This window comes from Salmo salar, chromosome ssa14 (assembly GCF_905237065.1).
Source record: "Salmo salar chromosome ssa14, Ssal_v3.1, whole genome shotgun sequence".
NCBI classification, from domain to species: Eukaryota; Metazoa; Chordata; class Actinopteri; order Salmoniformes; family Salmonidae; genus Salmo; species Salmo salar.
This window is the reverse complement of record NC_059455.1, coordinates 58,352,311-58,424,399: the sequence shown is the minus strand read 5'-3', so window position 1 is coordinate 58,424,399 and position 72,089 is coordinate 58,352,311. Positions and strand designations below refer to the sequence as shown.

Below are 72,089 nucleotides of genomic sequence, written 5' to 3'. Positions count from 1 at the left end.
TCTGTTGTTATCATCTATGCATAGTCACTTTAATAACTCTACCTACATGTACATATTACTTCAATTACCTCGACTAACTGGTGCCCCTGCACATTGACTCTGTACAGGTACACCCTGTATATAGTCTCACTATTGTTATTTTACTGCTGCTCTTTAATTGACTTGTTACTTTTATTTCTTGTTCTTATTTGTATTTAAAAAAATATATATTAAACTGCGTTGTTGGTTAGGGGCAGTAAATAAGCATTTCACTGTAAGGTCTACACCTGTTGTATTTGGCGCATGTGACTAATAACATTTGATTTGATTTGAAATCCACTCAATCTTTATGTGGACGGTACCACGTGTAATAGTACCATCATGTCCTCTGAGTGTATTCAGAAGACATTGACTCATACATGGTTTAATTACATCTCTTGGCACATTTGATACTGACTGATTCATCTAATATGGTTAAGGAGGGAACATCGATTACATTGTCCTCAGGATGTTTTCTCTGCTGAGATAACAGAGTGAACCTATCATAGTTACATATATGCCAGATTATGAAGGCTGTGTACTTGGCCACATTGCATTTAGTTGTATTTATATACAAATAAACATGTTGTTTTTAGCCTGCTTCCTATTCGCCAGCTATACACCATCCATATAACTGTTGCTCTCCATCCTTGCTCTATTTAACCAGTATGTTATACATTGGATAACTCCTTATGGGTTACAGCATGCAAAGACCAATAGGCATCTACAGTGAGCTCCAAAAGTATACTCCAACACTTTGGATTTGAAATTATACAATGACTGTGAGGATGAAGTGCAGAATGTCAGATTTTATTTGAGCATATTTTCACCCATATCGGGTGAACCGTTTAGAAATTACAGCACTTTTTGTACATAGTCACCCCATTTTAGGGGACCAAAAGTATTGGGACAAATTTACTTAACTGTACTGAAGTAGTCAAACGTTAAGTATTTGGCCCCATATTTATAGCACGCAATGATTACATCAAGCTTGTGACTCTACAAAGTTGTTGGATGTATTTGCTGTTTGTTTTGGTTGTGTTTCAGGTTCTTTTGTGCCAAATTGAAATGAATGGTAAATAATGTATTGTGTCATTTTTTTGGTCACTTTTATTGTAAATAGGTACATCATTTGTTTCTAAACACTTCTACATTAATGTGGATGCTCGCCTGATTACAGATAATCCTGAATGAATCGTGAATAATGATGAGTGAGAAAGATACAGAAGCATAAATATCATACCCCACAACAAATGCTTACCTCCCTTATTATTGTAATGGTGAGAGGTTAGCATGTCTTGGGGGTATGATATTTGTGCGTTTCTCACTCGTCATTATTCATGATTCATTCAGTACAATCCGTAATCATGGTAGCATCCACATTAATGTATAAGTGTTAAGAAACATATTCTATTCTTTTTTTACAATAAAAGTTACTCCAAAATAACACAGTCCCCCCATTTTAGGTTAAATAATGTATTATGTACAAAAAGTGCTGTAATTTCTAAACGGTTCACCCAATATGGATGAAAATACCCGTAAATTAAAGCTGACAGTTTGCATTTTAACCCCATAGTCATTGTATCATTTCAAATCCAAAACACCAAAAAAGGTGTCACTGTCTCAATACTTTTGGAGCTCACTGAATAGTTGAGCACACAAGATTTTTCATTTGAGTGTATTATGCCCCACTGAGTTTGTGATCCAAAAAGAGGGCAAAAACCTCTCCTCACAGGTTTGCTGATCCAGAGATATTTCTGTTTGTGTGTGTGAAATCCTTTCTATAAGAACAAATTGGACTGTTTTCATAATACCCCTCATGTTTGTAACTGGGTGGAGGAGTTTTTTGGCCATTGCGGTTGTGCAAAGGAACTTCGGGATGAAGGGTACAGGGAGTATCGACAAAAAAAACGACCTCCAAACTTTCGGAAACACAGCATCCTTTATCAACCTCCATCACTGTATACTTAGTCGACTTTAGAAATGTCTGTGTGCTATTAAAATGAGAAGTGACTCAACCACAACTTCACTGCTCCATTCCTAGAAACGTGGGCTTTTTTAATAAAAGTACAGTACAAGTACAGTATCCGAGAATATTCACCATCAATGTTACTCTCATGACATCACATTGAGCCCCTTACAGAACTGATCAAAGAAAGTCCTTGAGACAACTGGTAATAAGAAGTACTAGTACTAATAAAAAAAGAGTCACAGTTGAACAAAAGCTGTGGCTTCAGAGTAGGGAATAGTGAGGAAGAGAAGAAAAAGAGCCCCTGTATTCATCTGCGCATTCACCGGTCTCCGCAGTATAACTGTGGCAAAAATGGACTTCCTGCCAGCCCAAATATGGGCAGCCATCGATGAGGTGTGCAACCAATGACTCATCTGCTAGCCACCCACGTACAATAGCCTCACATGTGAAAGATTTGGAAAGAGATACTGTAGAAAGGAAGAGACAGAAAATGAAGAGAAACAAAGATGTACAGTACCACTGCACTGGTTTAAAAAAAAGTAACCTTGTGGACAGATATTGACCTGCAAACCGACATGCATGTTGGGCTACATCCATAGATCTGACAGGAGAGACAAAGGTGCAGAAGGAAATGCCCAATTTCTGCAGACTGTGATGTTATGGCTATTGTGCAGAGAGTCCTTTGTTCCAATGTAGGCAGTGAGATGAAGTACATGTTCTGAGCAGTGGTATGTGGAGTCCACCTACGCTGATTGCTCTACAGTTTGTCCCTGATACATCAATATTATCCAGAGAGCTAGACAAAAAATGATGCACTGCATTTGTTTGTTCACAGGAGAAACATTGTGCGAGGACAAATCAGAGACGCCTCCTATGATTGAAAGTAAAGGGAGGCACAGCTAGACAATACAAATGCTGATCAATGTGCACAAAACCACCCAGCTAATACAGTAGTTTAGCACTGTTAACCAAGTTAGATGATGACATCAATCAATAACATGGCCATTAATTTTTTGACATCTCTGTGTTCGATGCCAATACAAGTAGCTCTGTCATCTGCAACTCAATGTGAGATACATACAAGGCACTCTTGTGTCAATGACACATCTATTTCAAAGTTATATTGGTTTTAATAAGCATGGAAAGTGAATACCTGAAAGTTGTGTCAGGTAAATGGAAACACAACTGTAGAAACCTTCGTCATCTTTGGAACCTATTATTGACACAGCAGCGCTACTGTAGCTATAGAAGTGTAAGAGCGGTTGCTAACTGCAAAGAATTTTAGCTAGACAAAAAAAGATTGACAAAATGTTATTGCAAACCCATTGCTTCAATGTGAGCACCTTTGCATTGCTATTAGATAGTGCAGCATCTTTACATAGCCAGCACTACTCATTCCTGACAGACCAGTTCCTCACTAATTGGTCCCTAGCCTTCTTTTCCAACTCATCACTGCATAATCATGAAAGCCTAGTGATTAATTTCATATGAAGGTGTTACGACATTATCAGTTTACCTCCCCTCCATGTAAAACAAAGATTCCTCAGTACACCGTCCAGCCAAATGTTAATGACTCAGAATTACATTAAATGTAAAGTTCCTTCTCTGGCACTGCTGTTGTTATTGTTGATCTAGAGACGAACACCAGGCTGGTGTCTTACAGATTTAAACAGGGTTTCCTTCGTTGGCAGGGTCTGTGGCACCAGCGTCCTGCTGATCAGCACTGATACCAACACAAACACAAGCACCCTGTTGTGTCCACATTGACTCAGCTCAGTACTGAGGCCCCATAAATTATCAATTGGAAAGTGATACTGACAGACAGCATTACCACACAAGGTATCTTTCCACCCGTAAAAGTCATTAATTGAGCTTGACCTTGTGGTTATTATGTGGTTATGAAGTAAACGGTAATGACCACGCTGTTTCAGCATATTATACTACAGCTGCACCATCGAGAGCATCATGACCGTTTGCATCACCGCCTGGTATGGCAACTGCTCGGCATCCAACCGTAAGGCACTACAGAGGGTAGTGCGTACGTCCCAGTACATCACTGGGGCCAAGCTTCCTTCCATCCAAGACCTACAGTTGAAGTCACACGTTTACATACACTTAGGTTGGAGTCATTAAAACTTGTTTTTCAACCACTCCACAAATTTCATGTTAACAAACTATAGTTTTGGCAAATCTACTTTGTGCATGACACAAGTAATTTTTCAAACAATTGTTTACAGACAGATAATTTCACTTATAATTCACTGTATCACAATTCCAGTGGGTCAGAAGTTTACATATATTAAGTTGATTGTGCTTTTAAACAGCTTGGAAAATTCCAGAAAATTATGTCATGGCTTTAGAAGCTTCTGATAGGCAAATGTACATAATTTGAGTCAATTGGAGGTATACCTGTGGATGCATTTCACGGCCTACCTTCAATCGCAGTATCTCTTTGCTTGACATGAAAACCCTAAAAAAATCAGCCAAGACCTCAGAAAAAAAATTGTAGACCTCCACAAGTCTGGTTCATCCTTGGGAGCAATTTCCAAACGCCTGAAGATACCACGTTCATCTGTACAAACAATAATACACAAGTATAAACACCATGGAACCACGCAGTCGTCATACCGCTCAGGAAGGAGATGGGTTCTGTCTCCTAGAGATGAACGTACTTTGGTGTGAAAAGTGCAAATCAATCCTAGAACAACAGCAAAGAACCTTGTGAAGATGCTGGAGGAAACAGGTACAAAAGTATCTATATCCACAGTAAAACGAGTCCTATATCAACATAACCTGAAAGGCCACTGAGCAAGGAAGAAGCCACTGCTCCAAACCGCCATAAAAAAATAAAAAAAGATTACGGTTTGCACATGGGGACAAAGATCGTATTTTTTGGAGAAATGTCTTCTGGTCTGATGAAAGAAAAATAGAACTGTTTGGCCATAATGACCATCGTTATGTTTGGAGGAAAAAGGGAGAGGCTTGCAAGCAGAAGAACAGCATCCCAACCGTGAAGCACAGGGGTGGCAGCATCATGTTGTGGGGGTGCTTTGCTGCAGGAGGGATTGGTGCACTTCACAAAATAGATGGCATCATGAGGCAGGAAAATTATGTGGATATATTGAAGCAACATCTCAAGACATCAGTCAGGAAGTTAAAGCTTGGTCGCAAATGGGTCTTCCAAATGGACAATGACCCCAAGCATACTTCCAACTTTGTGGCAAAATGGCTTAAGGACAACAAAGTCAAGGTATTGGAGTGGCCATCACAAAGCCCTGACCTCAATCCTGTAGAAAATTTGTGAGCAGAACTGGAAAAGCGTGTGCGAGCAAGGAGGCCTACAAACCTGACTCAGTTACACCAGCACTATCAGGAGGAATGGGCCAAAATTCACCCAACTTATTGTGGGAAGCTTGTGGAAGGCTACCCAAAACGTTTGACCCAAGATAAACAATTTAAAGGCAATGCTACCAAATACTAATTGAGTGTATGTCAACTTCTGACCCACTGGGAATGTGATGAAAGAAATAAAAGCTGAAATAAATAATTCTCTCTACTATTATTCTGACATTTCACATTCTTAAAATAAAGTGGTGATCCTAACTGACCTAAGTCAGGGAATTTTTACTAGGATTAAATGTCAGGAATTGTGAAAAACTAAGTTTAAATGTACTTGGCGAAGGTGTATGTAAACTTCTGACTTCAACTGTACATTCTAGGTGGTGTTAGAGGAAGGCCTAAAAAAGTGTCAAAGACTCCAGTCACCCAAGCCATAGACTGTTCTCTCTGCTACCGCACGGCAAGCGGTACCGGAGCGCCAAGTCTAGGTCCAAAAGGCTCCTTAACAGCTTTTACCCCGAAGACCCACCCCTCTTTGTTTTTATACTGCTGCTACTCGCTGTTTATTATCTATGCATAGTCACGTTACCCCTGCCTAAATGTACAAATTACCTTGACTAACCTGTTCCCCCACACATTGACTCGGTACCGGTACCCTCTGTATATAGCCTCGATGTTGTTATTTTACTGTACTATTTTTATTTAATTTTTTACTTTAGTTTATTTAATAAATATTTTCTTAAATCTATTTCTTGAACTGCATTGTTGGTTAAGGGCTTGTAAGTAAGAATTTCACAGTTAGGTCTACACCTGTTGTATTCGACGCATGTGACAAATACATTTGATTTGATTTGATTTGATTTAGACATGGTCTGGAGTTTGTAAACACTGCTGGGTATTGCATTAGCCGAAGTCATTTCCCAACAGTCGATCTCTTGTTGTCAAATGCTCAACGCTACATGTTCATATTGATCCCAATTCCCATGTATTATCTAACCAACGTTGACATTCAGTGCAGTCAATCATTTCTTGAGCTCTTGGACAATGGCCCCAGAGTTCACCATGACTTCTAGGTGAACTCCCATGGGGTCATTGATCCAAGCCATGGCTGCGTCCCAAATGGCACCATTTTCCCTTTGTAGTGCGCTACTTTTGCTCAGGGCTTATAGGGCTCCAGCCAGGTCTGGGAGGGGGGGTCTAAGTCTTACTAGTCTAAATCTTACTGATGATAAAAGTGTCTGCACTCACTTGGCCATCATCACAAAAGGGAGAACAACACAGAGGAGGAGTGAAGGTAAGGTAGATGGATAGAAGGCATCAGAGATGCTGGGGATGAGAGGAGGTGAGAGCGGGCGTCTAGGCAGGGACAAGGCAGGGACAATGCAGTGAGACTGTTTGGAGACCTGCTTGGACTCCAGCAAGAGTAGCGGCTGCCTTGGCAACAGCTAATGGGGATCCTAATAAATACTAAATACTGTGTCTGCATGTGTACACTCAGGTGGTTTGTAATAGGTGTCATTATATAATTGAGAATGACAGGCACATGTATTGTATTCTCTATTGAACTATATTATATTATACTCGCTACAAAATTATTAAAACGTCCTGTTTAGACCCACTAAGTATTTTACAAAGTAATTTTTTTTTGGTCTGCAGGCAGAGAATTAATATAATGGCTTCATTTAAGTATTTGAGGTTTTGTTCTTATCTTACAACAAAGAGGAAAAACGTTCTACTAAATGACAATTCTCCTTGTAGTGACCTTCCCTCTTCCTTTCAGTGACCTTCCCATCTTCCTTTCAGTGACCTTCCCTTCTTCTTTTCACTTCTTGTTCTGCACTCCTATCCCTCTACAAAGGTCTTATCTGTCACCACTAAGGGTGCCCAGGAATAAACCCACCCCTGTTACAAAGACAAAGAAGAGAGAGATGAGTTACATAGACAGGTCATGGGGCACCCCATCATGTGTGGGAGAAAGATAGATCCTGGTTGCGATCGTGGTTAAAAATAATTGTTTTGTTTGTACAGGAGTAATAAGGTGATGGATCTACAGTACAAGGGGTATTTTAAGTATAAAGGTCTTTATTTGAAACCAGACACGGAATGAGAGGTCTTTAAAGTGTATAGGAAATTGAGACCAAGGGCTAGATTCAGTCAAACTGTCCTCTGGGTGGTGGACCATTCTTGATAAACACGGAAAACTGTTGAGCATGAAAAACCCAGCAGCGTTGCAGTTCTTGACACACTCAAACCAGTGCGCCTGGCACCTACTACCATACCCTGTTCAAAGGCACTTACATGTTTTGTCTTGCAAATTCACCCTCTGAATGCCACACATACACAATCCATGTCTCAATTATCTCAAGGATTAAAAATACTTCTATAACCTGTCTCCTCTCCTTCATCTACACCAGGCCTGGGCAAAGGCCTTCTATCCATGTCTCAATTATCTCAAGGATTAAAAATACTTCTATAACCTGTCTCCTCTCCTTCATCTACACCAGGCCTGGGCAAAGGCCAGCCCGGGGGCTGTACAACCTGATTCAATACGGACCGCGGAATCATGCTCGGATCGCATAAAGAATTGACGTATTTCTTTATTCAAATGAAAAGCCCAATGAATACTTGCCTTTGTATAATGATTTAACTCCCACCTCTTGTGGGACATTTATTTTGAAGGCATGTATAAATAACAACTGCACGAGGACAGACAGTGACTGACAGGTTGACACACTAGCTAGAAATTGCGCAAAAAATATTTTTTTTAAAGATTTCAAAGAAAAGGAAAGTAGACAATAAATGTAGGGTGTTCCAGCAAGAGTGGACATTGACATATTTCTTTATTGAGATATCAGGGAAAGCTGTGTGCTAGGTGTATGAAGAGAGCATCGCTGTCTTGAAAGACTACAACTTGTCCCGACACTTCCAAACGAAGCATGCAAAGAAATATAGGAAAATGTTTTCTGAGCAGAGGGCAAGTGCATAGAAAGAGTTGCTTTCTCAGTTGCAAAAGCAGCAAGGACTTTTCACAAAACTGCATTCAGCAAACGACGGAATTGTGAGAGCTAGCTATGTACTGTCCCACATAATTGCTAAACATAGCAAGCCATTCGCTAAGGGCGAATTCATTAAAGAATGTTAAATTGACTCTGCAAGAAAGAGCTGTTTGAAAATATTTCCCTGTCAAGACGAACAGTGACATTGAGGACATTGCTGAGAATATGGAATAACAGTTGAAAGACAAGGTAAAGGATTTCACCTGTTTCTCCTTGGCCCTGGATGAGAGCAGTGATGCACGTGACACGGCGCAGTTGTTGATATTCTTACGAGGCATAACCCCAGAACCCCATGAACCCCAGAACCCCAGACTTTGAAATTACGGAGCAGCTTGCTTCAGTGCAGTCAATGAAGAGCACAACCACAGGGAAAGATTTATTGGAGGAGGTTAATAAGTGTGTGGCAAAGCTGGGACTGACTTTTGAAAAGTTATCTAGTGTGACCACTGACGGTGCCCAAACTTGACAGGAAATAACGTTGGCCTTTTGAAAAGGATACAAGATCAAGTAGCTGAGCAGAAAATTATTTTCCTGCATTGCATTATTCATCAGGAGGTGCTCTGTAAATGTGTTCTGAAAATGAGCCATGTTGTGGATACAGCAAAATCTTTAAACCACAGGCAGTTTGACTCACTGTTGGAAGAGACAGATCTACGGAGACACGTAGATCTCCCCTACCATACAAATTTGAGATGGCTGAGTTTGGGGAAGGTGCTTAAAAGGGTGTGGGACCTGAAGTCGGAGATTGCTGAGTTTCTGCAAATGAAAGGAAAATATGTGGATTTCCCTCAACTGCAAGATAAAACATGGTTGGCTGATTTTGCTTTCACCATGGACATCATGGCCCTCATGAATGAACTGAATTACAATCTACAAGGGAAGGGCCTTTTTTGCACATCAGATGTGAAGCCTTGTCAAAGCCTTCAAGGGAAAATTACTCCTCCTGACCCGCCAAGTAGACGCCAACAATCTCACCCTGTCACGTTCGTCGTAAAGATGGGACCAAGGCGCAGCGGGAATGTGAATACTCATCTTCTTTATTGAGAAGAAAACCAAAATAAACACTTAATACAAAAACAACGATGAAGAAACAGTCCTGTGAGGCACACAGCTACACACGGAACAACTACCCACAAAAACCCATGGAAAAACACCCCTACTAAATATGACCTTCAATTAGAGGCAACGAGGAACAGCTGCCTCCAATTGAAGATCAACCCGTTAAACTAAACATAGAAATAGAAAAACTAGAACGAACATAGAAATATACCAACATAGAACATTAACCAAAAAACCCTGAAACACACAAAACAAACACCCCCTGCCACGCCCTGACCAAACTACAATAACAAACAACCCATTTTACTGGTCAGGACGTGACACACCCACCTCGCGACACTACTAGTCTGTTTCCTATCAGATGACCAGCGGGAGAAGTATACATCACTGCTGCGTGCTTTGAACAGTGAGTTTTCTCGTCATTTTGAGGATTTCAAAGTGTTGGAAAATGACATGCTGTTGGTTTCCTCTCCTTTCACCTTCAATGTGGATAACGCTCCCACTGACCTGCAACTTGAGCTTGTTGATCTTCAGTCTGATGCAGTGATTGGAGAACTAGTCAAAATAATGTTACTGACGAGGTTCTATGCATCTCTCGATGAACAAAACTTTCCAAAGATTAGAAGTCATGGTCAGAAGAGGTTTGTACTGTTTGGGTCAACCCATGTATGTGAACAGACATTTTCAGTGATGAAATATAACAAGGCACTGATCATCTCTTACTGACTCTCACCTCTCAGCAATCCTGTACATAGCAATGTTTTTTATTTATTTATTTAGATTTTATTTCACCTTTATTTAATCAGGTAGCCCAGTTGAGAACAAGTTCTCATTTACAACTGCAACCTGGCCAAGATAAAGCAAAGCAGTGCGACAAAAACAACAACACAGAGTTACACATAAACAAACGTAGAGTCAATTACACAATAGAAAAAAATCTATGTACAGTGTGTGCAAATGTAGAAGAGTAGGGAGGTAAGGTAATAAATAGGCCATAGATGCGAAATAATTACAATTTAGCATTAACACTGGAGTGATAGATGTGCAGATGATGATGTGCAAGTAGAGATACTGGGGTGCAAAAGAGCAAGAGGATAAGTAACATTATGGGGATGAGGTAGTTGGGTGTGCTATTTACAGATTGGCAGTGTACAGGTACAGTGATCGATAAGCTGCTCTGACAGCTGATGCTTAAAGTTAGAGAGGGAGATATAAGGCTCCAGCTTCAGTGATTGTTACAATTCGTTCCAGTCAGCATAGTGACGTCAGAAACTATACCTGACTTCACTGCTCTAGTCAATACCCATCAGTGACTTCCCTCCTCACACTGATTGAGTAGTTTAAATGGAATGTTGAGCACTCCGTTTTTGTGCATACCCATTAACAAGAGTTCTGTCTGTGGTGCTGAATGCAGTGTACTTTCCCTCCATGTAGTTCATTGCATGTATAATAATGAAAATACCTACCAAAAAGGAGAACACAGATGTGGTTTATTTCTGTGCATGTTAAACAAGTAAAATAAGTAGCATGTCTGGATGTGATTTGCAGTAGATATATCTGTCAACACAGTTATACACATGATGTATAATCCTTCCCTGTGGCTCAGTTGGTAGAGCATGGTGTGTGCAACGCCAGGGTTGTGGGTTCGATTCCCACGGGGGGCCAGAACAAAACAACAACAAAAAATGTATGAACTGTATTCATTACTGTAAGTCGCTCTGGATAAGAGCGTCTGCGAAATGACTGAAATGTGAAATGTAATATGATTCTGGTCCGCGATGGCAAAAATATATTCTAACGTGGCCTTCCATGGAAAATAATTGCTCAGTCGTCCAGGCGACTGTCTGATCACGCTCTCCATAGCCAGTGTGAGTAAGAACGTTAAACAGGTTGACATTCACAAGGCCACAGGCCCAGACGGATTACCAGGATGCGTACTCAAAGCACGCATGGACCAGCTGGCAAGGGTCTTCACTGACATTTTCAACCTCTCTCTGACCCAGTCTGTAATACCTACAAGTTTCAAGCAAATCACCATAGTCTCTGTGCCTAATAACGCCAAGGTAACCTGTTTAAATGACTACAACGCCGTAGCACTCACATTTGTAGCCATGAAAAACTTTGAAAGGCTGGTCATGGCTCACGTCAACACCATTATCCCAGACCCACTCCAATTCTTATACTGCTCCAACAGATCCACAGATGATGCAATCTCTATTGCAGTCCACACTGCCCTTTCCCACCAGGACAAAAGGAACACATACTTGAGAATGCTGTTAATTGACTACAACTCAGCATTCAACACCATGGTGCCCTCCAATCTCATCACTAAACTAAGGACCCTGGGACTAAACACCTCCCTCTGCAACTGGATTGTGGACTTCCTTACGGGCCACCCCCAGGTGTGAGGGTAGGCAACAACACATCCGTCACACTGACCCTCAACACGGGGCCCCTCAGGGGTGCGTGCTCAGTCCCCTCCTGTACCCCCTGTTCACCCACGACTGCGTGGCCGCGCACGACTCTAACACCATCATTAAGTTTGCCGACAACACAACGGTGGTAGGCCTAATCACTGACAACGATGAGACGGCCAATAGGGAGGAGGTCAGAGACCTGGCAGTGTGGTGCCAGGACAACAACCTCTACCTCAACATGGGCAAGACAAAGGAGCTTATCGTGGTCTACAGGAAACGGAGGGCCGGACACTTCCTCATTCACATTGATGGGGCTGTAGTGGGGAGGATCGAGAGCTTCACATTCCTCGGTGTCCACATCACTAAGGACCTATCATGGTCCAAACACACCAACACAGTCATGAAGAGGGTACGACAATTCCTCTTCCGCCTCAAGAGGCATGGGCCCTCAGAACCTCAAAAAGTTTTCCAGCTGCACCATTGACAGTATCTTGACTGGCTTCATCACCGCTTAGTATGGCAACTGCTCAGCATCCGACTGCAAGGTACGGCCCAGTAAATCACTGGAGCCGAACTCCCTGACATTCAGGACCTCTATACCAGGCGGTGTTGTCAAAGAGTTGTCAAAGACTCCAGCCACCCAAGTCATAGACTGTTCTCTGTGCTACCACACGGAAAGCGCTACCGCAGCGCCAAGTTTGGGACCAAAAAAATTATAATTGGCACATTCTAAGATCCGATGACAGTATCAGTAATGTGTTTTCGGACCCTCCCTTGGTCGTATTCTCGCAGGGCAGAAATCTCAGAGATCAACTGGTAAACTCTGATTTACCACCCCAAGATATCCCTGCACAACATCTATTTGCGCCCCTACTGGATGGAAACTACAAGTGTAATGGCTGTGCTCAATGCAATGGCACTTATAAATGTAGACCCTTTAAACACCCCCAAACAGGGAAACAGATGATGTTTATAGGCCTATGTAGCCAAATTGTATCCATGATCGTATGCTATCCTTTCATGTTTTTGGTATGTTCTTTTTATATCTGAGAATTAACCAATGATATCAGGCCACACCCGGCCATGATTACAGACACCTGTCTGTGTCCTTTGACACTATATAAAGTAGTCACCCCCGTAGTGTTTGTCATTATACCCTGAGGAAGACAGCTTGTCTGTTGAAACGTTGGTTATTAGGTTATTAAATTATTGCATCCGAGCTCCTAGAGTGTGCGGCTCTCCTTTAATTGACCAAAAAGCAACTGAACAGCTTCTACCCCCAAGCCATAAGACTGCTGAACAGTTAATCAAATGGACAATTTACAATGACTTCCTTTATTATTTATTTATGCATCTTAATTGTTTTGCACTGACTCCCTTGCACTGGCTCTACGCATACTCACTAGACTCTACCCACACACTGACACATACTACACTGACACTCCAACACACATACACACACACTACATATGCTCACACACACAAAACACACACACACATGCATATGGATGCCACACACACTTACACATAGACACAATTTCACACATCATGTACGCTGCTGCTACTCTGTTTATTATATATCCTGGTTGCCTAGTCACTTTTACCCCTACCCACATGTACATATTACATCAATTACCTCAACTACCTCGTACCCCTACACATTGACTCGGTATTGGTACTCCTTGTATATAGCCTCGTTATTGTTTTTATTGTGTTACTATTTCCTTTTTTATTTAGCAAATATTTGTCTTATTGTTTAACTCTGCGTTGTTGGGAATGGGCTCTTAAGCAAGCATTTCACTGTAAAGTCTACACCTGTTGAATTCGGCGCATGTTACCAATCAAATGTAATTTGTCATCGAAAGAGCAGGTGTAGATGTTACACTTCTTGAAGATGACGTGCTGAAAAAAACAGATGTACATTAGAGCCAGTGGGATTTTAACTCTGTATATCTCTCCAACATTAAGCATCAACATGATATTACACACCTGTATGTGTTCCACATTGTCTTCATTTGCCGCACTTTACAGATCAAAGAAAGACATCAAACACGTTTCTCATCAGCCATCACACAGTTTCCAGAGCTTTCTGAATTTTAGCATACACAGCATCGCTCTTCTCTCTGTGAGGTCTCTTGTCCATGGACTATAAAAAAACAGCGCCCTCTAGAGTAGAGATCACTTCACAACCACTTGAGCAGGAGAGAAGCCCGAGATGCAGCCTGCTGCTAAGAGAAATAAAAGCAAGTGCTGCACATCTAGCAGATTGTGAGAAGTACTGTGAGTTCATTTAGACATAAAGTGCAAACTCTAAGTAAAAACAATTACTCATGGAGGCTGCTAATAAGCAATAATAATTATTGACCCTTATTTTAACAGGTAAGAGTACTGAGAACATATTATATTTTACATCAACGACCCGGGGAAGAGTTACAGCGGGAATAAGAGGGGATGAATGAGCCAATTGGAAGCTGGGGATGATTAGGGGGGCATGATGGTATTAGGTCCAGATTGTGAATTTAATTTAACACTCCTACTTTTACGATAAGTGCCATGGGATCTCTAGCCACCGCAGAGTGTCAGGACACCCGTTTTAACATCCCGTCCATTAGACAGCACCCTATGCAGGGCAATGTTCCCTTCACTGCCCTGGGTCAATGGGACGAGTGTCCCCTACTGGACCTCCAACAACACTTCCAGCAGCATCTGGTCTCTCATTTATTTATTTTAATTTTTTCATTTAACCTTTATTTAACTTGACAAGTTAGTTAAGTACATATTCTTATTTACAACGATGGCCAACACTGACCAAACCCCAATCATGGCCGGTTGTGATACAGCCTGGATCTCATGATCCAGGGACCGAACAGGACCGACCCTGCTTAGCTACAGAACCAAGCCAGCAGTGGGAGCAGGGCAGTATGATGATGGATGATATTGCCAACAATGTTGCTCATGCTGATGATAAAGATAGCAGCAGCAGTAGCAGTAGTAGTAGCAGTAGTAGTAGCAGTAGTAGTAGCAGTAGCAGTAGTACAAGTAGTAGCAGCAGTAGTAGATTAAGCACTATTTAGTTAAACAACTATATTGTAGTAACCATCATAGTTTCCCACAGACCCAGATTATTGTCGTGGTTAACATGTATACATGCAGCATGTTCTCTCTGTATACTACTAGTACATTGTTACATTGTAGCGCATGGTATGTGTAGCTTGCTATTGTCAATGATGCAGGGGTTGCCTCTGTTTGGACACGACGCTGACTCTGCGGTGGAAGTGTTTCAAGCAGACTCTGAAATAGCATAGTGAAGGGCTGGCCCAGGCCATGTGGGATGGCTTATGCGGAGGCAGCAGTGGTTGCAGTGGTGGTGATTCCTCACAACTTTCCCTCCCACTGTTATGGGCATCTGTGTACACACCGGTAGGAGCAGGATGATGTTTGGGCATACAGGATATTGTAAGTTGTAAATGCCCAGAAAAATACAAAGTTAATTTTTTTATTTTTATTCTTTCACCTTTATTTAACCAGGTAGGCCAGTTAAGAACAAGTTCTCACTTACAACTGCAAGTTGGCCAAGATAAAGCAAAGCAGTGGGACAAAAACAACAACACAGAGTTACACATGGGATGAACAAACGTACAGTCAATAACACAATAGAAAAATCTATATACAGTGCGTGCAAAAGAAGTAAGGAGGTAAGGCAATAAATAGGCCATAGTGGCGAAGTAATTACAATTTAGCAATTAACACCAGAGTGACAGATGTGCAGATGAGGATGTGGAAGTAGAAGTACTGGTGTGCAAAAGAACAGAAAAACAAAAACAAATATGGGGATGAGGTAGGTAGTTGGTTGGATGGGCTATTTACAGATGGGCTGTGTACAGTTGCAGCGATCGGTAAGCTGCTCTGACAGCTGATGCTTAATGTTAGTGAGGTAGATATAAGTCTCCAACTTCAGTGATTTTTGCAATTCGTTCCAGTCATTGGCAACAGAGAACTGGAAGGAAAGGCGGCCAAATGAGGTGTTGTCTTTGGGGATGACCAGTGAAATATACCTGCTGGAGCACGTGCTACCGGTGGGTGTTGCTATGGTGACCAGTGAGCTGAAATAAGGCGGAGCTTTACCTAGCAAAGACCTATAGATGACCTGGAGCCAGTGGGTTTGGCGACGGATATGTAGTGAGGACATACAGGTCGCAATGGTGGGTAGTATATGGGGCTTTGGTGACAAAACGGATGGCACTGTGATTGACTGCATCCAATTTGCTGAGTAGAGTGTTGAAGGCTATTTTGTAAATGACATCGCCGAAGTCAAGGATCGGTAGGATAGTCAGTTTTACGAGGGTATGTTTGGCAGCATGAGTGATGGAGGCTTTGTTGCGAAATAGGAAGCCGATTCTATATTTAATTTTGGATTGGAGATGCTTAATATGAGTCTGGAAGGAGATTTCATTTTACTAGCATTTAAAAGCAGTTGGAGGCCACGGAAGGAGTGTTGTATGGCACTTAAGCTCGTTTGGAGGTTTGTTAACACAGTGTCCAAAGAAGGACCAGATGTATACAGAATGGTGTCGTCTGCGTCAAAGAATCACTTCAGCAAGAGCGACATCATTGATATATACAGAGAAAAGAGTCGGCCCGAGAATTGAACCCTGTGGCACCCCCATAGAGACTGCCAGAGGTCCGGACAACAGGCCCTCCGATTTGACACACTGAACTCTATCTGAGAAGTAGTTAATGACTGCCTCGCCTGGTTCACTAGAGAAACCAAGGCTGTTGAGTCTGCCGATAAGAATAAGGTGATTGACAGAGTCAAAAGCCGTGGACAGGTCGATGAAGACGGCTGCACAGTACTGTCTTTTGTCGATGGCGGTTATGATATTGTCATCAGGGTTGGCAGAGTGTGTTAAAGCTGTGAATAAAGCGAACTTAGGGAGGAGGTTTCTGAAGTTAACATGCATGAACCCAAGGCTTTTTACAGTTACAGAAGTCAACAAATGAGAGCGCCTGGGGACACACAGGGCCTGGGTTAACCTCTACATCACCAGAGGAACAGAGGAGGAGTAGGATAAGTGTACGGCTAAAGGCTATAAGAACTGGTCGTCTAGTGCGTTGGGAAAAGAGAATAAAAGGAGCAGATTTCTGGGCGTGGTAGGATAGATTCAGGGAATAATGTACAGACAAGGGCATGGTAGGGTGCAAGTACAGTGGAGGTAAACCTAGGCATTGAGTGACGAGAGAGATTGCATCTCTGGAGGTGCCAGTTAAGCTCGGTGCGGTCTCCGCGTGTGTGGGGGGTGGGATAAAGGAGCTATCTGAGGCATGTTGAGTGGGACTAGGGGCTCCACAGTAAAATAAAACAATGAGAGTTGCCCTAAACAACAGTATACAAGGCATATTGACATTAGAGACAGGCATAAAGCAATCACAGGTGTTGATTGGGAGAGCTAAGACAACAACGGGTAAGACAACAATGGGTTAACAGCTAAGACAACAACAACGGGTAAATGGCGATGAATGGGCAGAGAGGGTCAGCTAGCTACACACAGGGCCTGAGTTCAAGACTGGGGCCGGCAGATAAACAAAATGATGTACCGTATTAATGAACAGTCCAGCAGGCATCAGCTGTGTAGTTGAGTGATCATAGGGTCCAATGAGCAGCAATAGATGAAATAGGGAGCCGTTCGGTAGTCATTACTACGCTAGGCGAGCGGGAGACACGGCGTTCAGAAAGCTAGCGGGCCGGGACTAGCAGATGGGTCTTCACCGACATCCACGACGCAGAGGCCGGTTGAGAGCACATCGGCCAAATTACGTCAGCAGACCAGCAGACCAGTCATGATGGATCGGTGGGGCTCCATGCCAACAAAGGTTCCAGGCCAATTGGCAAGAGAGGTATTGTAGTTGGTGTTCTTCGTTTGCTAGCCGGGAGATGGGCCTAGCTTGAGGCTAGCTCGAGGCTAACTGGTGCTTGCTTCTGGACAAGGGTGTTAGCCACAATAGCCAATCGGTAACAGCTAGCTAGCTGCGATGATCCGGTGTGATGCCCCAGAGCTTGCGGCAGGAATCCGGTAATGTAGTGGAAAAAAGCAGTCCGATATGCTCAGGGCTGATATCGCTCTGTACAGACTGGCAGGTATTATCCGGGCTATCCGGGCTAAAGCGGCTGGTGTCTGGTATATTTAATCAGAAAATGGAAAAAAGACATTGAAATATATTGAAATGTATACAAAAAAAACAGGACAAACCAAACACGTCTTACTGCTACGCCATCTTGGATTGATTGACATGCTAGTATGTCAGTTGGATGGTTTGCTTTTGTAACTGTATGGTGCCAAGCTATCATCCCTCAGAAGACATCGCTGGCTCGTGCTCCTCTTGCCTTCTTAGATCCTAATTAACAGTGTTAGAGCTCTCCTCAGTTTTCCTCTGTCTGCCCTGTTGGCCTGACATCAGGGCATCATTATGTCCCAAATGGCACCTTATTCAATACATAGTGCACTCCTTTCGACCAGGGCCCTATGGTCCTGATTTCACCCGCTGTTTTCCTGAACAGCGGGTGAAATCCGCGCTCCACTGCTGAGCGCCTAATGACTGATCTGATTACACAATTAGTGGACTTCACTTGGTATCTCCATGAGTTCTGTAAATGAATGTAACTCGAATGCTGTGTCCCAAATGGCACCCTATTCCCTATGTAGTGCACTACTTTTAATCAGGGCCCACTGAGTCACCAAGTCAAGTCTGGGCCCTGGTCAAAAGTAGTGCACTATATAGGGAATAGGGTGCCATTTGGGACGCAAATGTGGTATCTCCACATGATCTGTAAATTAATGTACCTCAGTGTCAGATGGATGCGTGGGTGTATAACGCGAACGTCTAGCAACCCAATGATTGTGTGTTCGAATCTCATCACAGACAACTTTGTCATTTTTTCTAATTAGCAACATTTCAACTACTTACTACTTTTTAGCTACTTGGCAACTACTTAGCATGTTAGCTAACCCTTTCTCTAACCCTAACCCTTACCTTAACACTTTTAGCTAACCATTCCCCTAACCCTAACCTTAACCCTTTAACCTAACTCCTAACCTTAAGCCTAACCCCTAACCCCTAGCTAACATTAGCCACAACAAATTGGAATTCATAACATATCATTTGTTTAGCAAATTTGTAACATATTGTAAGTTTTGCTAATTCGTAATATATTGTATGTTTTGTAAATTCGCAACATAGAATGTCGCAGATTTACATCTGAGATTTACGTACAGAATAATTTTGAAATGCCCTGAGACCGGGTTGTGTAAGAGCATACCTCTATGTCATTGCCTGCATGCCCCTTAATTGTCCTTAAGGTGCATTTCAGACCTCATAAAGGATGTCAGTGCTGCAATGCTCAGATGCCATGACTCATCTCATCCCTCAACTCAAGTGAGTCTGTTGTAGTAATAGTTACAGACCATGTTGTGTGCTCTATAGTCACCACTGCCACAAGTGAGTAGGTCTGCACTTCATTACTGTATTTTTGCCTCTTTCTCCAGGGGATGCCAGACATGTCACATACTGTCTGACATCATTACATCCATAGTGCACGTGGGCTTTAAGCCCCCAATCTTCTATGACTCTTTACTACTCCCCTTTGAGCATTCAGCCACGTGTCTGTCATTTTGGGGACATCATGATGTTGCCATTAAAGCATATGCATTAAGAAAAGGGTAGGATCAGTTAGGAGCTACAACTCGTGTTTCTTGTTGTTTATATAATGTTGAGTCATGTTGTCCGAGTTTTGGGTCTAAATCATGCACAGTCGCCCTCTTAAATAGTTGTAGGTAGGCTTGCCTATAGCGCAGTTGGAGCCAATAAATCCACCAACGTGACGCCCCCATTGGTGCTCTCCTCCCAGCAGCTCACATGGAGGGACGCTCGCATTCCGAAAGCCCATTCAGAGTCATCTACTCCCCAGAAGCGGGGGAGTGCATGGGCTGCTGCAACGTGTTTTCCCGCCTTCCGACATTAATTCCGACATTGCTTCAGTCTATCCCTACCACAATTTTTGATTGACGTTTTTTCAGATTTTGCTGCGCCATATCAGAATCATTGGAAAAGTCATGCATTCACTATTAGATTACACAGCATATTGAACGGGGTTTTCTTATCACTGCATCCACAACCTGGTCTCATAGCATTTCGTATTATTCTGTACGTAAATCCGAGATACTTCATTTAGTATGATATGTTACAAATTACAATTAATATTATATGTTATGAATTTGCTAAATGTACAATATGTTATGAATTTTCAAAGAGCACAATATGTTATGAATTTGCTAAACATGTGATATGTTATGAATTCTAGCTAGAAGGCTAGGTGCTAATGTTAGCTAGCTCAATAACATTAGCTAGGCTAGGGGTTAGGTTTAGGGTTACGTTTAGGAGTTAGGTTAAATGGGTAAGGTTAGGGGAAGGGTTCGCTAAAAGGGTTAGGGTTAGGGGAAGAATTAGCTAACATGCTAAATAGACGCAAAGTACAGTAGCTAAAAAGTAGTAAGTAGTTGAAAAGTGACCATGATCAGATTCTAAATCACAACTCTTGGGTTGTTAGGCATTCGCAATATACGCCCACCCATCCACCCACCATCAATTAGTTTTTGTCATCTGCCATCTGTCTTATGTAACCATACCAAACATAACATATCATAATAAGTGGAGAATCCCGGATTTATGTACAGAAGAATACGAAATGCTCTGAGACCAGGTTGGCGTCTTTCATCCCCTATTAAAGCTTTTATTGATCTCTGCCCATGAAACTTCAATTGCCAAGTAACTAGCAGCTGCTCTGTCAATAGAAGCTTTATTGCATGCACCTGTAGCCTATAACCATATAATATCCCCAAATGATTATGATTTTTTTTATTCTTCAAGGTATTTATCATGTAATTATCGCATCTTATACAATGGTGCATCACATATTAGCCTGCCCTATAGGCTACTTCGCAGATATGGTGTGTGCCATAATAGTATGTTAACTTGAGGCGCTTATACCATTATTTCCAATGATAGCCAATGCTTGACTTGGCGCAGGAGCGCTCCAGATTTGAGTAGCGGCACCTCAACTGTTCTACTGCTTGAGCTCTTGTTCCTCTTTCAGAATATTAGCTCAAAACTATTGTGGAGCTCCTGCAGCTAAATATTAACTCTACCGGCACCCAAAAAGAGTACCGGCACCTATTCAATCCAAGTCACCAAGTCGAGCACTGATAATAGCCTACAGTATAGACATAGGCTATGTAGACTACAGTTCCCCTTTCCGGTGCCCATGCTCCTGCGTCCATCTCTGCGTAGTTTGGTGCTCACATCGTCTTTCTCTCTCCCTCCTTCTCCTGTCTCTCCCGCCCTCCCTTCTACACACTCACACGCACATATACATACTTCTCTCTCTCTCTCCCCCCCCTCCCACCTTTGCGTTGTCTCATTCACTTCAATGTGTTATCCACGCAGAGACTCCGACTCAGAGCAGGGGGGGCGGGGTAGGATAAATACTATTGAGAAGAGGCCACAAGGCACACTGAGACTGAAACCCACTTGCAGTTCAAGAACCACAAGCAGGACTCCGAAGCCGGGAGTAAAAGTACCAACGATATATTGGAGCTCATAAAGGAAAGACAAGAACACATCTTCTGCTTTTAGGACTTTTTGGAGCTCCGATATACAATCAATTCGATATTTGGCTATAGTCAGTTTACCTGGATATAGCAACCAAGAAAAGTTGGTAGTACACTCTTTGGAGTTTGGTCAGAGTCGTTTTATTTTACATTTGCTTGTGGAAGTGGACACTGCTCTAGAACTTGGGATCGATCCGATACAGTCGTGTCTGGACTTGCCATTTACAGTTTCTGCCGTCGCCCCTTGCTGAACGTTTTGGCCCGAACATTCTGCGACGACAACGTAAAGACTCCGAAAGTTGCTTCCTGAATCCAGCTCGAAGAATTCTGGACTTTTGGATGGAGAGTGTGCACTAAAATAACATTCTCAAGGTACAGTAGTATCCGATTCTATTGGTTGATTCATGTTTTACGTGTTTTGTTGCTTTGTCTTTTTGACAGTTCAATCGTGTGCTTTGTCAGTAGTGCTTGGTGAAATAGTTGGTATTGCAATGTTTTTGTTTTTTTCTTGATGTGTTTACATGGAAGCTTATGTGAGGAAGTTGTCTCTTCATATGTGAAAAACCTGCCAGACTTTTGGAGAGTTTAGGTACTGGAATCTTAGCATGACTTCAGTCAGTGTAACGGTGCACGCATTAGACTCAGTCGCTATACATGGTGCTGAACAACGACATTCTGACTCGGTCGCTGTCCATGGTGCTGAACAATGAGAGTCGGGTTCAGTCGCTGTCCAAAACCCAGTCAAAGTATTTCTGTTTGTTTGCAATCGTCTTATTGTTGCAATATTGTGACTTCAGAGAACACTATTGCAGCAACCTGCACATGGGATTCATGATTAGCCTGCAACAACACCACACGAAATGACAAGCTTCATGCATGTGAATCAAGCATGCAAATGCAAATCATTTCAACAGGTCTCTCACGTACTGCTCCACATGTTCCTTCTCTCCCTCCAAATCGCATTTAAGGTATTTTGTGGGAGCAAAGGAACTATCATTCCACCTTGAGAATAGCCGTCCAGATCCATTTGGGCTGCACGCATCTGAACGGTACATGTTGCATTGTATGATCGCGAAAAATCGTCCACGTATTAATCATATAATGCAATTGCTTTACCCTTGGAGATATCAACTTGATGACTCCTTTGTAAGTTTGCACTCAGCCGGGCAATATTCCTCAATGTCCCTGTGCGCTACATGTCATTTCATATAGACACGGACACAGACAGACATCATAAGAAACCGTGTGCACTGAGCTTGTAAATTGGAAGGGATTTTGATGACAGCATGAATTTGATCATGTTTATTATGAATGTTATGAACATTTCTGCCTCGGGAGTGGTGATATATATTGTGACATGGAAAAGCAACAGAAATATGCATGCATCGCGTTCATCAACAGGTTGTTCTACCAAAGTTTCTCAGTGTGCAGTGACGGTTTCTTTTAACTGTCCAATATTCCCGACTGTCACAATTATACCCTGCTGAACTTTGATTCATCTCTGAATTTGATTTGATTTAATAACGTCCGTTAAGAACCTATTATTTGATAATGCAGCATTTGCTATACATATTGCTTAAATAGAGAATAGCACATAGCAATGGTTTCATGTTTTCCATTTCAGTTTGAGTTTATTCTATGACTATAAAACTAGAAAAACACTTCATAATCATCAAACAGTGTCTTCCGGCTTTGATGACCTTCCTAATGCATGATATCAGTGCATGCATGTTGTTTTGGCATTTCTTTGACTCAGTGTTCGTGTAATGCTTCGGGAACTTAAGACACAGGAGCACAGACGGACGACTTTTTTTCAAAACAAGATTTGAATTTGCTAACTTGCTGCCTGCTGCCATTGCACAACATTCACCAAAAGTGCATTTGGAAAACACACACACCCAGTTGCCACAGTAACTGAACTGACTCTCCAAAACAAAGGGGGGTTGTTAGAGGCAGTAGTGCTTTATAATGTGAATAATTAGGACCGTTTTGTTTCAGTGCTAACAAACAAGTCAGATCTCATAGAAAGACACAAAGGGTGTAAACTTGGAATGAAACAAGCCCATTTAAAGGTTGCCAAAAGCTGTCTTGGCTTGCACATGGCACGCAATTGAAAAGAAACAGCTTGAGCCATTTATTTGACTTGATGGCCCGAGAACGCGTTTTATTCATTTTTTTTCTTCATGTTTTTGCTTTTGCTGTGAAAGTCAGCAGAAAGAGAGCAATCTTGCAGAGAAAGGAAAAATGGGGACAGGAAGTAGAAATGACCTCCCCTCCCTCGTTCACCCCACTCCTCCCCCCTCCTCCCCTAGGGCTTCTATCACAGATGGTTAAGTTGCAGCTTGCTTACTCTCATCTTTCCCTTCTCCAACCTCTGCACCAACAAGATACAAAGTGATAGAAGATCTGGGGATTTGTTTGGTCACCTGCGGCAGCTGTGGACTTAATTTGCTGCATGTGATCGTTTCAGAAGAACCCAGGAGATGTCCCTGTGTTGAAACAGTTCATATACATATTACAGGCAGTGTGGAATAGAGCAAGCTGTGTGGCAATGTACTATGATTTGACTCTGATTAGAGTAGGCAGGACTTGACAGCCACAGGTATATATATATCCTTCTGGCGGAATACTTGTCAACTGATCTATGATTGCCTTCAAAACAACCACATACGTACAAGGGGTAATGGTTTCTGTGGCAGCGATAGAACTCCCCCACACACACCCAGTACTTTCTCACAGCTCTCCATTTTCATTAGTCATGCAAACCCATGGCCCTTCTGGCTTAAAGCGATTCTTCTACCTCTGCAGATCTCCTGTGAAGTCTTGAGTTCGTTGTACTTCGACGTAGATGTGTTGTACACATTTAGATGTGTTGTACACATTTGTTTACTGGGGTGTTAGTGCTGATGGGTGCATGGTGTTATGCAAAGCACAGCATTAGCTTTCTGATGAAAAATGCCACTTGAAAGCTGTGCATCACAGCACAAACAGACAGAGAGCCCCCGGTGGTAATTTAGCTCTTTCCCCTCTTCTGAATTTTACACCAATCTGCACCAAAAAAATTCATAACAGCTGTTTCCATAACTACCAACTGATTACGCGTAGGCTGCCAGCTTTTGTAGAAATGTTGTTGACGACAGCGAGCTAGGGAGAGAGGGAGAGAGGGAGAGATGGAGCGATGAAGACAGAGAGAGAGAGGGAGAGAGAGAGGGAGGGAGCGAGGGAGGAAGGGAGAGAGGGGTTGTAAATGTGACAGCCATAAAAGAAAATTCTCCCCTCAGTCCTCGCCCCATTTAAAGCCCATTTATGGAGCTTCCGGCTGGTTACTGGGTGGCGGAGGGAGAAGAGAGAGTGAGAGACATACCCCCACACAAGCATGGGTCTACCTAAGAGGGAGAGTATAGGAAGGAGGCTGGTGCAGAGCTCGGGATGGGCAAATTAATGATATGGTCTAGCTTTGTAGGATGCAGGTGCACCGCTATTGAGAGAAGGAAGAAGGAGGCAATGCTGAAGTTGTTTTTCAAGTTTTTTTGTATATCATTCTGCACCTGGTTGTACCTCCTGCTACTCCATCCACCCAAAAATTAGCCAAGGCTTTGAATCCCTTTACAGACATACTCATAATGTTGAATTATTTGTGAATTACTCGGCATCAGTTGGTGGGTTAATAGTGTTTTAGGGCTTCTTCCGACATTAGTCATTAGCTCAAGAAGACTGGGCTGCCAGAGAGACATGTAGCAGGAAGAATAGCCTTGCCCTGCATGCATGAGAAAGTTGTTGCTGAGCAACAGTCTTCTTCTCGCCTTATTCCCCCTTAGGCCCAGGGAACGCCCCCAAACCTAAGTCACCATAACACCTAGACAATGTGCAACCTCATCAAGTATAAGGTGCCACATGGAGAGTCCAGTACAGGGATACTGATCTTGGGTGCTCTTTGTTCCAGGACCAGATAGGGTTATTCATATATATGACTTGACAGATACAGATGTAGGATCTTAATTTGAGCCAGTTTGCTACTGCAGGAAAATAATCCTGCAGCAACATGCCATTTATTTATTATGTGGATGATAATTAATGGAGATTTTTGTAGGGGTTGATACATTTTTCGTAAGGGAAAATAAAGTCAAATTATTAAATGGGAATAACAAACCTCAAATACACTACAAGTTTTAAATGTGATCAAATTAAGATCTTGCATCTGTACCTCTCTCCACAGGGCATTGTAGTGCAGCAACTACATACTGTATATGTTGGTTTACATCTAAACACATTTAGGGTGGGAAAAGCAATGTTGCATGAGTGCCATCCCGTTGCACCCCACAGCTGCATATTCTAGTGTGGGAACTGGCAATCGAATAGACCCTCCCTTCAGTCTGCCCTGAATGGGGCTCCTGATAACCAAGGCTTCTTCATTTTTGAGGGAACGTAATAGGCAAGGATCAAACAAAGTTCATGCAACTTGTGGAGCTGTAAGTGAGATCAATGACTTAACTTTACCATGTTGCCCTTGCTTCTCAGATTCCTGGGCATTGTAGAGTGTAATTGACTTTAAGTGTTGTCTGCGGTTCCCAGTGGCAACGCGCCAGCACAGACGTCAGCCTGACGCATTTCGGTTAGCATTTAGCGGCACATTCCCGTGTGTGGGAGGAAAGAGCGAGAGAGAGAGAAAGAAAGAGAGAGAAATTGAGAGAGAACGGAGGCATTCACCATAGGGCCGAGGTACCCCTTGGTTGGTTCTGATCAGATAATTGTTACACTTAGTGACCTGTCATATCTCTTTTTTTGTCTCCCCTTTGTCCAACAGACACATCTTTGACATATGGCTGTCTGTCTGTCCCACTGAAGCCTTTGAACCCCATCCAATTCCTCAGAGAGCAAACCAACAAGTTCCAAGCAACTGAAGTCACATCGCAACAAATTACATAAATAGAGAGAGAAAAGAGTGAAATCGATTTGAGTCCCCTTGAAACGTCCTCTCGAAGCGACCACAGAATGGCGTGGTCACCTCCCCGGTCGGGGCCCTTGGTGGCCCTTGTGGCCCTCCTTTTCCTCGGTTTGACTTCCAGCATCCCGTCTGGCCCGGCCTCTGATACCTGCGCCACCCTGGAGCAGAGCCGCTTCTTCGGGCTGTTCTCTTCGACCGCCAACCTGCCCTCCACACCGTGCTCCTGGACCCTGCAGAACCCAGACCCTCGCCGCTACACCGTCTACATGAAGATCACCAAGCCCAGCGACTCCTGCCTGCCCCGCCAGGTCAAGACCTTCCAGTTCGACTCCTTCATCGAGACCTCTCGCACCTACCTGGGTATGGAGAGCTTTGATGAAGTCGTCCAATTGTGCGACGCTTCAACGTCTGTAACCTACCTGGAGTCCAGCAAGCAGTTCCTGCAGCTACGCAAGGTGGCGCCAAGACACGGCCTGGAGATTGTGGAGGGAGAGAGCAGCGGTGAGTTCAAGGCCGAGTTCCTGGTGGTGGGCAAGAGGAACCCCAGTATGCCAGCCTGTCAGAAGCTGTGCCAGTGGCTGGAGAATTGTTTGTCCACCAGCACCCATCCCAACCCCTGCGGCATCATGAACACCCCCTGCCAGTGCTGGGAGACCCCCGTCAGGAAGCCCGGCGGCTGCTACCGTGGAGGCGTCTACCTGGAGAAGTGCATCCCAACCCCCAGAGACATTGGACGTGACATTGTACGTGACACCGAAATCATAAGTGAGTAGAGTTACCACCACCTAACTTGCTTACTGTGTAATGCTCAATGTCCACGAATCCACTTGTCTGTTTTTGTTATCCCATCCAATAGAGTCTAGACTAGATCTCTGTCTGGCTGATTGGAATCATGTTCCCTTGGAAGCACAGCCTCCCCATGCTGACTCAAACTAATCAACCCTCCCCCCCCCCGTTAATGATCTAAATTCTAGAGGTAGAGAGAACGTGAGGTTCTGATGAAGATGTGCCCTTTGCTGCCCCAGAATCATAAGGCATAAATGAAGGGTGTTAGGGAGAGACTGTGTGCCTCCTTAAGGTCTAAGTGGTCAGATTGCTCCCACTGCACAGAGTGTTAGCTCGCCATTTTGTTTTCATGGATGGCGGACATGTTTGCTGGCTCTTTTCTGGGGGATTGAGGGATGCAAAAGGCACACACACACAGTGTACACAAAGCCCTCACAGTTAGCTGGCACAGGAAATCGAAGCCAATCACTTGCAGTAACCATAGCAACACGCCAGCCTTGCACACCGTGCTTTCCAGGGCGCTGGAAACCAAACAATCATTTCAAATGAAAGACTTTTATCTGGTATGGTTTCTCACAAAGAGCTGTCCTTGTGCGTTTCTCCTTAGCTCCCTGACAGGCACAGTAATTGCCAGTTACATTTTTTACATCGAAATCCTTGAGAACACTACCTGAAAAAAAAACATTTACATTCTTACTGAACTGTAGCAATTTCTATATCTACATTTCTGAGCAGTAGGGCTTTTTAAGAAAGAGTTAAGCGCCATCCACATCTATATACCATCTTCAAGAAGGATGTCTCTGGACTTGTGTGTCATGCTATGTGTCTCTTGTTTTTCTCTTCTGCAGAGGGCTGGAATGGGTGGGGCCGCTGGTCTGAGTGCAGTATGGAGTGCGGGGGTGGAGTCCAGGTGCGCAGCCGAGCCTGTCATCCAGAGGATAGTGTGTGTGAAGGCGTGGTCGAAGAGGGGCGGGCCTGCAACCCTCAGCCCTGCATTGGTGAGTCTACCTGTCAATCTAGCTGTCTCTTTGTTTTCTTGGAAGTCTGTAATGTCTAACCTACTGTCTGTCTTTGTGTTGATCTGTTTGGAAGCAGCTTGAGTTTCAGCTCACTAATCATCGTTTACCACCACAGGTCAAGTGCGTGCCCGTAGCCAAGCCCTAGCTTCCATTGTTGGCCTGAAAAGAGAGAACGCTGATGTTCCTAGCACTGGAGTCGTGGCCCCTCAAACAGGTGAGACACACATTCTGGTGATAAAGGATAAAAAAATCCAGTTTTGGAAATAGTTGGAGAGGTGTTTACAATAGTATAATACATTTAAGAGACCGGTAGATCATTTGCAGTATGTCATGTATAGCTTAGCTCTACCATATAAGTCGTGTTACGGCTGACAAACCTTTAGCGCTGACTCTTTGACCCCTGACCTTTGTAGTGGACGCTGCTGCGGTTGCAGATGAGTGGTCCCCCTGGAGTGTGTGTTCAGTGAGCTGTGGAGAGGGCTGGCAGGCCCGCTCCCGTTTCTGTGTTACCTCCTCCTACAGCACCCAATGCACCGGTCCCCTCCGCGAGAACCGCCCCTGCAACAACACCATGGTCTGCCCCGGTAAGTGGTGGCTCATTTACCGGGGGCCGTGTTTAGGGTGGTGTTTAGGGTATGTGTGTCTCTAGACAGGTTGGCAACTATGGTAAAAATCACAACTCCACCTAGTGGATAGCTCATAAAATGATCCACTCCTTGAACTCACAGTCAATACCCAAAGACCCTACAACTCAGTTACCTATGAATAATTCATATTCATTTTGAGGGCAAAACCATAACGTAAAAATGTATGTTTGGTGACATGGTCTGAATTCTTCCTCTTGCTTTCAGTTGATGGAGCTTGGGACGAGTGGTCCCCATGGAGCCTGTGCTCGTCCACCTGTGGCCGTGGTTACCGTGACCGCACCCGCACCTGCAAGCAGCCCCAGAACGGAGGAGAACCCTGCAAGGGACCCATCAAACAGACCAAGTTCTGTAACATCGCAGTCTGCCCAGGTTAGCCTTATTACTTACTTAATTATGATATATGCCACTTAGCTGACTCTTTTATCCAAAGCAACTTACAACAGTGAGTGCATACATTTAAATATATGTGAACCTAGCAGGGATTGACAACGCTAACTCCTCATCTTAATGAGCATATCTTTGTCACTGACCCCCGTGGGAAGAACTCTGACTGACTAAGATACGTTCACTTTCAAGGCTTCTCTCTTTCCTCCTTCCTGACTTCCTACCCGTTCTAACTCACGTCTAAAATCTGTTAGTAGTGGTTGTTATCGTGGGGAGTAAAGTGTTGGTTTGGCATCACATCTGACGTAATGTATCTGCAGAACAAATGCCTGCAGGGCTTAGTCATGGGCTATACAGGCAGTGAGTCATACACTCCTCATGGTCATCCTCACCACTCTCACACACACACACACACACACACACACACACACACACACACACACACACACACACACACACACACACACACACACACACACACACACACACACACACACACACACACACACACACACACACACACGTCGGAGCTTCAGTTCCCTCTGGTGATACATACACACCGTCCGCTGGCAGTGAATGGTTAGTTCTCTTCTCTCTCACCTGAATGTTTAGTCAGTCTGATACTTAGACCTTTTTTTAATTATAATAACAATGGCTTTATATTTGCAACTCCGTTATTCACTTAGCACATAACTGATTTTCTGCCGCTCCTCAATACCACCGAGTTTAATTCATTCAATCTGCCTGGCCATGTAGTTTCATACTGTGGACACCAGATGGCAGTATGCACCACCAAGAGATGACCGCTATCAATGACTGTCATTACTTTAGGGAAAATCCCATTTCTAACACTGGACTTGGCGGTGAGAAAAAAAAGGCTCCTGCTTCATCCATGTAGGCTGAAGGGATCACTTAATGAGGTGAAACTCGGGGAGCGATGGAATCCGATGTCCTCCAGAGACTCCTAATTAGGCCTGCCATCCCGTGTTGGGAAACATTGTCTGCATCTTAAATGGCACCCTATTCCCTATATAGTGCACTACTTTTGACCAGAGGATAGGATAGCTATAGGGCTTTGGTCAAAAGTAGTGCACTATGTAGGGAATAAGGTGCCAGTTGAGACGCAGCCATTAGAGAAATAGGCCCATCATCTTTCTTCCCATACGACACATAGTAATAGGCCTATGTTGACCTGCAATGAGCGAGCAGACATTTTTCTCCCTTTAAATACAGTACACTTGATGAGGTTCTCCAACGACTAGAGGGTTTTTGTGTGTCGTTTGAGGAGGGTAATTGGTTGGGGAGGCATTTAGAGTTAGAGACACCTGCAGTGGTGCATGAAGGACAAACGAGAACAGAATTTGGGCCTTTCACTGCTGCTCAGTCTCAAAGTAGGACATGTTGAAATGTTAATAGCATCTCTGTGACATGATGATTACTGGCCCGAGGCTTGACGGTGTCCTAATTCTCCACCTCCCTCTCTGGTTCCCTCTAGTGGACGGTGCCTGGAACGAATGGTCCGGTTGGACCACCTGCTCCGCCTCTTGCTCCAATGGCACCAAGCAGAGGACACGTGAATGCAACGGACCGTCCTACGGAGGCTCGGAGTGCCGTGGTGATTGGCGTGAGACCAACAACTGCTTCCTGAAAGATTGTCCCAGGTAGATAGCTAGCACCACCAAGTTTGTAATGGAGACCTCTTTTGTCATAATAACTTGTCAAATACCCTGTTCCTGGCTAAGTCTATGTGTAAAAGGCCAGTATTGGGTACTATGGCTACTGGTCAGTCTGTTGAAAGTCAGGGAATAACATTTGTTTGTCTCTCTCTAGTTGATGGACGCTGGTTATCATGGAGCTCATGGGGAAGCTGCAGTAAGACCTGTGGGGGAGGAAGCCAGCAGAGACAGAGGATGTGTGAAGGACCTTACTTTGGTGGAGAGCCTTGCCCTGGAGAGAGAGGAGAGCTGAGACGCTGCAACGAGAAAAGATGCCCAGGTCAGTGAGTCGAAACAACATGGCTGAGATGTGGGATGAAATAAAATCCCATGGTTCAACACAAAACAACAGTTTTCTAATATAACTTGACCAAAGACAACCACGCAATACTTTGACTCAATGCAACCAAACGTGCAACCAAGTCTCCTTCTCTTCTCTTCAGAACCCCATGAGATCTGTCAGGAGGAGACTGACGGTGATGTTGTGTGGAAGAGAACCCCAGCAGGAGATATGGCTGCCGTGACCTGCCCTACAGATTCCACAGGTTCAGTACATTAACACATGTATCCCATTTTTCTGAAAAGATACACATGCACTTCACATGTTTAAGTAATGTAATCATCCCTGTGTATGATCATGCTGACCTCCAGTACTCTGTCGTACACACAGGCTTGACCTTGCGCCGGTGCACCCTTGGCGCTGTAGGCCTTGCTTATTGGGAGAATCCGACCTACATCAAGTGCATCTCCAAGGACTACCAGGACATTTCCACATTGGTAAGTTGACTAGACCAGAAAGGAGTGTCTGGAGATGTATCTTCCAATAATCCTGCTAGTTATGATCGTCTATTGTTGTCCCACACAATTAGTAGTCAATCCTTTAAACTCTGAAGATGCTGCCCTTAAAGTCATAGCTACAAACCATTAGAGATGGGGCTCATTACAATGATAGATACCTAATATGAAGATAGTTGAAAACACATCTCCACAACCTATGATTTCCCGGCAGTGTACTCAAGCTACGTTGTATCAAACTCAACTCAGGACCTCAAAGCCAGTTCCACTGCATGTTTTTTATTGTTCCCCTCTAATCAGGGACTGATATAGACCTGGGACATCAGGTGCTTGCAATTAAATATCAGGTAGAACAGAAAACCAGCAGGCTCCGGACCTCGTAGGGTAGGAGTTGAATGCCCCTGACCTAGAGTGTGACCTCTCTACTTACCCTCCCGTCCTATAGGCCCAGGATGGTGTTGATAAGGCTAAGAAGGGCTTGATGGCTGATGGGATTTCTGAGGTGATCTCCCGACTGAGGGCCACCTCCGATGAGGGGACCAAGTACAGCGGAGACCTACTGTCCATCATGGATGTCCTCAGGAACACCACTGAGATCTACAAAGGAGCTGGATACAGCCTGAGCAATGCTGATGTGGAGGTCAGTCAGAAATACTGTGTTGCTTTTGAATTAAGCATTGAAAATAAAATTGCAATGTGTATTGTCACTCACACATTGTAAGCTATTCCTTTTGCCATGTGTATGCTCTAACACTCCTCCAGCAAAGTATGATTTGGGCTATATTTGATCAAGTCTAATACTATTGCTCATATCTCCTCTTCTACAGAACTATGCCCAGACGATCAGCAACTTACTGAAGGAGGAGCATCATGACAAGTGGGAGGAGGCACAGCTGGTGAGTGATAAGTTCTGAGAGCAGTGTACTTATGCAATGCAACATACTAATAGGTGTGAGTGGATGACTGTGTCACAGAGAAAAAGAGTGGTGGAGAAAGTTTTTCTTCCTTTGTCTGGTTTGTGTGAGAGATGGAGTGGAGGAGAAAGTTCGGTATGTGTTGTAAGTGTGAGAGAGAATGGGGGAAAAAAAGTGGTAACTGGTGGTAGGTACCTCATTATCACCACCCCCCCCCCCCCAAAAAAAAAACCATTCAGTTCCCTACCATGGGAATAATAGACTCCATAGTAAAAACAGGACACTCAGAGAAAGAATGGGCAGAAATGCGAGAGTATTGATTAAGAGAGGAACAGAACATGTGTCATTTCAATCCTCACCCCTTGACTTCCCTCACACCATCCCATACTGAAGATAGTGTTAGGAGCATGTTTTTCAATCGAATTCGGATAGCACACCACCATACCATCTGACTCATGTGTATCTCACAGGGACTACTACATATAGAGAGAGATAAGTACAAATCCATGTGACTCATTTTGAACATGTTATGCTCTGAATCAGATGAGCCTCTTGAGAATTTTAAGGAAGACTCTTGGCGTTTTTTTTCTCATTTGTCATGACATTTTGCTATATGTTAATTTTGTTACTTTCAACCCCTGTTCAAGTTAACTTTGACCTCCAGCCTCATGGATAGGATTAGTCCGGGTATTATTGTAATAGATATTGTGTTCTCAATAGCCTACTTGGTTAGATAAAAGTAATACATATATTAGTATGGAAAACTCCAGTCACTAATCAAAAGGCTCCACATTCAGGGAATAACCATTTGCTTGTCAAATCGAAGATGAACTGATTATGAATTAGCCGTGTGTCATTTCGGGGCCGAGAGAAAGAGCAAGGCAGACAGGGAGAATCACAACGCCCACTCTCCAATCTGTGCGTCTCCATACCAACCCACAGACCATGGTCGTTGTAAAGAAGGGACACATACACAGACACTGTGCAATATGTATTACACAGATATGCACACACCTTTCGCCCACATCGCTCCAGTTCTGCGTCAGAGAGACGCAAGAGCCCTCCCTCCCATCCACAGAGAACAGAGAGAAAAAGAGGAGAGTGAATCAACAGCCTGATGCCCATATATGTCCCTCCGGAAGTTAGGAGGCTCCACAGTCGATGATAGTGCTTTTCACTGCTCAGGAACATTAGTATTGTGAAAGAATAAGATACAGTATGAAAGGCATTACATATACGGTGCGGTATAAGGCCTATACGTTCATTGTTCCTCTTTATGCCCAGCATAGATAAGCAATGCTATGAAAAACAAATAGTCTCTCCCAGCCGGCAAAACAGTCATTGTAATAATGACGTAATTTCAACCGGATAACAACAAGTTCTGGTTGTAAATTCATTGTAATGACGTTAATTCAACCAACTTCAAACAATCCCTGGATGTTTATGATTTTCCTTTATATAAATGTATCGTCTCCCCTCCTCTTTTCTTCCTTCTCGCTCCCTCCCTCCACTTATCTCTTCTCTAGATGGGCGCTAACGTCAAGGAGTTCTTGCAGCTCGTCGAGGACTTTGTGGACATGATCGGCATGCAGATGAAAGACTTCCAGGACATTTATGAAGTCACAGAGAATTTAGGTGAGCCCCTAATTTTTCCCTGGCAGCAGCTCTGTGCTCTTTACATCCCACGGTGATTTGTCTTTACCTTTATCCGGCCACAGAGTGCATCAATCTTAATCATGTCACCGAAGAGAAGTTCTAGATGAACAAGGAAAAAATGTATCTGTTATCACTGCGACATTTTGGCAGGACCGTTAGTAGCTATCCATCTTCAAGATAGCACAGAACTATAGCAGCTGAAATAGGTCAAAAATCAAATCAAATACAATTTTATTTGTCACATGCTTAGACAACAAGTGTTGACTAATAGTGAAATGCGTACTTAGGGATCCTTTTCCAACAAAGCAGAGTTAAAGATTTTTTTCTGAAATGAGAAAAAAATTAGATAGTGACGCGAGGAATAAATATACAGTGAATAACTCATAAAAAGAATGAGTAAAATAACAAGGGGCAGAAAATAACATGGTTGTAAACAGGGAGTACCAATACCGAGTCGATGAGCGAGATGCAAAGATACAAAGATAAACCCCATCCTGCATGTTACCAATTACGTGGGAGGAAGCTAGAATCAGATTGGGATTTACATAAGCTCTGAGAAGGCACATACTGTCCAAACTGTAGAACTCACACTTATTTCTTGCCATGCCGTCTTGACTATAGCAAAGCTGACATTCACAATCCCAGTTCACACAGGATTCAGCAGCAACTCCTCCAGACAGTTAAAGAAATAATGCGTGACGCATGAAACCATAGCTGTCCTTGGCTCTTCACTTACCAGACCCTAAGGGCGTCGCAGTATCCTATACACACCATGTATTCCACGGACACTCTTTGACATAACACCTTCCATCTCTTTTTCTCCTTTCCAGTGTTGAGCATCCATAAGCGTCCCACAGCCATGACAACCGACTTCACCTTCCCAGTGAAAGGATGGAGAGGCATGATGGACTGGGTCAGGACCTCAGAGGAGAAGATCACTGTCTCCCGCGACGCTCTGTCCATAGACCAGTCTGGTGAGAATGGCATACATACTGTATTTAGATAGTGTACATTCATAACCACTGATGCATACATTGTACAGATAGTCTACAGATACACAAGCATGTATGTATTTGTATAAATAAACCGATAGAAGACAGTAAAACAAACAATTCTACGGAGTCTCAAAACACCTTGAAGCTCTCGTCTGTTCTTGTTGACACCCGCTATTTTCTTCTCTCCTAGTGAATAATAATAATAATAATTGTGTATTCTGTCTGTTACAGAGGGCACCACTGCATTTGTGACCGGGATCATTCTGTACAGAAACCTCAGCTCTATCCTATCCTTCCAGAGGTAAGACTTTCCTACTGAATGACTCATACTCTATACTAGCACACTTTTACAGTGCCCTCTTGATACACCTTGGGGAAGGTAGACTTTCCTCCATTGAAACCCAGCAGGCACGGGACTGATTTACAGGCATATGGTTACTCACTGTACAAACCCCATTAAAACCATTTTTAGCATTCCCCTGAAGTATTTGCCATTGATTGCCAATGAATCCCATCAAATACTGGAAATGCTCCAACAGCACATTACCAATACTGTGCTTTTGTTTGACCAAATGTCCTGTCTCCTTCTCTCCTCAGTAACAGCAGCGTTCTCAACTCTAAGGTCGTCACGGTTGTGGTCAAGCCCACCCCAGGTCTGCTGTCCACCCCAGTGGAAATCGAGTTCCCCCACCTCCATAATGTAAGTTCCCATTGGATACCCACCTAATGGCCCTTTAGAACTACAAGTCCCCTAAGGGTATTGTCATTTTTTTTAAACACGCAGCAGTACGTTAAGTCGCATGAATAAACCTGCGTCATTATGGTAATGAGGAGTGGGCGTTTTTAGTGCAGTGGGTGAGGTTAGGGTGAAAGAAACGTTGGATGGTGGTTAGCGCCATGCTGTTGCATCCCACGCATTTCCTTTTCCTTAGATCCTTACCCCGCCTTTTCTATTTTTCCAGGACACCATCAATGAAACTTGCATCTCCTGGGATGAGAGTGAAACGTAAGTGGTGACTAATGTTGTTTACATCCGTGTGTGTATTTACATTCATAAAGATCCATATTTTCATCATTCTGTCAACCCATTTGGTGATAGTTGATTATTCCAGAAAGCTCAAAGGCCATCCACTACTGCTTCTATCACTTGATATGAGCATTCACCCTTTAGCTATATAAGTCAATGTGATGCAGTATTGTTGCAACTCTTGTAATGTCAATCATCTGGACAAGCAGTGACAGAGCATTAATAGACCATGTTAACATGACCCATCTCTCTGGGCTTTATTGGTAGCAGCCTCTCTTATCCTCAGAGCCCCCTGTGACACCTTTCACTGATCAACAAGTCATCTGGATCCATTCATACCACACTAACTAGGCAGGGACACAACACAGAGGCAACATTGATGTAAAGTTTAATTCCGCGTATAGCCAATCATCCAAAGACGATGGCAACTCTTCTTCTCCCATCTCTCCCGGGTCCATTTTGTCATTTTAGAGGTTAACAGGAAGTGACACATGGCCTTTTTAAAAGATGTTTAGATGCATTTTAATGCATTATGAATACCCCCCGCTGTTCAACTTACCCTCAGCTCTGGATCTATCACCCCGGGGCTTTGGGTAGATCCTAGGCAGCCATACTGTGCCCTCCTGAAGCACAGGAGGGCCATTTGCATTTAGATAGATTTGTACACTTGTGGAGCTCAGATAAGCACTGCAATGCATTCAGCTGAGGCCCCGTCCACATCCGCATCCCTTCCCTTCCCACCTGAGAAAAGCAGCCCAAGTCGAAAGAGAAAGGAGAAAAAAAAGAGGAAGAGGAGAAAATGTAATTAACTCATACACTTTCAGAAGGGAGGGGATTACGTGCCTCCAGCCAAATGAGTTTCATTTTAGACAGCCGATGTAATTAATGCCTAGATGGAGGGAGGATGGGGGAAATGGTAGAGAGGGAGAAGCCCTGGATCAGAGTTTGGGTCAAAGTTGACTTTGTGGAGCAGCACGTGTTTGGTTTTTAGGCAGGCTCACTGGGGAAATGCCATTATTCTACATGTCCATTCACGCCCAACTGTCTATATGCTATGCTACAGACACACAGATTGAGGCCAAGTGCTAAACTAGGCTATCCTAGAGTCAGTGTCCATCTCTCAGTGACATGCTATTAGTATTTGATATTAGACATTAGACTCATTCCAAGCTAACATACTGTCTCATCCCTTTTCAAAGCTACACAGTCAGATATTACACAGTTACACAAACCTTACCAAAGAACAATGCCTAGTCTACCCTCCACTTCACCTCACAACTTCTAACCCATCTGAGTGATCTGAGAAATCGTGCAGGCAAGCAGGCATTAAACTGTACTGGCAGCAGAGAAAAGCCTCCTCTACAAGTTGACTTTGCTGTTGACTACAGTGACTACTGCTATTTCCTCATAGTCTCCCTGCGATGCTTGACAGCGTGTGGACTAATGTCTGGGTAGGGAGGCTGGCCGGTGGTGGTATTCTATTTTCACAGAATCACAGCCTTTCGCTCAGGCAGGCTCACCAGTTTGTGCCCAGGGCCACGGTTCAGTGCCTCGCTGCCTTTCTCGCTCCCTTCTCTCCCCCTGACACTCACATCATGTGAAACACTGCGAGGTGGCAGCATCTGCTGCTGCACAGTGCAGCCAGATAACTTTATCCCCATGTCTCATAGTAGGGACTATGTCACGGAACTAAATGAAGCGTTCTACTGTATAATCACTCCTTCGTGATGAGGAAAAAGGGTTGTTGCTGTCTAAGATTGTTGATTACAATGTCTTTTAATGGTCATTGATGACAAGACTTTGCCCTTTGTCTCAATACCTCAAACTGGATATTCTGGGATGAAAATCCATAGTGGCCATCTTAACTGAGAGTTCAAATTATGCACAGTAGATATTCAAAAGGTTTAGAGAATACCCTATGGCAGTCATATAGAGGGCATGTGGTGAAGCGATTCCCATGCCCACACCATAAGGCCATGCATGGTTTAGCAGAAGGGCACCTGTGAAATCCATCATATTTCTTATTTTACTCATACTTTTGAGAAAGTGTGCAAGGAAAAAATGTATTCTCATTTACAACCTCCTCTTTCAGTGTATTGACTATAGGCTTGTTGGGGATCTCCAGTGTCCACCATCTCATATCTAATGCCTCTTGGGAAAGATGGTCAAGAATATAAATTAGACAGATTCTTGTTTCTGTTTTTTTTGGTCTAGTATTAGCAGCAATAAAGTGTTCTTCCTATAGCAGGGCTGCCATTTCAGGTGTTAGAACTACAATTACACACGTAGTTATTATAACAAAACTGTTTGTTCTTGTGAAAGCAACAGGTTAATTCCTATATCATTTCTGTGTAATAAGAACTTAGATTTGGATAAAACTCACACACATAGCACGTATCAATCACATATCAGATATGATATGATATGAAATGCAGAGATATGAATTCCTCTGCATTTCAAATTACCATGCAAAACGGAAAGACCTATGATGGGCTATTACAAATATGCTGGGTATATTTGATGTGGTCTTATTATAGACTAGGCTACAATGACCTTTTTTTTTGTTGAATGGAGAGGTTTATTTGAGACATTTCTCAGATAATGTTTCCTCTCTCATAACCCGTTGTTCCCTTTCACTCTCGCCCTGTGCAGTTCTTCGCTGCTTGGATCTTGGTCTGCGCGTAGCTGCAGAGCGGTCGCCGTTGATTCTTTTAGAACCAAATGCGTGTGTGACAGGCTCTCCACCTTCGCCATTTTAGCGCGGCTGAACCCTGATATGGTAAGTGTTGCGCTTCATTTACCTTGTGCTTCTTCAATGTTAATGTTCGTTATGTGTGTGTGATGGAAGAATTCAATGTAAACAGTAGGCGTTGTTTCGCGCTGCCAGCCTCCCCCTCTTTGTCTCTTTGCAGGTGCCATTGACCATAGATAGGTTTGATAGGCTGGTGATTTTAATGGTCAGATAAATAACTGTGCAACAAACATGTCGATATTCGATACGGAATGCAATTTCTATCAAAAATAACGATCGATTAATGGTAGGCTAATAATCGTTACATTTTAATGATGGTTTTCAATTAGACTCATTGTCTTATTCAAATATGTGCAAATAACATTCCCGTGTGCCCATTAATAATCGGAGACAATTCTGTGTCATTTTTATCAATTGAATTGAAATGGACAAATGAATGTTTAAAAACATCACGCTAAATGGTTTCATTGTAGCCTACAAATAGAGTGAATAAGTACAAGCGTCACTTGAAAAATCATATCAGAAATTGTTCTACATATCAGAAATGTGTCTACATTTGTGCTTTAAATCTATTTTTCCATTTGATCAAGATTATTCATTCATGCATTTTGGGTATTCAAATTCATAGGGGGTTGCATTGCATAGTATTTTTCAGCATGCATTGACTTGGTGGAACATATACTTTGATTAGTGTATTCATTCTATCAATACGCAAGGAGCTCTATTGCGCAAAGGCAAAGTGTAATTTACCCCAGTTTAGATTGTGCCTCCATAGCAGTTCACTCTCTAGTTACCCTGGTAACGACTTCTGCAGCGCAAGCTTGGTCTGTGTGATTTTTGCTAACTGAGATATTGAGGAAAAACACCCCCACCATGAACAAAACCACACTGACAATCAACAGATAGGACAGGGTATTACAACTCAAGAGAAATGCATGTTTGTCTCAGATCGGTTTAATTGCACATATGATTACCTTCCATTCCACTGCAAAGATCAGATACTAACCTGTAGTGGGCTCAGCAGAATAGATATACAGCAAGTCTAAGCCTATACAAATGCACAGTCACTCAGTCAGTATGCTTGGACTGCATGATTCTATTGCATCTAGCAAAAGATGCTGCCAATCTGAACATAAGAGATGCAATCTGGGCTGAACATAAGAGATGCAATCTGGGCTGAACATAAGAGATGCAATCTGGGCTTTGTTTGTCTCTAGACCTGTTGTCATCGATTTGTTTTGTCTCTGTTGCCCGGTCTGGAAAAGAGAAAGGCAGCTACAGCGCCCCCTGTGTTTGTGAGAAGACAACAAAACCAGCCACCCCTACCTGCGCCCCATAGTCGACGGCCAGCTACGCCAATCATTTCGTCTGCCAATACCTCTGAATCCTCTATTACACCCACCCCCCCATCCTCCTCCCTTCCACCCCACCCCTACGGGTCGCATCAAGTCTCTCTGAAAAATGCCAAAGACTCTGGCCAATGAGAAACGGATGTCTGGTTGTGCATTGACGGTTCCACCCGCCCCACCATCCTTTGATGTGTGCTGTAGACATTTTCAATACTGTCCCTCCGCCTGCCAGCTTTATGGGAGAGGAGAGAACAGCCAGACACTGCAGTGTTTCAGCTCTCATTTGATAAGGTCTGCTTCCTGGACCCTGCACCAATGAGAACGTGTCTTGGACACATAGTCAAAGAGGCAGGAGTGGCCCACCTAGTTAGTCAGTGAAGATAACCTTGTCCAGTGGACCCCAATTAGAGCGGTGCGCACTGGGTAACCAACCCTTATCACAAATGAAAATGCACACTTAATAGGCACCATAAAGGACTTTTTTTTCTCTCTTGTCCTGATTTTAGGTTTAGGAGAAAATGGGAACATTGGGATTCCTTCAAGGGCAAATGCAAGATATGGCTCATATTTAGATCAAACTCGCAGGCTGAATTACAGTTTCACTCAGTAACCCATGGCGAAAGGCAGCATCAACCCAGATAGACAGACATATAGGGAGGGAGGCAGTGAAGCTAGCATACTGTTGCCACAGTTCTTTTTCTCCCTGGCATTAGCAAATGGCAGTTCAGCTCACCCCTACGCTATCTGCCATCTGGTTTGGGAGCCTCTAATGTAGTTGGATAGATTTCTAAACAAATTTGCTGTGCTAATTTAGTATTTGGCTGCCGTAGGCCCGGGTTTACCAGCTGTGCTGTGATATGAGGTATGTCCACGCAGAGAGCAGATAGCGATATAGACAGCCCTCCAAGGCACCGCATTCATCCCCATTTTAGCCTCTCAGACATTATCTGCAACGCCAAAGTGATGTGGCTCTTGTGGTATTTCCACAAGGCGCCTGAACATGATTTGTCCGTGTCTCATTTGCACCACAGTGATGCAGATTAATCTATGGTGTTAAATTAACTCAACCCCTCCAAAGTCTATCAAAGCACTGGGACAAAGCCCCAGCCAATTAGCTGGTGGGAGTGGGTGGGGGGGCAATGGGTCCCTCTCATCAGTATTGGTGCCCTCGTAGCCCCACAGGTGAGTCAGCATTAGAGCTAACAGGGTGTGCGACATCCTCTCCCGTGTGCCCTCCGCTAAGGGTTCAGTGGGCCAGGTCTGAGACACAGGAGGGCACTAGTAGGGCACTAAGCTGCTGTCAGAGCCATGGGAGGTGATAACCTGTCCACTCCTACAGGGAGGGGTAACAAGACACTGGGCACACACACACACACACACACACACACACACACACACACACACACACACACACACACACACACACACACACACACACACACACACACACACACACACACACACACACACACACACACACAGACAGACACAGTAAAAATCCCCTCATAGAAAGGCACCGCGACATATAAATCTATGCAGATATCAGCTTGTAAGGATGGCCGGTGATACGTAGAAGCTGAATCGCCCGGGATATTTCTCCCTCTTTCTCTCTCTCTCTCTCTCTCTCTCTCTCTCTCTCTCTCTTTCTCTCTCACCCTCTGCTTAGTAGTGGGAGATATATGTTCTGTATCCTCCATGCCTCATTTGCTGGTTCAAAAGCTCAATGGGAAAACGCAGTGACCTCGGGCCGAGTCTTTGGCTCACCACTCCATCTTTCTGACACTTTCACCTTGGGGTCACCTTGCCTTAGCCGTGGCCTAATTGTGCCATTCAGTTGTCTGCCCACAGGGAGCCGTCTGCTGTTGCAGATAGCGCAGCAGAGAGTAGACTCTGTGTGTGTGTGTGTGTGTGTGTGTGTGTGTGTGTGTGTGTGTGTGTGTGTGTGTGTGTGTGTGTGTGTGTGTGTGTGTGTGTGTGTGTGTGTGTGTGTGTGTGTGTGTGTGTGTGTGTGCACGTGCGTGCGTGCGTGCGTGCGTGTGTTTTCATGCGTTAGCCTTTTTCATGTGTGTGTGTTTGATGGTGTGCAGCGTAGTAAGGGAATGTATTGTGTTGTCTTGTCTCCTCTCTACAGAACATGGATAAGAATCTGCTTCCCTCTGTGACGCTCATCGTGGGCTGTGGGGTCTCCTCTCTCACCCTACTGCTCCTCATCATCATCTATGTCTCCGTCTGGAAGTAAGTGACCCCTGGAAGCAAAACCACTATTACAAATGTCCTATGTCTTTGTGTGCGCAACACGCTTTGTCTTCCCCACCGTCCTCACTCTCTCCATTTCGTCCTCCAGGTATATCCGCTCGGAGCGCTCAGTGATCCTCATCAACTTCTGCCTCTCCATTATCTGCTCCAATGCCCTCATTCTGGTTGGACAAACCCAGGCTCGCAACAAGGTATGGCACATTCTAACCAATCCCCTCTCTTCTTTTTCTTCTTCTATATGGCTTTGACCTTCTCTATGGCTTTGAGACCTTGGAGATTAACCGCGCACCACTGACACCGTTTGTCTCTCACTCTCTTTCTCTCTTTCCCTCCTTCCTTTAGGTGGTGTGTGGAGTGGTGGCCGCCCTCCTTCACTTCTTCTTCCTCTCATCTTTCTGCTGGGTGCTGACGGAAGCATGGCAGTCCTACATGGCTGTCACGGGCCGTCTGCGCAACCGCATCATCCGCAAGCGTTTCCTCTGCTTGGGCTGGGGTACGTGCCCTAATAAATGGCTTTCTGTCTGTCTGTCACTGTGTCTGTATTTCTGTCCAGAGAAATATAATTGCTAGAATGGGCAATCCCCATTCAAAGTGTAAATAAAGTCATCGTTTGTTTATGACTCTGTTACTGTGTCTATGTGTCTGTCTTTCCTCTTCTAAACATCTTTGGACATTCTAGCTGTACGTTTTCCTGTATTTCTGCCATTTATTTCTTGTTCAATCCTAACTCTGTTCCTTCTCTCCACCTCTCTCTTATAGGACTCCCTGCTCTGGTGGTGGCTGTGTCTGTTGGATTTACCAAGGCTAAGGGATATGGCACCGTCAACTAGTAAGTTGAACCTAAATCTGTTTCTTCCTCCTCACCTCTCTCTCTCTCTCTTTCTTCCCCCCGCTCTCTTTCTCTCTAACTCCCTTTCTCCAGCTCATGTAATAATTGCTCTTGTCCTGTCTGTTCCCTGTAGCTGCTGGCTCTCTCTGGAGGGTGGACTCCTCTACTCGTTCGTTGGTCCCGCTGCTGCTGTTGTTCTGGTATATATCCCTGTATATCTAAAATTATTTTGAAATACATAAAAATACTTATTAATGAATGCTTTACCATACATTCTCTTATGACATATAGTAGTTAAACCAATTTCTAACCATTGCTAACCATATCGTTAACCATAGTTAAACCCATTGCTCACTACAATTGTCTCACTCATCATGTCTTTAACTTCTTTTGAGCAGGTGAACATGGTAATTGGCATCCTGGTCTTCAACAAACTGGTGTCCAAGGACGGCATCACCGATGTCAAACTGAAGGAGCGAGCGGGAGCGTCACTGTGGAGCTCCTGTGTGATTCTGCCCCTGCTGGCCCTCACCTGGATGTCCGCTGTCCTGGCCATGACCGACCGCCGCTCCGCTCTCTTCCAGATCCTCTTCGCGGTCTTTGACTCCCTGGAAGGGTTCATAATCGTCATGGTGCACTGCATCCTGCGTAGAGAGGTAAGCGCAATGTTTTTAAGTCGGAAGTTATTTTCCTATGTTTTTGTTTGTATTGAAGGGTGTTTCAGAATGTTGCTGACTATTTGGTCATTTCGCCACTATTTTAATAGGTACAAGATGCAGTGAAATGCAGAGTTGTTGACCGTAAGGACGATGGCAATGGAGATTCTGGCAGTTCCCTCCAAAATAGCCACCACACCCAGCTCATGGTGAGTGTCTTTGTTTATGCTTATAATGTCGGAATGACATCGTTAGGAATGACTGAACCTTGTGTTTTCAATGTGAACGTGTTGTATAAATACACTTTGGATCAGTACTAATGAAACCATCTCTTTGTATTTTGTTTTGCAGTCTGATTTCGAAAAGGACGCTGACTCCAACAGACCTGGTGAGCCTCTTTCCTTTCATTACTCTCCTAACCATTTTTCCGTTCACTTACTTAAATGCCCTTTCATTCCTGGAGGTCATATGTTTTGTCCATTTAGAAAGATATTTTAGAGGCATGCTGCTACTTAAGGAAAACATTTCAGCACTTTGATTACTTCTAAATCTATTATTTACGTTTGACCATCCTTTCAATCAATGTGAATCAACAGACATGCCCAGCATAATTGTACTGTCAGTGCACTCTCTTACCTATTTGCCCCGACCCCTCCTCTCTATTCTAGGTGGCATGAACTCCTCCTGTGAGGAGAAGATGCCCCTCCCACCTCAGCTACCCCTCCCCATGAGCTCCAACTTCCACACCCTGCCCTCCCACACCACCAAGGCCCACATGCAGGCTGTCCCCGAGTACTCCAGCCACACCCTCACCCTGAAGAGGGAGAAGAGCCGGCTGCATGGCGGCATGGACCCGTCCTCCTGCGGGAAACCCGTCTACGTGTGCGAAGGCGAGCTCTTTCAGCAGCTGGACGCCAACCTGGCGCGTGGCCAGGCGGAGGGTAGCTGCCCCGACGGTAGTGGCTACTTGCTCCTGCCCAACACCACCTCCACTCTTCGCAAGGCCAAAGAGGACCCGTCCAAGTACAACATCAGCGTGGAGCATCTTCCACAGACCAGGCTGGTTCATCTCAGTGGGCCATTCGCTGAGCCCCAGGCCGCCTTCGGACTCAAGACGCTACCGTCCGACCGGGTCAGCGTGTCCTACTCGGAGAGGGACTCTCCCGTCCAGAACATCCACAACATGTCCAGCGAGTCTCACATCACTCACAGCAGCCTGGGAGACACCTTCGACTCCATGAACTCCATGATGTCCAAGAGCGAGACCATCTCCACACTGTCCATGAGCTCCCTGGAGAGACAGAAGTCCCGTTACGCTGAATTAGATTTCGAGGTATGTATCTTTATGTAACCAAGACAACGTTGTTATATAACAAATACTGTATTATCATGTTAATAGCATATCTGTAAACTTGTAATAAACATGTAATAACTTCAAAAAGCTGAATGTAAGCCATCTCAAGTGCATATTTGTATATTAACCAATAATATGGATAGAATTCATCAGTAGGAAATTACATTTGTCTAAAATGGGGTCATTTTGTGCCATTTGTTGACTTACTATTCTTATTCCCATGTGTCCTGTAGAAGATAATGCACACAAGGAAACGTCACCAAAACATGTTCCAGGACCTCAACAGGAAATTACATCACGCTGAGAAACAAGACAGAGAGTCCCCTGCTTCAGACAGCAAGGTAAATAATCCTATAGAAATCTATTTTAACAGTGTACATACAGATTCACATACAGTTATTTGTCTTCTTGTTGGGTAGTTGCTAGGCTAGACAACATTAATAGAGAATGAGAGAGACCATTCCACGCAACGCAACATCTTCAGTCTTTATTTACACAGGAGTATTGTTCTGGAAGAAAACTTGACCTCAGCGAACCATATTGACCTCAGCTGTTATTGAAATTGCATTTAACAGTCTTAAGAACGTTTAAATAATGATGTTTTTTTATTTTTTTTATTCCTAACAGTCTGTGAGATGGAGTGTGTCCTCTGGAGGAAGTGACAAAACAAACCACAGCGTGAGTCCTATTACCCATATTGGTCTAAGTGACTAAATATGCCTTTTAAGGCATTTTAAATAGGGCATACTCAGCATTACAATGCTCCACTAGCCCCCCAGTATTAGAGGAACAGTTTGTCCACATTACACAATTATATTATAATTTTTAAGTTACCTTAAAGGTAGTTAATGGCGAGTCGATTAAACAAGGAAGACTACAATGACTGGCCATTGATCTGCCTATCAACCAAATTCACTATTGTCATTATAATATAGGTCCAGCTTTATTGCATTGAACGTTCCCAAATCCAATTTGGGACTATTGATGATGCCAATACTCATGGCCTTTTTTCACCTCTTCAGGACAAGCAGCTGCCACAGGTGGAGAGACCCTGGGAAGGTGTCCAAAGGACCCAGCACTCGCCCCCCGCCTGGGTGCGGAAGGACCTGGAGCCCCTGGCCGCGTCACCCCTGCATATGCAGCAGGTGGAGTGGGAGAAGGCTGGAGCCACCATCCCAATGGTCAGCCAAGACATCATCGACCTGCAGACAGAGGTCTGAGAGGAGAAGCCTGAGATTGTTCCTTATAATTCAACCTCAGTCACCTATTCTATTGGTTGGGGGAGAAGAAGAGCCATGGATCCACATGGATAGAGTAGAGGAAGCCAATCATGAACAAGTGAAGAGAGGAGGGGAAGAGAGAGCTGAGAGAGTGCTGAACCCAGAATTCATGTCTTCAAACCCTTAGAAAGATGGAGAGATGTTTGGAGGGAGGCTATTGTGTTGTGCTGTAGGGATTTTGTTTTCCAGCAGGGACTTGATAAGGAGCAACACTAGAGAAGCGCTGTGATTCTGACCTGCGGTTAGTGTCAGTTAGTGACGGATGGTTCCATGGTTCCAAGGACTGTTTCTGGTTCTGTTCGCAGCCCGACCACTGAGAGGTTTCTTACCGACTGGGCTCAGGAGAGGTGTGGGCCACATGGTTAAAATGCAGTCAACATGCCCCTTTGACTCGTTTTAAAACACCGGGTCTCACTTTACCCGGGAGCTCCAACCAAACCTAACATTTGTACGCTTGTGTTTGCGGCCAAGGCATCTTCCAAGTTAGCTAGGACAAGGCAAGAGGAGCGGTCTGGACTCCCTTCAGACTTGGGGTCTGACTCAACGCGGTGGTTTATCAATCATAGCTTGATCATGCTTACAGAGCTGAGAATACTTCTTATTGTTATTATTATCATTATCATGTCGTTATAGTATTATGATTATCATTCTTATTGTTATGATTATCGTTCTTCTTCTTATTGTTATATTATTATGATTATCATTCTTATTATTATTGTTATATTATTATTATTATTTGTATTATGTTTTATTGTTTTAGCATCGATTTGAGTTTTCATCTTACTACTGGTGAATTTACAGTTTTTTGCACTGTACTTGATATATCATTAGGCTCAAATATTTGATCTGAATTGGAAACCCAAAAGGACTGCAAAGCATTGGGACAGCCAGCGTAGTGGTGGGAACACAACCCTGGTTCTGCCAGGATTCTGCCTCCGCAGCACTTGACAGGCACCTGGAAGAACAACAAGCTCTTTTACAGGAATAGCAGTACATTCTGGGAACTGCTGGGCGGCATCATCAGGAAGTGCTGGACAAAGACCATTCGATTCCCACCACTCCTCCTCAGCTGGTGGCAGAATGCAGGCTCCTCCGGTTCATAATAAACAAGAGCCCCACCATTAGATCTCGTTTCCATCCTGCTACACACGCAGCCTTGCAGAAAGAACCCCAGGACTAGAAGCTGTGAGGCACTTTCCAACGACATGACTTCACTTCCGCAGTGCCAGCTACTAAAGACTTCAACACAACATCTTTTGTGTTTTAAAACCATCAGTGTGAAACTAGTGCAATATGATGGGCGCTTGATGCTCAAGCAGGACTAATATCAGGATTATAAGGCCGATTTTTTTCTTAAGATGTTTCAATACTCTTTTATAACGTGTTCCTCCTATTTACAGAGCATATAGATACTTTATTGTATAACAAATCTGTATTAGTAATGAAACTCATTCATTCAAAAGAGGTTTGGTTGTGTTCTGAGTGGAAGTGGAAGACTCCAAATTATTTGGAGGTCTATGATTGGTAGATTATTGTAATTCTAAAAAACAGATGTTATATAGAATTAATAATAGCCTATAAGAATATATCTAAAAACTGTGATTCAGGATAACGGTTTTGATTCCATACCTCACGGTGTGAAATAACTGAACCTCATGTCTTCTGTAATAGTGTTTTGGATCATCTTGTCAAATTACGCCACAGTATGTGCCCAAACTCTTTCCTGTCCCCTATTTCTTCCTTCCTAGCCATATCGCCCAATACATACCCCCCGAGTTACTTGTATCAAATACCCATTTGTATCTACCCTTCCCCTTGGTTTTTTTTTGTTAGAATACAACTTTTTTTGTTTCTCTTGTTGTAAATGTACAGTTTTCAGAGCACAAGATGAATGTGATTTTTGTTCTAATAAAATGAAAACATATCTATATGAGCTGTCCTTGTTAGTACTTGAAATGATGTCGGCAATGGCACGGTCTTAATTATTTACCAGGATAAATTCAATAATTTAGCTGGATCTGGCACTCCACAACCCTTAACCTGTACTGCATATTCACTCACCCCTACGACAGCAGGGTGATATGGACAAAAATACATGTTATGATATGTTGACTGAATTATCATAACGATAAATAGATTGATAAACATCCCAGCTCTAACCCCTACTACCAAATAGTTCAACTCTATATCTCATTTGTATATGATATTTGTAAGGTTATGGAAGTTTTTCATTTTAGTTAACCACAAAACCAACACACCATTTGGTCATACTACTTATAATCACAGGCCATCATCCAACATGTTCTGTGATGGTGCTTCAAGCTGAAGTAGAGCTGAGCTTCATTGTAACTAATGTGGTACTACTATATATGCCAAGCACCAGATCAAGTAATATTATAGAAATAGGACAATAGTGCAATAAGTTCGAGAGGGAACTAAATAAAATGGATGCCGATTTCGTTTGTCGCATAGCTTTTATAATCATTTGGGTCCCTAAATATAGAACCAAGTCCCAGGTAAAAAGGAAACCTACAAGACGATAAAAGTGTGCTGCTCCATAGTTCTATTTTCATAAGAGAAGAAAGCTTTGTGCCAAGTTGATGTGACCCATTCCAGAAATATGAAAATCAACACAGAGAAAATCTACATTATTCTGCGGAAGAAGCCAAAATAGCATATTGACCATTTTCCAAAATATAACCCATCTCCAACAACCCAAATTTACTTTCCAGTTTATCCAAGTATTGTTGTTTGATATCTGAATTCCTGAATTCTGAGTTCATGAATTTTAATTGAACACATCTAATTCTGCATAAGACCGAATAGATTTGCATTATACGCACTGCTCATTTTCACGAGGTCATCTGGAGAGCCAGCTTAGCTTGTTTGGTTGAGAGCTCTCTGCTTTAGGGGCCCTGTTCCACTGACGGAATTAAAGGTTGAAGCCATTAGCCATTTGAAACAGGGTCTTCTGATATTGCGACCCTCTTAAAGTAAAAGGCATTCAGCCATGCATATGAGCAATTTGTTTTGGTGTAAGGACAGGAATCAGGAACTGAACCCCCTGCATTAAGGCAACACCTGTTCCTGTGTGACTCAATTGGTGCAGTAGGAGCATGGTGCTAGGAATGCTATACACTTAAGGTTAGGGTTGTGGACATGAAGATAGGGTTAGGGCTAGGGTTTTTCTCAGGTATTTTACCATATATTCTTTAAAAGACGTGGAAATCCCAAATTATCTAATAATTGTTTTATTAGGAGTGCGTAGGCGTGCCCCTTTAACTTTCTGCATTCTGAAGAAATTCATTGTTTGCTTATTTCTAAATATTACCATCAATGTCCCCATAGGACTCCATGTAGATTGGTTGTCTCTTGTCTCTGAGACCCCACCCAACAACAAAAACCAGTGACAACAGCAATGAGATCCAGATGTGACATCATGCTTGTCATCACCACCAATGCCCCACTGCTAATAACATCCTAAAGCCCTCGGATGCCACTCTTCTGTTCCTTCCTTACCTCTGTTCTTGTGCGATCCAGTATGAAGTAGTACCTAGCTGGATACGGGGGGCTGTCACTTAATTGAAGGCTGTTGCCATGGAAACAGCAGATGCTACTCCTGGGGATGGGTAGTGAAGCAGACAAAGTGTGGGTTCCAAATGGCACCCTATTAAATTTATAGTGCACCACTTTTGACCAGATTCTTGTGTGTCCTGGTCAAAAGTAGTGCACTATATAGGGAATGAGGTACCATTGGGATGTAGAAGAGACAACTGTGGTGGTGGCTTTTAGCAGAGAGAGGAGGAGAGGAGACACTACCGGTTCTTGCTGCAGGTAATCATGTTCCTGCCTAATGATTGTCAGCACTAATAATGTTATGAGATTGTCAAATGTAAAACAGCAATGTCATCTGAAGATGGCTCCAGTCTGTATTGCATTTGGCTCCTTCTAGTGCTTTACATTGTCTCCCATAATCGCTCTGTCGACTTGAGAGGAGAATGAAAGAGCAGGAAAGCAATACGGGGCAGCGCTTTACTGTAGGCCCCCTATGTATGCATACATGAGACCTTTGTAACAGCTACAGAAGATATTATAACGTCCGACATAGCCAGTCATACACATTGAACAAAGAATGAAGCTGACAGCAAAGTGTGGCCCATTATTGATGAACTCTGTAAACTTGAGAGGAGAATAAAAAAATGGAAAGCAACATTGATTAACCTCGTGTAACCCTGAAATAGAGCATATTGCTGTGCACGTTGGAGATATACACTACCGGTCAAAAGTTTCAGAATACCTACTCATTCAAGGGTTTTTCATTATTTTTACTATTTTCTACAGTGTAGAATAATAGTGAAGATATCAAAACGATGAAATAACACGGAATCATGCAGTAATCAAAAAAGTGTTCAACAAATCAAAATATATTTTATATTTGAGATTCTTCAAATAGCCACCCTTTGCCTTGATGACAGCTTTGCAGACTCTTGGCATTCTCTCAACCAACTTCACCTGGAATGCTTTTCCAACAGTCTTGAAGGAGTTCCCACATATGCTGAGCACTTGTTGGATGCTTTTCCTTCACTCTGCAGTACGACTCATCCCAAACCATCTCAATTTGGTTGAGGTCGGGGGACTGTGGAGGCCAGGTCATCTGATGCAGCACTCCATCACTCTCCTTCTTGGTAAAATAGCCCTTACACAGCATGGAGTTGTGTTGGGTCATTTTCCTTTTGAAAAACAAATGATAGTCCCACTAAGCCCAAACAATATGGGATGGCGTATCGCTGTAGAATGCTGTGCTGGCCATGCTGGTTAAGTGTGCCTTGAATTCTAAATAAATCACTGACATTGTCACCAGCGAAACACCCCCACTCCTCCTCCATGTTTTGCGGTGGGAAATACACATGCAGAGATCATCCGTTCACCCACACTACGTCACAAAGACACGGGGGTTGGAACCAAAAATCTCAAATTTCGACTCCAGACCAAAGGACAGATTTCCACCGGTCTAATGTCCATTACTCGTGTTTCTTGGCCCAAGCAAGTCTCTTCTTCTTATTGGTGTCCTTTAGTAGTGGTTTCTTTGCAGCAATTCGACCATGAAGGCCTAATTCACACAGTCTCCTCTGAACAGTTGATGTTGAGATGTGTCTGTTACTTGAACTCCATGTAGCATTTACCTGGGCTGCAATTTCTGAGGCTGGTAACTCTAATGAACTTCTCCTCTGCAGCAGACGTAACACTAGATCTTCCATTCCTGTGGCGGTCCTCATGAGAGCCAGTTTCATTATAGAACTAATGGTTTTTGCAACTGTACCTGCAATTTCTAGAAATGTTCTGTATTGACTGACCTTCATGTCTTAAAGTAATGATGGACTGTTTTTTCTCTGCTTATTTGAGCTGTTCTTGCTATAATATGGACTTGTTCTTTTACCAAATAGGGCTATCTTCGGTATACCCCCCTACCTTGTTTTGATGTCTTTGCTATTATTCTACAATGTAGAAAATAGTACAAATAAAGAAAAACCCTTGAATGAGTAGGTGTTCTAAAACTTTTGACCAGTAGTGCAGGTTGCAGAAATATGGATTGACTCATTTACATTTGTACAGACACTCTTATCCAGAGCGTCATACAGTAGTGAGTGCATACATTTTCATATTTCGTTTGCACTGGTCCCCCATAGGAGTCGAACCCACAACCATAGTGTTGCAAGTGCCATATTCTACCAAGTGAACCACAAGTTTTGTTCAGACTGTTTTTCATGGCTGCAAGTGGTCTACACAAATCATAATAGCTTGATTACTCAATTCAGCGTAAAAAAGTGGGGTCCTGTAGGCAATGCCTATTGTAACACAGAGTAGATAACAGAACAAAGCAACGAGCATAGAGTCATCCATTTTCCATCTCATGCATGTCCAGTGAGCCCTAAATGAATCTGTGCATGAGTGCTTTTCCCATAAATCAAGACGATAAAGACTTTACATGCAATTACAGTCTAGCTCTACTTTCTGCCCAGTGAGAAGGATGTTCTGCTTCTTTGGCTAAAAGCCATGTTAATACAGTAGTGGTCACAGCAACAAACAAGTTAATTAGCCAGGGAAGACCTCTGACATTCAATTGCAATGTCGATTCCAGCTCTGGAAAACAAACAAGGCTTTCTGGTGCAGCGAGGATTCTCTTATCTGCCACACAGACAGTGTGACACATTCAAAGGGGCCAGACTCTAATGCGTTGTTTCCGATGGTGGCATTACTGCTGAATGTCAATGTGCATTTGAAAGCAATCACACCACTTATTGAATCAGGTTGTCAGGGGAAGGGGCTGGGGAGGGTGCGGGGGGGGGTCCGTTGCTCTGAAAGGAGCACTTATACATTCTATGGTAATTATCCTTTTCTCTCCTTCTCATTGTGAAAGAAATACCATATTTGCGCCATTGAAAAATCGTCTCCCACGTGATACCTACCTACTACACATGAATGACAAAATGTCAAATGCAATGGATTACAGCTGTGTTTGTGCGTCATATCTAAATGCCAACAGTCTCTTGAGCGTAGTTCCCTGGAGGGGTACGGTCACTGATTGGGGGCGGGTGGGTAATGACTGGCTACGGCACTGATGGGATGGTAAGAGGCCTGATGTGAATAGAAAAGGACATAAGGTACATTCAATAGCTGTAGAGAGTTAGGGAGACAACAGACTCGAAAGTCAGTGATAAAAAGGTCAAATAAAGTGTACCTTACTAGAGTGTAGCCTGGGTATCAGACCTGTTTGTGCAATCATTCCACTCCCTACCACTCTTTCTCAAGAGGTAATGTTTGATATTTGAACCAGTTCCGGTATTTATCAAAATACACTATATATACAAAGGTATGTGGACACCCCTTCAAATGAGTGGATTCAACTATTTAAGCAACACCTGTTGCTGACAGGTGTATACAATCGAGCACACAGCCATGCAATCTCCATAGACAAACATTGACAGAACTGAAGAGCTCATTGACTTTCAACGTGGCACCGTCATAGGATGTCAACTTTCCAACAAGTCCGTTCGTCAAATTTCTGCCCTGCTAGAGCTGCCCCGGTCAACTGTAAGTGCTGTTATAGGGAAGTGGTAACGTCTAGGAGCAACAACGGCTCAGCCGTAAAGTGGTAGGCCACACAAACTCACAGAACAGGACCACAGAGTGCTGAAGTGCGTAGCGCGTAAAAATCCCCTGTCCTCAGTTGCAACACTCACTACCGAGTTCCAAACTGCCTCTGGAAACAACATCAGCACAATAACCTTTAGTCGGGAGCTTCATTAAATGGGTTTCTGTGGCCGAGCAGCTGTACACAAGCCTAAGATCACCATGCGCAACACCAAGTGTCGGCTGGAGTGGAATAAAGTTCACCGTCATTGGCCTCTGGAGCAGTGGAAACACGTTCTCTGGAGTGACCATCTGGCAGTCCAACGTATGAATCTAGGTGTGGCGGATGCCAAGAGAACGCTACCTGCTCCAATGCATAGTGCCAACTGTAAAGTTTGGTGGAAGAGGAATAATGGTCTGGGGCTGTTTTTCATGGTTCTGGCTAGGCCCCTCAGTTCCAGTGAAGGGAAATCTTAACGCTACAGCATACAATGACATTCTAGATGATTCTGTGGTTCCAACTTTGGTGCAGCAGTTTGGGGAAGGCCCTTTACTGTTTCAGCATGACAATGCCCCCATGCACAAAATGAGGTCCATACAGAAATGGTTTGTCAAGATCTGTGTGGAAGAACTTGACTGGCCTGTGCAGAGCCCTGACCTCAATTCCTTTGGGATGAATTGGAACGCCAACTGCAAGCCAGGCCTAATCGCCCAAGCTAGGCCTACACGACCTCACTAACACTCTTGTGGCTGAATGGAAGCAAGTCCCCGAAGCAATGTTCCATTATCTAGTGGATAGCTTTCCCAGAAGAGTGGAGGTTCTTATAGCAGCAAAAGAGGCCCATGATTTTGGAATACTTTTGGTCGTGTAGTGTAAGTAGTGTTCACATTTGTATTCCTAGGCATTACTAATCAAGTTCCGCACAAATAGACATCAATGGAGCATACAGGAGATTGTATTATCACATTCACATGAATTATTCAACTAGTCAGTGACAACTGTGGAGTTTGGAGTTTTTAACAGCAACTACGGGAGCTTATTACAGTATTATAGACACTATGTCCTTGGATTTCCTATGATCTTCTACAGTGCCTTCAGAAAGTATTCATACCCCTTGACTTATTCCACAGTTTGTAGGGTTACAGCCTGAATTCAAAATTGATTCAATATTTGTTTTAAATCACCCATCTACACACAATATAATATAATGACAAAGTGAAAACATGTTTTTAGACATTTTAGCAAATGTATTAAAAATGAAATACAGAAATAGCTAATTTACAGTACATAAGTATTCACACTCCTGAGTCAATACTTTGTAGAAGCACCTTTGGTAGCGATTACAGCTGTGTTTTTCTGGGTAAGTCTCTAAGAGCTTTCCACACCTGGAATCTGCAATATTTGCCCATTACTCTTTTCATAATTCTTCAAGCTCTGTCAAATTGTTTGTTGATCAATGCTAGACAACCATTTTCAGTTCGTGCCATAGATTTTCAAGCAGATTTAACTCAGGAACATTCACTTTGGTGAGCCACTCCAGTGTAGATTTGGCCGAGTGTTTTAGGCTATTAGCCTCCTGAAAGGTGGATTCATCTCCCATTTTCTGGTGGAAAGCAGACTGAACAAGGTTTTCCTCTAGGATTTAGCTTTTCCTTAGCTCCATTCCATTTATTTTTTATCCTGAAAAACTCCAGCATACCCATAACATGATGCATCCATCACTACGCTTGAAAATATGGAGAGTGGTACTCAGAAATGTGTTGTATTGGATTTGCCCCAAACATAACACTTTATATTCAGGACATAAAGTTAATTGCTTTGTCACATTTTTTGCAGTATTACTTTAGTGCCTTGTTGCAAACAGGGTGCATGTTTTGGTATATTTGCAGTCTGTGCAGGCTTCCTTATTTTCACTCTGTCAATTAGGTTAGTATTGTGGAGTAACTACAATATTGTTGATCTATCCTCAGTTTTCTCCTATCACAGCCATTAAACTCTGTAAATATTTTAAAGTCACCATAGGTGAAATCCCTACAGTATGTGGATAGAATATATAATATATCTGAAGAATACGTGGATAGAATAGTAGATGTACAGCAATATTTGAATATGATGGAGATATGAAATGGGTAAAACAGTATGTAAACATTATTAAAGTGACCAGTGTTCCATTTTAACTGCACCAATGTGTCAGAGGAAACATCACTCAATGTCAGCCTGCAGGCACCTGACCCACCACAAGGATTCGCGAGAGCGCAATGAGCCAAGTAAAGCCCACCCCGACCAAACCCTCCCCTAACCCAGACAATTGTGCACCAACCTATGGGACTCCCGGTCACAACCTGGGATCAAACCTGGGTCTGTATTGACGCCTCAAGCACTAGCAATGCAGTGCCTTAGACCGATGCACCACTCGGGAAGCCTAGTGTTCCATTATTAAAGTTACCAGTGTTCCAAGTCTATGTACATTGGGCAGCAGCCTCTAAGGTGCAAAGATGAGTAACTGGGTGGTAGCCCCCTAGTGCCAGTGAATAAGTTCAGGGCGGGGCACTGGGTGGAGGCCGGCTAGTGATGGCTATTTAACAGTCTGATGGCCTTGAGACATAAGTGGTTTTTCAGTCTCTCGGTCCAAGCTTTGATGCACCTGTACTGACATCGCCTTCTGAATGATAACGGGGTGAACAGCCCGTGGCTCGAGCTGCTGAGGTCCGTGATGATCTTCTTGGCCTTTCTTTGACATTGGGGGCTGTAGATGTCCTGAAGGGCAGGCAGTGTGGTCCCGGTGATGCGTTGGGCTGACCGCACCACCCTCTGGAGAGCCCTGCGGTTGTGGACGGTGCAGCTGCCGTACCAGGCGATGATGGAGCCTGACAAGATGCTCTCAACAGTTCATCTATAATAGTTTGTGAGGGTCTTAGGGGCCAAACCTAATCTTTTCAGCCTCAGAGGTTGAAGAAGCGCTGTTGTGCCTTCTTCATCACACTGTCTGTGTGCATGGACCATTTCTGGTTGTCAATGATGTGTATGCAGAGGAACTTCAAGATTTTCACCTTCTCCACTGCGGCCCCGTTGATTTGGATGGGGGCGTGCTCCCTCTGCTGTTTCCTGAAGTCCATGATCAGCTCCTTCATTTTGTTGACGTTGAAGGAGTGGTTATTTTCCTGGCACCACTCCGCCAAGGCACTCACCTCCTCCCTATAGGCTGTCTCGTCGTTTGTTGGTAATCAGGCCTAACACTGTTGTGTCGTCTGCAAACTTGGTGATTGAGTTGGAGACGTGCGGGCCGCACAGTCATGGGTAAACAGGGAGTACAGTAGGGGGCTGAGCACGCACCCTTGTGGTGCCCCACTCTTTCTACTGTTGTTTTTATTTCTTTACTTACCTATTGTTCACCTAATACCTTTTTTGCACTATTGGTTAGAGCCTGTAAGTAAGCATTTCACTGTAAGGTCTACACCTGTTGTATTCGGCGCACGTGACAAATAAACTTTGATTTGATTTGGATACCTACTCAACTAAAGTGGAAAGTTTGGAGACAGCGGCCAATGTGACAGGTGCGACTCCATGACCTGGAAACAGCCCGAACTAAGCTAGAAGCGGAAATCAATCTCATAAAAAAAGAAAACAGAATCACTCCTAAATTCAAAGTGCGGGTCAACTAGTGTGGAAGCGGGAAACCCAACTTCCTTCATGAACAATCTTTTGTTTGAGCAGGAGGAGCTGGGTCCCATGCCGTTGATATACATTGCGCACGGCAACGGTCCTCTCCGGAAGGATCTCGGTATATGATTGCAGGAATCCACAGTTTTTAAGTCAAACTGCAAAAGCTAAACATGAGATGCGTCTTCATCCACCAGGAAAAACTCATCTTGATCTTGTCGAATACAACACGCACATTTTCCTCTTCCTCAGAACCTCAAGATTTCTTTGAGAAGTAAATCAAGATAGAGGTCTTCACAGACCTGAAATTCTGAGATCCTCACCTGGGACCTGAGCTGGTCCACAACTTAAATTACAACTTTTGTCTCAGATCTGGGTCCAGTCTGATATACACTGGTCTGAGTGTACAAAACACAAAAAAAAAATACATTTTGCCCTCAGAACAGCCTCAATTTGTTGGGGGCATGGACTGTACAAGGTGTCAAAAGCGTTCCACAGGGATGCTGGCCCATGTTGACTCCAATGCTTCCCATAGCTGTGTCAAGTTGGCTGGATGTTCTTGGGTGGTGGACCATTCTTGATACACACAGGAAACTGTTGAGTGTGAAAAAGCCAGCAGCGTTGCAGTTTTACACACAAACCGGTGTGCATGGTATCTACTACCATACCCTGTTCAACATAATTTAAATATTTTGTCTTGTCCATTCATCCTCTGAATGGCACACATACACAATCCATGTCTCAATTGTCTGAAGGCTTAGAAATTATTCTTTAACCGGTATTCTAGCCTTCATCTACAATGATTGAAGTGGATTTTTAACAAGTAACATCAATAAGGCATCATAGATTTCACCTGGATTCACCTGGTCAGTCTATGTCATGGAAAAGCAGGTGGTCTTTATGTTTTGTACACAAAGTGTAATTGCCACAGGTCTTGGGTATGTGCAATTAAAATTGATTTCTCGACTTGACCCAATTTTACTTATCCTATCAGAGTTTGTGTGATGAGAACTGCGCGAGCATGTTATCTGTGTCAGCCAATTGCAACACAATAAAACTAATAGCTTATATCCAGCTGAAACTGTTCTGGCTGCTCTCGTCACATGTGCCTGATGCTGAGGACAGAGATAACGATAGAGCGTAAAAGGAGCCTCGGCTAGTGTTGATTGCGAAGATGGAGTCCTTTTTCATTGAAGCAAAACGAAAGTTAGAGGAGAAAGACTTCGTATTTATTATCAATTGTTTAGTCATTATTAGTATTGTAAAGTATTATTATCGTAAGCCTATGTAATAATCTAAACCAGTTATTTAATTAGCCTTTTTTCCAAAAGTGTTTTGTTTCATTTTGTTGAGACATTTTCATTGGCTAAATTAAATTTTAACTTTCTTTATCATTTCTGTGTATTTATTTAACAAAAATATAAACGCAACATGCAACAATTTCAAAGATTTTAATGAGTTACATTATATAAGGAAATCGGTCAATTGAAATAAATTCATTAGGCCCTAATCTGTCACGCCTGCTGCCGCTCTTCCCCCCTGGAGCTCGATGGTTCCGGGCTCCCCAGCATTACGCACTCCTGCCACCATCATTACGCACACCTGCTTCCCTCGTCATGCGCATCAGCGATCATTTGGACTCACCTGGACTCAATCACTGTAAGGGCTGTGGTCGTAATAAAACCAAGGTGCAGCGGAGGATGTGTATTCATTTTGAATATTTAATAAAATGAACCACTATAAACAAAACACTACACAGCAATGACAGCAAACAGTCCTGTCTGGTCAAAAATGAACGAAACAGAAAACAATCACCCACAAACCCCAAAGGAAAAAACAGGCTACTTATGTGTGACTCCCAATCAGCAACAACAAACTACAGCTGTGCCTGATTGGAAGCCACACGGCCAAAATCAACGAAACAAACCAACCTAGAAAAAAGAACATAGAACGCCCACCCAATGTAACACCCTTGCCTAACCAAAATAACGAACAAAAAAAACCTTTCTATGGCCAGGGCGTTACAGTACCCCCCCAAAGGTGCGGACTCCGGCCGCAAAACCCGACTCTGAAGGGGAGGGTCCAGGTGGGCCTTCCTACGGCGGCGGCTCGGGTGCGGGACGTGGACCCCGCTCCACCCTTGGCTTTGGCTACTTAAGTGGCGCCCCTAGCTGTGCCGGAGGACTGGTGGGCGACCCTGGCTAGGCCCGGCTGGCGGGCGATTCTGGCTGCGCCCGGCTGGCGGGCGACCCTGGTTGCGCCCGGCTGGTGGGCGACCCTGGCTGCGCCCGGCTGGCGGGCGTCCCTGGCTGCGCCCGGCTGGCGGGCGACCCTGTCGGCTCCGGGCTGGCGGGCGGCCCCGGCGGCTTCAGGCTGGCGGACGGCCCCGGCGGCTCCGGGCTGGTGGGCGGCTCTGGCGGTTCCGGACTGGCGGGCGGCTCTGACGGCTCTGGACTGGCGGGCGGCTCTGACGGCTCCGGACTGGCGGGCGGCTCTGGCAGCTCCGGACTGGCGGGCGGCTCTGGCGGCTCCGGACTGGCGGGCGGCTCTGGCGGCTCTGGCCCAGGACTCACCAGGCTGGGGAGACATGAAGGAGGCCTGGCTCTGGGCGCAGGCACTGGACTCACCAGGCTGGGGAGACCCACTGGAGGCCTGGTCCATGGAGGAGGCACAGGACTGACCAGGATGGGGAGACCCCCTGGAGGCCTGGTCCGTGGAGGAGGCACAGGACTGACCAGGATGGGGAGACCAACTGGAGGCCTGGTCCGTGGAGGAGGCACAGGACTGACCAGGATGGGGAGACCCACTGGAGGCCTGGTCCGAGGAGGAGGCACAGGATAAACCGGGCTGTGGGGGAGCACTGGAGTTCTGGTACGTAGGCTCTTTACCCACACTCCAGGCTGAATGCCCACTTTGGCCCGGCATGGGCGGAGCGCAGGCATTGGCGAACTGGGCCCTCCCAGCGGCCTGGAGACACAGTGCGCAGAGCTGAGGGTGGTATGAGGGTGGTATGAGGGCCCGACGTCCACAGGTGGGGGTTGTGCTTACAGCCCAACACCGTGCAGGACGTTTGGCATTTGCCAGAGAACACCAAGATTGGCAAATTCGCCACTGGCGCCCTGTGCTCTTCACAGATTAAAGCAGGTTCACACTGAGCACATGTGACAGACGTGACAGTCTGGAGACGCCGTGGAGAACGTTCTGCTGCCTGCAACATCCTCCAGCATGACCGGTTTGGTGGTGGGTCAGTCATGGTGTGGGGTGGCATTTCTTTGGGGGGCCGCACAGCCCTCCATGTGCTCGCCAGAGGTAGCCTGACTGCCATTAGGTACCGAGATGAGATCCTCAGACCCCTTGTGAGACCATATGCTGGTGCGGTTGGCCCTGGGTTCCTCCTAATGCAAGACAATGCTAGACCTCATGTGGCTGGAGTGTGTCAGCAGTTCCTGCAAGAGGAAGGCATTGATGCTATGGACTGGCCCGCCCGTTCCCCAGACCTGAATCCAATTGAGCACATCTGGGACATCATGTCTCGCTCCATCCACCAATGCCACGTTGCACCACAGACGGTCCAGGAGTTGGCGGATGCTTTAGTCCAGGTCTGGGAGGAGATCCCTCAGGAGACCATCCGCCACCTCATCAGGAGCATGCCCAGGCATTGTAGGGAGGTCATACAGGCACGTGGAGGCCACACACACTACTGAGCCTAATTTTGACTTGTTTTAAGGACATTACATCAAAGTTGGATCAGCCTGTAGTGTGGTTTTCCACTTTAATTTTGAGTGTGACTCCAAATCCAGACCTCCATGGGTTGATAAATTGGATTTCCATTTATTATTTTTGTGTGATTTTGTTGTCAGCACATTCAACTATGTAAAGAAAAAAGTATTTAATAAGATTATTTCATTCATTCAGATCTAGGATGTGTTATTTTTGTGTTCCCTTTATTTTTTTGAGCAGTGTATATAAGGCCATAAGCAAACAAGAAAATGCTCATCCAGAAGCGGCGCTCCTAGTGGCCGGGGACTTTAATGCAGGAAAACTTAAATCAGTTTTACCTCAGGTCACAGGCGCAACCAGCGGGGGAAAAAACTCTAGACCACCTTTACTCCACACACAGAGACGCATACAAAGCTCTCCCTCGCCCTCCATTGGCAAATCTGACCATTATTCTATCCTCCTGATTCCTGCTTACAAGTAAAACTAAAGCAGGAAGCACCAGTGACTCGCTCAATACGGAAGTGGTCAGATGACGCGGATGCTACGCTACAGGACTGTTTTGATAGCACAGACTGGAATATGTTCCAGGATTTACCCAATGGCATTGAGGAGTATACAACCTCAGTCACAAGCTTCATCAATAAGTGCATCGCGACGTCATCCCCACAGTGACCGTACGTACATTTCCCAACCAGAAGCCATGGATTACAGGAAACATCGGCACCGAGCTAAAGGCTAGAGCTGCCGCATTCAAGGAGCGGGACACTAGTCCGGAAGCTTATAAAAATCCCACTATGCCCTCAGACGAACCATCAAACAGGCAAAGCGTCAATACAGGACTAAGATTGAATCCTACTACACTGGCTCTGACGCTCGTTGGATGTGGCAGAGCTTGAAAAATATTACGAACTACAAAGGGAAACCCAGTGGCGAGCTGCCCAGTGATGCGAATCTACCAGACGAGCTAAATGCCTTTTATGAGCAGAAGCTGTTCCGGACAACTGTGTGATCACGCTCTCCGTAATCGATATGAGCAAGACCTTTAAACAGGTCAACATTCACAAAGCCGCGGGGCCAGACGGATTACCAGGACATGGCCTTAAAGCATGCACGGACCAACTGGCAAGTGTCTTACCTGAATTTTCAACCTCTCCCTGACCGAGTCTGTAATACCAACATGTTTCAAACAGACCACCATAGTCCCTGTTCCCAAGAAAGCGAAGGTAACCTGCCTAAATGATTACCGCCCTGTAGCACTCACGTCGGTAGACATGAAGTGTTTTGAAAATCTGGTGATGGCTCACATCAACACCATCATGCCGGAAACCCTAGACCTACTCCAATTCGCATACCTCCCCAACAGATTCACAGATGACGCAATCTCAATCGTACTTCACACTGCCCTTTCCCACCTGGAAAAAAGGAACACATATGTGAGAATGCTGTTCATTGACTACAACTCAGCGTTCAACACCATAGTGCCCAGAAAGCTCATCACTAAGCTAAGGACCCTGGGACTGAACACCTCCCTCTGCAACTGGATCCTGGACTTCCTGACGAGCTGCCTCCAGGTGGTAAGGGTAAGCAACAACACATCCACCACACTGATCCTCAACACTGGGGCCCCTCAGGGGTGCATGCTTAGTCCCCTCCTGTACTCCCTGTTCACCCACGACTGCGTGACCAAGCACGACACCATCATTAAGTTTGCTGACAACACAACAGTGGTAGGCCTGATCACCGACAATGATAAGACAGCCTATAGGGAGGAGGTCAGAGACCTGGCAGTGTGGTGCCAGGACAACAACCTCTCCCTCAATGTGAGCAAGACAAAGGAGTTGATCGTGGACTACAGAATAAACATTGACGGGGCTGAAGTGTAGCGGGTCGAGAGTTTTCAAGTTCCTTGGTGTCCACATCACCAACGAACTATCATAGTCCAAACACACCAAGACAGTTATGAAGAGGGCACAACAACACCTTTTCCCCTCAGGAGATTGAAAAGATTTGGCATGGGTCCCCAGATCCTCAAAAGGTTCTACAGCTGCACCATCGAGAGCATCCTGACCAGTTGCATCACCGCCTGGTATGGCAACTGCTCGGGCATCTGACCATAAGGCGCTACAGAGGGTTGTGCGTACGGCCCAGTACATCACTGGGGCCAAGCTTCCTGACATCCAGGACCTATATACTAGGCGGTGTCAGAGGAAGGTCCAGAAAATGGTCAAAGACTCCAGTCACCCAAGTCATAGACTGTTCTCTCTGCTACCGCACAGCAAGCGGTACCAGAGCGCCAAGTCTAGGACCAAAAGGCTCCTTAACAGCTTCTACCCCCATGCTGAACAATTAATCAAATGGCCTGACTTTTTACATTGATTTGATTTGGGAAGCCAGCAATTTGCGCAGGGCGTATGGTATGAAGGCCTTGCTGATTATTGATTTGATTTGCAGCTGTCAGTGAAAAGCATCTAAAATTTGTGAAGATAATGTGTATTGAGTATAATAAAAATTGAGGCAAGAAGGTGAGGGGTGTGTGTTGAAGATATTGACATCTCTCTCCTGAATGCATGCACACAGCTCTCCAGAATGTCCTCCGCTGTCTCCCACATTCATTGTTTCATTGTTTGCCATTTGATTGTTTATCAATTCCCTATTACATATGTACCTGTAACAGTTTAGCTTCCATCCCTCTCCTCGCCCCTACCTGGGCTCGAACCAGGGACCCTCTGCACACATAGACAACAACCACCCTCGAAGCATCATTACCCATCGCTCCACAAAAGCCCCGGCCCTTGCAGAGCAAAGGGAACAACTACTTCAAGGTCTCAGAGCGAGTGACGTCACCGATTTGAAACACTATTAGCGTGCACCCCACTAACTAGCTAGCCATTTCACATCGGTTACATAACCAGTAGGCCATTATTAATCCCCATTTGGTTACATTCATTTCTGTTAATGCATGTACTACAGTCATTTACCATTCTCATTCTCTGAGAATAAACGTTGTTTGCAGAGTTCACAACCTGCTACACTTGAGAGAAATGTTTGGGTTTATTTCATAACTATCATTTAAGTTTTGTAAATATTTTTCTTGTATTTGTTTGTAGTGCACAACGATCATGTGTGTGGTTTCTCTGTCCTGATAACGTTGCGGGAGAGCGCCAACCTGCTGAGTAGATACAATGTTGCACTTCACTTGCAATGTTTATTTTATTTAACTAGAAGAATTTCTTATTTACAACGACGGCCTAGGAACAGTGGGTTAACTGCCATGTTCAGGAGAAGAATGACAGATTTTTACCTTGTCAGCTTGGGCATTCGATCTCGCAAAATTCCGGTTACTGGACCAACGCTCTAACCACTAGGCTACCTACCGCCCCAATAGCTCAAGTCAAGACAGATAGAAAGGGAGGCAGACAGGCAGAGAATGCCATTGAAAGAACATACATTTTCATCAGGATATTTTCTACTGTTTTTATTTGTTGGCTTTAGGCCTATGTATTTTACTTAGTTGATGATGGAAGTAAAATCCCTACTGCTGTAGGCTATCTCTGAGTTCCATGCGCTAATTTCTTAAGCTACAAATTGATCACAGTGTAGACCAGGCCTGGGCAAAGGCCGGCCCGGGGGCCGTATGCGGCCCGCGACCTGATTCAATACGGCCCGCGGAATACTGTACCAGATCACATAAAGAATTTGCTATTGTAAAGTTTTGAAAAACATATTAGTTATTCAAATTAAAAGGCCAAATGAATATTCGCCTTTCTGTAATGATTTAACTCTCCCCGCTTGTGGGACATTTATTTTGAAGGCACGTATAAATAACTGCACGAGGACAGACAGTGACTGACAGGCTGATACACATAACAGTTACAAATAGTAGCTAGAAATTGCCCAAAAATGAGTTTTTCAAAGATTTCAAAGAAAAGGAAAGTAGACAATGAATGTAGGGTGTTCCAGCAAGAGTGGACATCGAAATACTTATTTATTGGGGTATCCAAAAAAGCTGTGTGCCTAGTGTATGAAGAGAGCATCGCTGTCTTGAAAGACTATGTAATGCCCTGGCCATAGAGAGGGGTTTTTTGTTCTTTATTTTGGTTAGGCCAGGGTGTTACATTGGGTGGGCGTTCTATGTTCATTTTCTATGTTGTCTGTTTCATTGATTTTGGCCGTGTGGCTTCCAATCAGGCACAGCTGTTGTTGGTTGTTGCTGATTGGGAGTCACACATAAGTGCCTGTTTTTCCGTTGGGGTTTTGTGGGTGATTGTTTCTGTTAGATTATTTCCTAACAGGACTGTTTTGCTGTCGTGTTTTGTTCAGTTTTGTATAGTGTTCTTACGTTAATTAAAATCATGATGAACACTAACTCCGCTGCGCCTTGGTCTACTCTCTCTCCCAACAGCCGTTACAGACTACAACTTGTCCCGGCACTTCCAGACAAATCATGCAGAGAAATATAGGAATATGTCTTCTGAGCTGAGGGCAAGTGCATCGAAAGAGTTGCTTTCTCAGTTGCAAAAGTGATAGAAGAATTTCTATGTTTAAAGATAATGATTAAATAATTCTACCCTGAAACTTAACTATTAGTGATATAGTCTATGAAGTATGTATAATGAATAATTAAAATGTTAAGCATAAATTTAACGAGGTTGGACTGGGAGAGAGAAGAATGTGTGTGTGTGTGTGTGTGTGTGTGTGTGTGTGTGTGTGTGTGTGTGTGTGTGTGTGTGTGTGTGTTTAAGTAAACACCAAAAACCGTTAAACTGTGGTTGACCTAGCTTGAACTCTGAGGGTTTAAGATATGAGAGGGAGTACCTCTCAAGGTTTCCCTAATCTCAGAGGAATTAAACTGTTGGCTGGGTAATGATCTACAGTGTTGAGAGTTCTAGGGAAGAAGATAACGAACCCTCCTGAATGTTTGTGTGTATGTGTGTGCGTAAATAAGGAGCCTGGTATATAATAGATGTTTTTGTACAATGGACTTCAGAGCGTTCTCGTGAATAAACATTTATGACGATTGTTAGCTGGGACTCTGTGTCATTTAACCAGAATCTTACAAACTCTGAGTTGCAGACTGAGTATTTTAATTCAGTTTATGAACATTGAGAACATACTTCTCATAACAAAAAGCAGCAAGGACTTTTCACAAAACTGCATTCAGTAAACGACGGAATTGCGAGAGCTAGCTATGTACTGTCCCACAAAATTGTTATACATAGCAAGCCAGTCATGAGGGTGAATTCATTAAATAATGTTTAATTGACTCAGCAGCAATACTTTGCCCTGACAAGAAAGAGCTGTTTGAAAATGTTTCCCTGTCAAGACGAACAGTGATATTGAGGACATTGCTGAGAATATGGAATAACAGTTGAAAGACAAGGTAAAGGATTTCACCTGTTTCTCCTTGGCCCTGGATGAGAGCAGTGATGCACGTGACACGGCGCAGTTGTTGATATTCTTTCGAGGCATAACCCCAGAACCCCAGACTGAAATTACAGAGGAGCGTGCTTCAGTGCAGTCAATGTAGAGCACAACCACAGGGAAAGATTTATTGGAGGAGGTTAATAAGTGTGTGGCAAAGCTGGGACTGACTTTTGAAAAGTTATCCAGTGTGACCACTGACGGGTGCCCAAACTTGACAGGAAATAACATTGGCCTTCTGAAAAGGATACAAGATCAAGTAGCTGAGCTGAACTCAGATCAGATTTTTTTTCTTCCTGCATTGCATTATCCATCAGGAGGTGCTCTGTAATGTGTTGTGAAAATGAGAGATGTTGTGGATACAGTCACTAAAGTGGTAAACTTCATAAGAGCAAAATCTTTAAACCACAGGCAACTTGACTCACTGTTGGAAGAGACAGAGATCTACGGAGACACGTAGATCTCCCCTACCACACAAATTTGAGATGGCTGAGTTTGGGGAAGGTGCTTAAAAGGGTCTGGGACCTGAAGTCGGAGATTGCTTAGTTTTTGCAAATGAAAGGAAAATATGTGGATTTCCCTCAACTGCAAGATAAAACATGGTTGGCTGATTTTGCTTTCACCATGGACATCATGGCCCTCATGAATGAACTGAATTACAATCTACAAGGGAAGGGCCTTTTTGCACATCAGATGTACAGCCTTGTCAAAGCCTTCAAGGGAAAATTACTCCTCCTGACCCGCCAAGTAGAAGCCAACAATCTCACCCACCTTCCAGCACTACTAGTCTGTTCCCTATCAGATGACCAGCGGGAGAAGTATACATCACTGCTGCGTGCTTTGAACGGTGAGTTTCTCTCGTCATTTTGAGGATTTCAAAGTGCTGGAAAATGACATGCTGTTGGTTTCCTCTCCTTTCACCTTCAATGTGGATAACGCTCCCACTGACCTGCAACTTGAGCTTATCAATCTTCAGTCTGATGCAGTGATTGGGGAACTAGTCAAAACAATGTTGCTGACGAGGTTCTATGCATCTCTCGATGAACAAAACTTTCCTAAGATTAGGAGTCATGCTCAGAAGTAGGGCTGGGCGATATGACGATATATAACGTGTAACAATAGAAAAACATCTATCGTTTCATATTATGCCCTATCGTTCATTTCGTAGTGTCGCAATTCACACTCTTTACGGCAATATTTTTTGTCAATTTGACGACGCTTTGCATTCTTGGAAGGAAATTTGCAACACAAACAAACACGGAGGAGAGTGAAGGTGACACAGAGACACGGAGCTCGTACCTAAAAGAGGGACTACTTAGGTCCGATAGACGTGGTTTGGGTACGAAAAGTCGGACACGGACCAGAAAACCGTCCTCTGTAAAATATGCCACAGGCCGGTCCCGATAACAGGCTCAAACACCACACTAACCTCTTTTACCACCTACGCAAGAATCATGTGAAACAGTATGGAGAGAGTCTACGGATGAGACCCAAAAAAGTACAGTTGTGCTAAAAACAAACCCCCGACTCAGACGTTGCAAGAGGCTTTTGCCCTCTGCACACCATATGGCAAAGAATCACGAAGATGGAAGGAGAGAACAGCTGCCGTTACAACTTACATCTGCAAAGACATGGCCCCAGTTTACATGGTCGAGAAACGGGGGTTTCGTGAGTTGGTGTTAACACTCAACCCAAGGTACCAAATGCAAATTGATATGGGACATGTACTAATGCCAAAATAACATGCAAAACACGCAAACCCCCCAAAAATATATATATTTTAGGCCTATATTTATTTTGTTTGCAACTATAGTTGAATTGTTTTCTATTTACCTTTTTAGATTTTATACATTAATATTTTATATTTTGTTGCATGCTTAATTGAAAATTTGGACAAAGGTTCTAAATAAAAGGAGAAATAATCAAATATGAGTAAGTACCTTTTATTTGTTGAGTGTAATTGAAAATGTAATAAGAAATAGGCCTTTACATGTGGTCATTTTATATAAACTATTTATTCATTGAATTTACAGAAAATGTGCTATATCGTGATATGTATCGTTATCGGGATATGAAATGACCTATATTGGGATATGAGATTTTGGCCATATTGCCCAGCCCTACTCAGAAGATGTTTGTACAGTTGAAGTCGGAAGTTTACAAATCAAATCAAATCAAAATCAAATTTATTTATATAGCCCTTCGTACATCAGCTGATATCGCAAAGTGCTGTACAGAAACCCAGCCTAAAACCCCAAACAGCAAGCAATGCATGTGAAAGAAGCACGGTGGCTAGGAAAAACTCCCTAGGAAAAACTCCCTAGAAAGGCCAAAAACCTAGGAAGAAACCTAGAGAGGAACCAGGCTATGAGGGGTGGCCAGTCCTCTTCTGGCTGTGCAGGGTGGATATTATAACAGAACATGGTCAAGATGTTAAAATGTTCATAAATGACCAGCATGGTCAAATAATAATAATCATAGTAGTTGTCGAGGGTGCAACAAGCACGTCCGGTGAACAGGTCAGGGTTCCATAGCCGCAGGCAGAACAGTTGAAACTGGAGCAGCAGCACGGCCAGGTGGGCTGGGGACAGCAAGGAGTCATCATACCAGGTAGTCCTGAGGCATGGTCCTCGGGCTCAGGTCCTCCGAGAGAAAGACAGAAAGAGAGAAAGAGAGAATTAGAGAGAGCATATTTAAATTCACACAGGACACCGGATAAGACAAGAGAAATACTCCAGATGTAACAGACTGACCCTAGCCCCCCGACACATAAACTGCTGCAGCATAAATACTGGAGGCTGAGACAGGAGGGATCAGAAGACACTGTGGCCCCATCCGATGATACCCCCGGACAGGGCCAAACAGGCAGGATATAACCCCACCCACTTTGCCAAAGCACAGCCCCCACACCACTAGAGGGATGTCTCCAACCACCAACTTACCGTCCTAAGACAAGGCGAGTATAGCCCACAACGATCTCCGCCATGGCACAACCCAAGGGGGGGCGCCAACCCAGACAGGAAGACCACGTCAGTGACTCAACCCACTCAAGTGACGCACCCCTCCCATGGACGGCATGGAAGAACACCAGTAAGCCAGTGACTCAGCCCCTGTAAAAGGGTTAGAGGCAGAGAATCCCAGTGGAAAGAGGGGAACCGGCAAGGCAGAGACAGCAAGGGCGGTTCGTTGCTCCAGCCTTTCCGTTCACCTTCACACTCCTGGGCCAGACTATACTTAATCATAGGACCTACTGAAGAGATAAGTCTTCAGTAAAGACTTAAAGGTTGAGACTGAGTCTGCGTCTCTCACATTGGTAGGCAGACCATTCCATAAAAATGGAGCTCTATAGGAGAAAGCCCTACCTCCAGCCGTTTGCTTAGAAATTCTAGGGACAATTAGGAGGCCTGCGTCTTGTGACCGTAGCGTACGTGTAGGTATGTACGGCAGGACCAAATCGGAAAGATAGGTAGGAGCAAGCCCATGTAACTTTGTAGGTTAGCAGTAAAACCTTGAAATCAGCCCTTGCCTTAACAGGAAGCCAGTGTAGGCAGGCTAGCACTGGAGTAATATGATCAATTCTTTTGGTTCTAGTCAGGATTCTAGCAGCCGTATTTAGCACTAACTGAAGTTTGTTTAGTGCTTTATCCGGGTAGCCGGAAAGTAGAGCATTGCAGTAGTCCAGCCTAGAAGTAACAAAAGCATGGATTAATTTTTCTGCGTCATTTTTGGACAGAAAGTTTCTGATTTTTGCAATGTTACGTAGATGGAAAAAAGCTGTCCTTGAAACAGTCTTGATATGTTCTTCAAAAGAGAGATCAGGGTCCAGAGTAACGCCGAGGTCCTTCACAGTTTTTTTTGAGACGACTGTACAACCATCCAGATTAATTGTCAGATTCAACAGAAGATCTCTTTGTTTCTTGGGACCTAGAACAAGCATCTCTGTTTTGTCCGAGTTTAAAAGTAGAAAGTTTGCAGCCATCCACTTCTTTATGTCTGAAACACAGGCTTCTAGCGAGGGCAATTTTGGGGCTTCACCATGTTTCATTGAAATGTATAGCTGTGTGTCGTCCGCATAGCAGTGAAATGTAACATTATGTTTTCGAATGACATCCCCAAGAGGTAAAATATATAGTGAAAACAAAAGTGGTCCTAAAACGGAACCTTGAGGAACACCGAAATTTACAATTGATTTGTCAGAGGACAAACCATTCACAGAGACAAACTGATATCTTTCCGACAGATAAGATCTAAACCAGGCCAGAACTTGTGCATGTAGACCAATTTGGGTTTCCAATCTCTCCAAAAGAATGTGGTGATCGATGGTATCAAAAGCGGCACTAAGATCTAGGAGCACGAGGACAGATGCAGAGCCTCGGTCTGACGTCATTAAAAGGTCATTTACCACCTTCACAAGTGCAGTCTCAGTGCTATGATGGGGTCTAAAACCAGACTGAAGCGTTTCGTATACATTGTTTGTCTTCAGGAAGGCAGTGAGTTGCTGTGCAACAGCTTTTTCTAAAATTTTTGAGAGGAATGGAAGATTCGATATAGGCCGATAGTTTTTTATAATTTCTGGGTCAAGATTCGGCTTTTTCAAGAGAGGCTTTATTACTGCCACTTTTAGTGAGCTTGGTACACATCCGGTGGATAGAGAGCCGTTTATTATGTTCAACATAGGAGGGCCAAGCACAGGAAGCAGCTCTTTCAGTAGTTTAGTTGGAATAGGGTCCAGTATGCAGCTTGAGGGTTTGGAGGCCATGATTATTTTCATCATTGTGTCAAGAGATATAGTACTAACATCTCAGATTGTTCTGTAATCGTTTCTGTAGTTAGTGACAAACACTTTTGTATCTCCCTTGATCCTAGGTCCTGGCAGAGTTGTGCAGACTCAGGACAATGGAGCTTTGGAGGAATACCCAGATTTAAAGAGGAGTCCGTAATTTGCTTTCTAATGATCATGATCTTTTCCTCAAAGAAGTTCATACATTTATTACTGCTGATGTGAAAGCCATCCTCCATTTGCGAATGCTGCTTTTTAGTTAGCTTTGCGACAGTATCAAAAAGAAATTTCGGATTGTTCTTATTTTCCTCAATTAAGTTGGAAAAATAGGATGATCGAGCAGCAGTGAGGGCTCTTCGATACTGCACGGTACTGTCTTTCCAAGCTAGTCGGAAGACTTCCAGTTTGGTGTGGCGCCATTTCCGTTCCAATTTTCTGGAAGCTTGCTTCAGAGCTCGTGTATTTTCTGTATACCAGGGAGCTAGTTTCTTATG

The 72,089-nt window shown here is 44.0% G+C and overlaps 1 protein-coding gene across 1 annotated transcript; it reads left to right on the top strand.

The window, feature by feature from the left end:
• Positions 1-21,439: 21,439 nt before the first annotated feature.
• Positions 21,440-48,815, top strand: LOC106570082 (adhesion G protein-coupled receptor B1). Its single transcript, XM_045694618.1, has 30 exons — positions 21,440-21,895; positions 26,328-27,233; positions 28,103-28,252; positions 28,389-28,487; positions 28,687-28,857; positions 29,125-29,289; positions 30,800-30,962; positions 31,133-31,299; positions 31,463-31,564; positions 31,690-31,796; positions 32,260-32,454; positions 32,642-32,710; positions 34,255-34,363; positions 35,215-35,358; positions 35,611-35,680; positions 35,977-36,079; positions 36,342-36,385; positions 39,059-39,185; positions 42,639-42,742; positions 42,852-42,954; positions 43,106-43,256; positions 43,523-43,592; positions 43,726-43,792; positions 43,991-44,248; positions 44,359-44,457; positions 44,600-44,636; positions 44,917-45,581; positions 45,836-45,943; positions 46,230-46,280; positions 46,625-48,815. Exons 2-30 carry the CDS (start codon positions 26,516-26,518, stop codon positions 46,820-46,822), a joined length of 4,614 nt encoding a protein of 1,537 aa, XP_045550574.1. The 5' UTR covers positions 21,440-21,895; positions 26,328-26,515; the 3' UTR covers positions 46,823-48,815.
• Positions 48,816-72,089: the final 23,274 nt, after the last annotated feature.

Bases quoted from the DNA above. Each gene is read 5' to 3' on its own strand.
- LOC106570082 (XM_045694618.1), top strand. From the start codon at position 26,516: ATGGCGTGGTCACCTCCCCGGTCGGGGCCCTTGGTGGCCCTTGTGGCC. The intron at 27,234-28,102 runs GTGAGTAGAGTT...TCTCTTCTGCAG, and splicing joins ACGTGACACCGAAATCATAA to AGGGCTGGAATGGGTGGGGC. The intron at 28,858-29,124 runs GTAAGTGGTGGC...TCTTGCTTTCAG, and splicing joins CAACACCATGGTCTGCCCCG to TTGATGGAGCTTGGGACGAG.